Below are 72,089 nucleotides of genomic sequence, written 5' to 3' on the forward strand. Positions count from 1 at the left end.
TTATATCTGCCAGCGACCTTATCTGAAATTATTACTGGTGACGTTTCACACAGTCAGTCATCAGCGAGCTTTCGTGATTTTGAAAGCAATATGCTTTATCATTTTAACCCAGGAAAATCTAATACTAAGTAGGTATTTTTTACGATTTCGAGAATAAACATTTCGTTGTCTATATAGTCGAGAGGTGAACTGGCAATCATTCTTGTCCATTAAAAATTGACTCTATTCTACTAAATTACTTCAAATATGTTTTTTTCTAATAAAAGTCCACAATTCATTTCACTTCCACGGATAACGGTATTTTGTTACTTCTAAATTACACCGTCTTTAAACAAAATAAAGATATTTGTGTTTACCTGCAACCATATTCACAAAAATATTTCAAGGTAATTTTTGTACCCAAATTTGTAAAAAAAACTTTTTATTGAAAACAACCCCGTTTAAATTTTGTAAATGCACAAATACAAAAAAAACAAAATTTTTCTACTTTCGTAAAGTCTCAGAAAGGGGAATTATCCCGGGAAAAAATTTTCAAGTGAAATTTTTGGGGAAAATTACCACTATAAATTTTTCAAAAGCCTTCATTTTTTTTTATGAGCTCAGCCCTTTTTTTTTTGCTATTGAAAAGAACATTTTTGCCGTTTCAGATTTTTTTGAGGGCATTTTCTTTTTTTTTATTTGGTGCCCTTAAAACTTAGATTTTTGCAATTTTTTGAGAATTACTTTTACAGCCCTTTTAAAAAAAATTGGGAAAGATTTTAATGTAATTAAAAAAGGGAATAACTTTGGATTTAAATTTTAATTTAAAAAAGGTTTTTTCAACACTGTAGCTTTATATAAGCGATTAATTATTTATTAACCAATAGAAAAAAACTGATTTAGTTGATCTTCACGAGGGTGGGTCCCAATATGGATCTAATAATTGAGCGTCAGTAAAAATATATGTGAGTTTCCGCTGCTCTATATGCGGTCCAAAAGTCAATCACACGGAAAGTTTTCAACATTTCAAACATTTATAAAATTCAAAGCTCTTTTTTAAGAAATCGAAATGTTATACTACCCCTCCCCTGGCTTTTCTCCATATTTACCCATTTTTGTTCGGAATTATATGCAGTCTTCATCGAGATATTTTTCTGCCGTGTGTTCTTGTTAGCCAAAATTAAATAATGCGTATGAAGAAAATCTCATTCAACGAATTCCAAATACAGTGTTTTTACGAGGAAGACTGCATAAAACTCCGAACATTGGGTAAATATACCCTGTGGCTGACTTATTTTCCTTCACATATCGAGTAAAAGCTCATATCTGGAGCACCGGAAATTCACATATATTTTTACCGATGCTCAATTTTGAGGTTTATCTGGAGTTCCATCCCCGTGAGCATAGACGATTTTTGTCAAAACTGAATCAATGTAACATTTTCCTTTCTCTTAAACTATCCTTATTAGGTAATTTAACAGATATGTTTTACTATTATATAATAAACAAAAGATATAGTTCAAAGAAAACGAAAATTTCAAATAATTTTTATAACTTGAGGTTATTTCCATTACAAACAAACATTATGTTTCCATTGCTATACCTTTGTAACCGTCTCCTTACATCTTTATATAGTGTATTGGTTTATTCATATTTATACTAATGCAGCATGTACGCATGAGCAAGAATCGTAGAAATATTAAATTAAATTTCATACCCTTTAAAATAAACTTAGTAAATCACTTCACAAATAAAATCAACCGAAAAGAATTGTTCTTACAGTAATTATTTTACATAATTATTATTTATTTAATAATTCAGCGCATTATCCGCATATTTTGATTTGTCAGACTAGAAAGTGTTGCCAAGCATCAAATCATTCATCACAATTTGATATGCAAAGTACTAAAGATTATCTGCAATGCTAATAGCGTTCCCTTAAGTAATTTGCTGGTATACTTATTAGGGTATATTAGTAATCTAATGTTCTATCATACTGATTTAATGTCAAAACTCATAATTTATGTTTGGACGCATGATTACTATTTGATTGAAAATAAATAAGTGGATTTAACTATCATAAAAATGATTAGTTTAAGATCATTTTGTTAATTCATCGTATAAGTTGATAAAATGATCAATTATGTTAACATTGGCAATGGCAGCCAATGTTACTGGGCGTCAAGAACAGTCAGCATTATTATGCATCGGGAGAAACATTTTATTATTTATTAAGCTTTAACTGCTAAGTATAGAAAAAATACTTTAACTTCTTGATACTATTAGACAAGTGAAAACATGTTACTGTTTTCAAATACTATAATTTTATCAGTTACAAATTATTGCTTTGCAAAACACGTGCAATGACATTCTAGCTATCTAGATGAGGGTGATGTCTCATTTATATTACATGTGCTTGATAATATCATTAAGTTTATAACAAATTAAAGGACGTCTAGAAAATCAACTTGCTTATGAGAACATCAATACAAATAATTGATTGTAATTCAATAATTGAAAGTTGTTATTACCACGTCTGCAAACTAGATCTTTAAAGGTATGAAACATTCAACTGTTTTATTATTTTTATATTGGTTCTGAGAAATGTTGAGTAAAAGCTTTGAAACAGCAAATGTATATTTAACGATAGTCTGTTTGAGGTCTTTGTAGATCTTTTTATAAAGTGGTTATGGTCACGTGTTTTAACACGTTTTATTAACCTCTCTTTAGTTTAATACATGTAAGTACAGATATATTTAACTTTTTTCTTTTTCTTCTTTCATTGTAGAGCAGAATAGCATTATAACTAACACAGGTCCATACACGTAAATAGCAAAATGATGTCAACTAAGCTTATTTTTTATTTAATCGTATACCCATTTTTATCATTCAATTTAGTTTTGAATTTAGAAATCATTTCATTGCTTTACGTAATCAGGTGAATATTCTTTACTGAAATATGACTTTAATCTACGCTTTATACAATATTAAAATGTCTTAATCATTACAATTAAGATTTGTGGATGTTTTCGTATGTATTTTATGTAAGGGAATCATTATGATGGAATTATCTATGAATACGAAAATGTTAAAATTTTAGATTTGGAAAAAACGGCATATGTGTTTGTACGGCGGTTGTCATGGAACATTCAATAAGACACGTCCGTGCCATAACATGAAAAGGTGGCGTATTGTGCCTCTACATTTGCCCTGAAAAAGAAAACAATTCGTGGAACAACAAAATGTACGTTAAAATTAAAAATACAAATTCAGAAAACAGGTAACATATCCTTAGAGTGGCCTTACCGTGTTCATGTTAGTGTATACAAATTTATCTAAATTCGATGGTGTTGGAAGCTACAAGCTTATTGAAACACTCTCGAATCCATTCCTGGAACCAACCAGTACTAAGCAATAAATGTAAAATTTCTTGCTCAAGGAAACAACGGATTGCCCCTGACAGGGTTTGAACCCACGCAATCTGCTAGGCCGACGCGTTAACCACTCGGCCACGCCGCCACGTGTTAATGTTGGAATAATAGCACCACCAAACTAGAAATGAAAATCAAAAGGAAAGAAAAACATGCAAAAACAATATTAATATCGGATTGAACGATTTAAAAGAATCAGGTAGCAAAATGAAATGAAAACATCGGCGGCTGATAATGAATTAAGATATTACCATGTTGACTTTCACTAATTAATAAGTGGACAGTTGTAATAGCACGGTTGTAAGGTAACAGTTACAAGTGCTGTTCTCGTCTAGGTTAAAGAATCTAGGTCTGTAACAAGTAACAGCGTCAAAATCAGTTGGAATCATTACTTGCTTATTCATTAATTGCCAACAATTCATTATATATATTACAATGTCAAAGTTTCGAATACCGTTTGCTAAATTAAATGTTCTTTTAAAGATAAACAGGCAGATTGTGATGATAGAAAGATATTTTCAAGTATTCGTTTTTATATTCAATCAGTATACAGAGATATCAAACAAACTTATGGTTCTTCCATTACCGTAAATCATTATAGAATTAATTTTTTTCATATACTGTATGTGTATTTAAATTCGCGGAAGCAAATTTTCGCGGAATGGTGAACTTTGAGGGTCTATACAAATATTCGCGCTATTTTGAATTCGCGGAGGTGACTGTCGAAAATCATAAATTCGCGTAAACCACTCGGGTTAAAAACAAAATAACTGTAATCATCGTGGGAGTTCACAGATATTTTCAATACAAGGTGTCAAACAGTACTCTATTGTACAGAAAAAAGGCATTGTCTAACGGACAGATTATTAATTCCGGTGAGAGTTTGGGAACTGTATTTTTCCTTTTGGCAGAAGAAGTAAAATTTAATATGTATAATGTTAACACAGTACCTGATGCAAATTATGTGTATTTATTATAATTGGAAAATTATGACTGAGTCAATTTGAAATCTACCGTATTTTGTTGTTTGAGTAAGTTGAAACATTAATGTCAAAATGTGCATAAATGCAATAACAACGCAGATTATAATACATTTAAGAGCATTGCTGATGCCATTCCTCAAACAACTTCAATTGTATAAGAATTATAACTTCGGTATTTATTTTGTAACTATATCAATTTAAATCAAATACTATTTAAATTGTTAAATAAAGGAAAACAAAATTCTTAAAGAAAGCCCAACACGGGTAAAATTAAAAATGCTGCAGGTGTCGTATAGCTGGTTGCACAGGCTAATGAGTCATACACGCTATATTCAAAAAGAATGACAAGTCAACATGTATATACATATATTAAGGTTTTTATTTCATAATGTGCACTATGGAACATGACTTTGATTTATGAATATTATAGTGCAGGATACATGCGGACTGATCTTATGTCAAAATGATTAATATATGTAACTCTAAAACGTGTGTATTTATATACATTATAAAATGTCCTTAGGACAGGTTGATATTATATATACTATTCTCAAATGTCAGAGGAGAGTTCGGATTTGGTATTCCACTCGTTCACTTGTGTGTTTGTATTTGTATATTAAAAGTATGTAACATCTGTGAGTTCTTCCTCCGTTATACGACAACGGTTGATTTGGCACCTAAGACCAGCGATGTCGAAGCGACGATTTTGGACAGCGGGACACAACGAAGTACCTGAAATAGAAAATTAAAGGTGAGTGATCGTTTATATACCTGTAATTTGCTAATTTTGAAGATGTCAGATCAAGAAATAGCTACAATTTTTGAAAATTTGTCGGATAAATTAAACAATATTTCAACTGTCATAGGTACACAGGGTTTATCAGAAATAGTACAAAATTTTGATGGAAATTCTAAATATTTTAATGACTGGATAAAATCTATAGAAAAATATGCTGTTTTAAAAGGTTTGGATGATAATAAAATAAACTTAGTCGCATTTCAATCAAGTAAAGGGACTGTAAGCGATTTTATTTGTAGATATTTGCGTGATAATCATCGTAATTCGTGGGAACAATTAAAAGAAGAAATAAGTACTAGATTTGGGGAAATTAAATATTTACATCATGAATTTTATCTTTTGAGAAATTTAAAACAAGATTTGGGAGAAAGTGTTCAAATTTTTGGGGAAAAATTTATTAATTGTGCTGAAACCGCTTATGAAAATTATAAATTAGGAGATAATAGTTTAATTGAACTTCAGTTAGTAGAATTGTTTACGGATAATTTAGCGCATAATTATTTAAAACTTAAACTTATGAGAGAAAAGCCAAAAACTTTACAAGAAGCAATTACTTGCGCAATGAATGAACAGAATTTCAGAGCTAGATTTTCTGCCAGAGTAAAATTTTCTTATTCTCAAAATCACGCAAAATACAATAATTACAGAGCAAATAATTCTAATCATTATTATACAAGAAATTTTTGCATGTACTGTAAGAGACCAGGTCACCATGTACGTAGTTGTAGATTTAGGAAAAATGAAATATATTGTGTATTTCACCGACAAAATTTTTCACGATATAGGAAAAATAATAGCAATAATAGTTTGAAATCAAAGATTAAGTGCTGGAAATGTAATAATTTTGGTCATATTATGCGTGAATGTCGTAAACAAACTTTTTACGACAGAAACAAAATAAATTTTCAGGAAAACTAGCAAGTTCCTGTCACAACGGGGTCATTGACAGGAACGATAAAATACCAAAATTTAGTATAGCATTAGCTGGAAGCCCTAATTCGTGTTTGATTAAAATTAAAAACTATAAAATAAATACAGATCGTTAGTAGATTCAGGTGCTGAAGTTTGTCTTCTGCATCGCAGAATATATAGAAAATTGAAGAATCCCCCTCAACTTATAAAACAGAAAATTAATTTATGTTCAGTTGACGGAAATTATTTACATATAGATGGTTATATAAATCTTAATTTTCAAATAGGGAAAACAGAAACAACTCAAAAATTCTATGTTGTTTCTAAAATGAATAGAAATATTATTTTAGGCCGTGATTGGTTAACACAAAATGGCGTTAGATTATATTTTGATTTAGGCTGCTTAAGAGTTAATAATACATATGTACCCCTCGAAGAAGATATCCATATTGCATCAATTGTTAGATTAAAGCAGGATGTTATTCTGAAACCTCAAACAGTTAATGTGTGCACTGCTAAGTTAAAACAAAATCCAGGCTTGGAAAATGATAAATTATATGAATTAAAAAGTATAGAAACTGGAATGATTGCTTCTGAACCAGGTCTTATGATAAAAATTTTTTTAATGAAACTTTCGGTTGACTGAAGATTTCCTATTATGATTGTCAATAATACACATAAAACTATAAGATTGAAACGAGATTCAGTACTTGCTAAAGTTTCAGAAGTTGAGAGCATTAACTCGGTCACAGAGGCTCTTCAAACAACTTCCCCTCTTAACAACGATTTCGAACGTGATATTCATACACCTTCAGAGCATTTTAATATTGTTAGAGACTTATTAAGGAAAAATAGAAATATTTTCGCAAATAAAGATTCTGAATTATCACAGACAGATACTGTAACCATGAAAATACCAACAGGTAATCATCCTCCAATCAAATTAAGCCCATATCGCACACCTTTAAACAATAGAAAATTTATGAGTGACGCAATCGATGAGATGTTAGATGCTAATATTATAAGAAGAAGTCATAGCCCTTATTCATTTCCTGTTGTTATTGTCGGAAAACGTGACGGCAGTAAACGGTTTTGTGTTGATTTTAGACAATTGAATAAAATTACAAAGCCAACATCATATCCTCTCCCATTAATTGACGATATTTTAACTCTACTAGGGTCTTCAAAATATTTTACAACACTAGACATGCGATCAGGGTTTTGGCAAATACCCGTGCATGAATCAGACAAGGAAAAAACGGCTTTTACGACATTCCGAGGCTTGTTCGAGTTCAACGTGACCCCTTTTGGCCTAGTTTCTGCCCCTGGAGTTTTCCAAGAACTCATGTCACATGTCTTACAAGGTTTAGAGGCATTTGCTGTCAGTTATCTTGACGACATTCTAATATTTTCGAAGTCATTAAATGAACATTTATCACATATACAGACAGTATTTTCAAAGCTTAAAGAGCATAAATTAAAACTTAAACTGAAAAAGTGCAGTTTTATTCAGCAACAAACAAAGTACCTTGGTTTTATAATTGATCATGAAGGTATAAAACCAGACCCAGAAAAAGTAAAAGCTATTAGGTCACTTCCGGTACCAAAATGTGTTAAAGATGTCAGATCTTTACTTGGTGCTGCTGGTTTTTTATAGAAGATTTTGCCCTAAATATTCTAAAATTGTTGAACCTCTAATCAATCTTACAAGAAAACGTATTTTGTTTAAATGTACAAAAGAATGTCAAGAAAGTTTTGAACAATTAAAGAAAATGTTAACACGTATTCCACTTTTAGCATTCCCAGACCCAAATAAGCCTTATATTCTATACACGGACTCCTCAGATTTAGTGGTCGAAGCATGTTTAAGTCAGAAATGTGACAAATCTGGTATTGAAAAACCCATATACTTCTTATCTCATAAATTAAGTGAATCTCAAAGAAAGTACAGTACCATAGAAAAAGAAGCATTCAGTATTCATTATGCGTTACAAAAATTAGATGTTTATTTACATAATGCAGAGTTAACTATATTTACAGACCATAAACCTTTAAAATATCTTCTAGAAGCACCTATGCAAAAACAAAAGAATTCAGCTTTGGGCTTTAAATATTTCTGCCTATAACTGTAAAATTGAATATTTGCCAGGAAAATTAAATATAATTGTCGATTTCTTTTCTAGACCTCCAGCTGATGATAAAAATACTAACAAGTCCGATATTGAACTTTATGAGCCTGATATAAATGACAATGCCTTCGAAATAACAGTCTCAAATTCAAGTAATGATTCAAATAATGATAATGTACATGCTGTGAAAACTGATGAAAGCTATGAAGTAAATGCTTTTGATTCTACGCACTTTAATGCCAAAGAAATAGCAAACAAAGAATACTAATTTCAAGAGCCAATTGTAGAATATATTAAACAATTCGAAAAATTAAATATGGCCTCAGAGCAGGATAAAGATCAAACTATTCTTGAACTGAAAATGTTACTACGTCACGGACAGCCAACTAAATCAGTGCAGAGCAAATATTTAGAAATTGACCAAGTTCTTTATTATCTGTCTAATGTAAATAATAATCCTAATCTTAGATTGTTTGTTCCGCAACACTTAAAACACCTTGTCATTACTCAATATCATTTAAATAATGGTCACCCAGGAACACAGAGGTTATTTACAACAATTAAACAAAAATATTTTTGGCCAAATATGTTCAAAGAATTGTATGAATATGTTTCTAAATGTGTTGATTGTCAGTCACGTAATCTTACAAAAATAAAAGCACCTATGGGCGAAACAAGAGTACCAATGTATTCATTCCAGACCATGAGTATCGACGTTATAGGGCCCTATGAAAAAACAATGAGTGGTAACCGCTTCATTATTTGTTTTATTGACCTTTACAGTTGTTATCCCGAGTGTTTCCCTACTGCTGACAAAAGTACTGATACAATTATACATTTACTATTAGAAGAAATTTACCCTAGATACGCATGTCCATTACAAATTGTCACTGACAATGGATTAGAATTCACAAGTAATGCTTTTAAAGAAACACTTAAACAGTTAAAAATTGATCACGTGCGTACAACTACCTATCATGCTGCCGGAAACGCTAAAAATGAACGTTCTCACCATGTCATACATGATATCTTAGCTAAAAGAATCCAGGGAAATCTCAAACAATGGGATATTCATCTTAACATGACACTAGCCGCACTTAGATTCAATGTCTCTAGGACTTCAAAGCATAGTCCATTTTATTTGTTATATAACCGTGACGCAATATTACCGGTTGACCTGTTGCTACAACCAAGGCAGCGCTATCATGGCGAAGAGTATCACAAAATTGCATTACAAGAACAACATAATTCTTTTCTATCTGTTTATAAAAACCTTAAAAAAGCTAAACGCGAACAAGCTAGCTACGCAGATAAGACCGCAAAAGATATCAAATTTGAAATAGGCGATCCAGTATTCTATAAGAATTTTCGTAAGAGAAGAAAACTAGATGTGAATTGGAAGCCTTTTATAGAATTATGGAGAAAAGGTCACCATTAACTTATATAATAAAAAATCAATTTGACAATTCAACAGTTAAAGTCCATGCAGAACAAATTAGGCTTGCAAATATTAATGACTGGTCAATACCAAAAGCAGATAATACTGGCAGACCAAAAAGAAATGCCACATTTGTAGTTACACCTGAAAATAGCGATACTAATGATGCTTCAGAAATACCAGAATCAGAATAACCCCAAGTTGCTAAGAATGTAAGAAAAGAAAGGTCAAATTCTGATAGTGAAGATGATATTCCATTAGCCGAATTACAGAAACATCTTCGACAACAACAACAAATTTCAAATAATGACAATACTCAAAGTAATGCACATTCAGAAGAAATGCAATCGCAGACTGATTCAGAATTATCAGACTCAAATTCCATACAAGTAAATAGCAATCCTCAGTCACAAGCAGCATATAATGCTATTCAGTCAGATTCAATGGCTGATGATAATTCAGATAATGAAATGTTTATAAACTCTATTTCTACGAAAAAGAAAAGTATTGTAAAACCTCGATATAAAGTATCTGGTAAAGCAAACACAAAGGTACATAGTAATAATAAACGCTAGAAACCGAATGTTAAAATGTTTCTACAAGGATTAGCCAGTATGTTATAGAACGTTATATTCCGTGTTATATGCTATACTAATTTTCGGTAAATAGACCTCAGGCATTGTAAATAGTTATTATAGAAAGAAAAAAATATATATGTTACAAGAAACGATAATAAAACAAAACAGAAAATTATATTATTTAATCATATATCTTTATATTTTTGGTGGTTGTATTCATTTATATCAATTTTTAATTTGCTTTTATTAGAAATATATATCTTTTATTTTTTTATTGCTTAAAATGATCGTTATTCGCTATATGTTTATTAATAGATAGGTTAATTCAAATGCATTTCGAAGTAAATGACAGAGCTTAATCATGAGTTTCAAATTGATTATTTACTTTATTAAATATTAGAATAACACGTGTATACATACATGTTTCAACTGTCAACGCACAATCATTAAATAAAGTTTAAATTGGGATAAGTCTTATTGTCGAAATAAACTAAAGTTAATAGCTTAGTTAAAACTAACAAAATATGTCTAAAAATTCAATATGAAAAGTAAAATTTTAAATATCAAGTATTACATAAATAAGATACTTACACTAGAGAACATCTTTCATTGGAATTCTTATCCTATGCATTTTATGACAGTTGTCTTGTTGTTCAAATATCTGAAAAAACAAAATTATGTTTATTGTATATAATATCTATTAACCGATCTGACAACGGACGAAAATGCAAAATAATGGTCTAACGATCACTTGTCGTCCAGCCAAGACAGAGAGGTGCGAGCGAATTCGCCGGTACAGTAAAACACCGGCTGACTAGAAATATTACAGTCAGCCTCTACGATGTCAAACTATGTACAACAAAAACCATGCAGATATAACCATAAACACCTTCTTCGATGTAAAACCATGCAGATATAACCATAAACACCTTCTTCGATGTAAAACCATGCAGATCCATAAACACCTTCTTCGATGTAAAATTGTATGAAATAAACGTCTACGATGTTTCAAATACATAACTATGCTGTTACAGCCGTCAACAACAACAACAACAAAATTGTGGAATCAAATAAACTTTTGTTCCTGTCTTCAACCAGAGAAGCTCAAAACTTCCGTTTATCAAAAGAATGTATTTTTCTATGTGTTATATAAACTTAAAAACAAAACCCCCCCAAAAAATACTGATGACAACTTCTTATCAAAATAATTATTTGTGCGCGACAGAGATATCCAAAATAAATATCACATAAACAATTGCGAGAATCGTGCAACAGCAAACTGTTAATTTAATTATCTTTTACTCAAAAACATTGCTACATAAATGAAGAATTATAGATCTATCATCACTTTGTTGTATTGTTCAATACAAGACATTCTTTTTACAACGACGAAACAAGAACAGCGTTTACAGATGTGCCATAAATATTCGAATATAACTTTATCAACTTGTGTATAAAGTATACGTTTACACATATCAAATACATATATACAAATTTAAAAGAATCTTCAAGAACATCAAACATTTATGAACAATTATGAGTGTCAATTTAAAATTATACTTTATAAAGCTACATACCAACGATTTGAAATTCCCGGACACGTCACGACCACCAAGCCATACCGATGTCAGCAAGTACCTGTTACAAAAAATATACCTGTCACAGGAAGTGTTCAATGTGCATGCACAATACACGTTTTTACAGGAAATGAAACACCTGGACATTTTATCAATTATCAATTGTTTATAATATTTTTTAAACATTTTCGTATATAAATATCTTTTTCTACTCTTATCATACATATATAATTCTGTTAAATTTTATACCTTAAAGTTTTTCTAATATATATTCTTAAAAATAATTTGTTCTTTGAAAATTGTTAACTTATTTGTTTGTTTTATGTTTTCTTGATCTCTAGAAATTAACTTTTTTTTCTTTTTTATGATGAAATAAAGGAAATTTAATATTTATTGAAAAACTTATAAAGCTATAATATTTACCTTATGTTACTTTAACATATTATTTTTGTATTTTTTTGCATAAAGATTAATCGAACATTTAACAATAATTATCATTGTACTTATTCAAAACTTTTTAAAACTAATATCAAAAGTAAACTTACCTGTGCTACATTGTATCTATCCAAATTTCTCTATTAAAATGAATTCAAACATGAAAAGGTTACACACGATATTCAATTGACAAATCAGAGATGATATGACCTAAGGTGATTTTTTCTTTTAAAAATAAAGTAATAAAAAGTCATTAGATAACATCTCTGACCGGCCATCCCTGACCGGATATTACCTAAGGTGATTTTTTCTTTTAAAATAAAGTGACAAAAGGTTGATGTATAACATCCTTACCTTAGGGGTAAAACAGATGTCAAGTTGATTTTAGATTTTTTTTTTTAATTTGTTAGAACGAGTTTGAAATATTTGATATTTAATACCTTGTTTAATACTTTTTTTTTTAATTTTTTTTTATATAAGTAAAGGAGGAATTGTCGTATAGCTGGTTGCACAGGCTAATGAGTCATACACGCTATATTCAAAAAGAATGACAAGTCAACATGTATATACATATATTAAGGTTTTTATTTCATAATGTGATCTATGGGAACATGACTTTGATTTAATGAATATTATAGTGCAGGATACATGCGGATTGATCTTATGTCAAAATGAATTAAATATATGTAACTCTATACGTGTGTATTTATATACATTATAAAATGTCCTTAGGACAGGTTGATATTATATATACTATTCTCAAATGTCAGAGGAGAGTTCGGATTTGGTATTCCACTCGTTCACTTGTGTGTTTGTATTTGTATATTAAAAGTATTTAACATCTGTGAGTTCTTCCTCCGTTATACGACACAGGCTCTATTTGATTGAACCTATTCATATACGAAACTGTCAAATGCAGACTACCGTCCACGTCCCCTAGCACCAGCTGCTTAAGCAGAATTCTACAATGAACTAACCAATTTTAGGCTAATACATGCAAACACTGGTGCATAGAAACATGACATTTCAATTTGTAACCTCCATTAAATTGAAATGTGTTATCTGATGTATCTATATATAGCAAGGTAAATAGCATCAACTAAACAGAAATAACCCGGAGAACAAATGATGTTTTTTATCTTTAGAAAATAAACCTTGGCCGAGTTTGCAATTTAGTTACAGTTTTAAATTGTCTTAAGCAAACTACAATTACAGCACACAAAAAGTTGCACTAGTACAATGTTACAAAATGAGTATCAAGTTAAAACCTTAGAATGCATGATATTTTGTTTAAGTAGTCAATAAATGTTTGAAAGGAATAAAATCAAACAGGAACTAAATCTACTCGTTAATATCCTTCAAGAACCTGTTAACGATCATGGCATTTAAAAAGGAAATGTTTGACATTTCATCTCATTAGATACATTATTAACAAATGAATGAACGAACTTTGTAAAAGATTGTAAAACACATTTTATAGCATTGCTGATGTCATACAACACACAGCTTTGATACCGACATATTTGAATCTCTTGTTTCTACTTTGCTATCATTTTTGTTTGAATCAAATACAAAAACCAATGAAAGGCTAACTCATAGAAACACAAGTGTAAAATAACATGACATTTCACTTTAAAACCTTCATTGAATGAAAGGTTTTATCTAACATACATATTTTCAGTACTATCAACAGCATCAATTTTTTCACAAATAGCATGGAGAACGAATTCAATAATGTTTTAACTTTAATCTTTTAAAGTTAAAGAAATCGACCGAGTTTGCAAATCTCTTGCAGTTTTAATTTGTCTTAAGCAAACATAATTGGAAAAAAACAATGCTTACGAATATTTTTATGCCGATGAAAATAGATATTTAATACATAGTAGTATAGTGGACTTAATCTAAATTTATACATTTATTATACAAGTTTTATAGTAGGTTTACCAGCTAACAAGCGATTACTAGTAATTTCATTCTCACTTCAATTTAGAAATGTTTATGCAAAAAATGCAGCTTTTATATTGTAAATTAGGAACTTTACTCATTATATAGCGTTATTGCTGTCATTATATAGCGATATTGCTGTGGGTACTAAATGTTTTTTTATTATTTGAATGGTTTGAATGCTACATGTAACACTTCAGTAACGAAAAAAATAAATGCAAATATTTTACCCCAAAAGTATACATGTATAGTTACACGGAATCAAATTAATAAATGGAGTTTTTATTCTTGAAAAATAGAGAAAGAGTTTTGGCGATGTAAATGAACATATTAACCCTTTTCCTCATAAGCATATTGTGAAAAATGGCCGTTTTCACTGAAAAGTCTCGTGTTACAAAATCAAACTGCTATGAAACTATGAAAAATGCTTCAATACTAAGCAAACTTGGCACAAATGTTGACTGGACCATTGCCTTTGTAATGACACGCTCAGTCTTAATTTATTGTTACCATGGCAACGAGGGACATCTCAAAATTGCCAAAAAACACTACTTTGTCTAAATTTTTTCCGTCAAAATGTATTTCAAAGTGCTGCAACTTCTCAAGGGATTGAGATAGAGTCAAAGGCTTTTCAGCGTTGGTTATACGTTACCTTATGATCGACCTGGAGTCATTTTAAGCTTCTCACAAGTCAAAATTTTTTATAGGCGACGAGGGGGAGCAACATGTTTTTAAACAAAAACATTCCGGGGTCGAAAGTGCGTTGTTTCGCGTATTATGAGGTTCAAACATTCTTCGTTTTATATCATGACTTTTTTCCTCTGTCAGTAAAACGCTCTGATTTGCTAGTAGATATAGCAATAAGCAGCTTTTAGAGATTTTTTGCTGAAAGGTTTCTTTTCTTTCAACGACAACGAGATATTAATTTCCTGGAGGATATTTTCTCCTTCTGATTTATGAATTATGTTCACGGGAGAATATGTCCGCTATCCGTAATCTACAAAATGTGTCAATCATGTATCCACAAAGTACAACTTCTTCTTTATTTTGTCATACATGTAATATATGATATATAATGTAGAAGATTTTTGTTATATTGCATGTATGACAAGATTAAGAAGTAGTTGTACTATGTGGATACATGATTGACACATTTTGTCATACATTTAATATATGATATATTATGTTGAAGATTTTAGTCAAAATTTGATTTATAACTTAAATTAATGTTTTTTAGTTGGACGATTTTCACAACGTCATATTTTGAATCCTCATTTTACGGACTCGCCAACATCCAATTTATGATAAAACCTTGCGGAATCGTAAGATAATTTTTTGTAAATCGGTTGAATTATTTAAGGTCCGGGAAACCTGTAAACGTTTCATTCGCCTTTTAATCAGTACTTGAAAATGAAGTAAAATAATGTTCTGACGTCGTCTTCAGTTTTACATACAAGAACATTTGAATTGAAAACTGGATCATTTCAAACATAATCATGAATAAATTGTTATGATTGTAAACTTGAAATGCAATTAATTTCCAGTTGTCATTAGACGTCTTCACCGGATACTAATAAAATTGAACATATACAGGATAAAAATCCAGTTATCCTTAAGAAACTTTTTCACTAGAAAATAGCAATCTGCGGTTAATGGTTCTGGGACGATTCAAAACAAAATTCTGTTCAATATTTGCTTTATATGACTTTCCATTCACTGCATTTGAAAGATTACTAACCTAGCACTTAAAGGTGGTCTTTGATAGACGTCAGAGTATGACGAGTTGTTAACTTAAGATAAACCATTGTAAGACATAATAACGTCATCAATAATGTTTCTACCGGGTCAAGTATTTCATGAATAGCCTATATCTGACTCACGGGTAGTTACCTCTTGAAAGATATCAATAAAAAATGCATTATAATATAAAAATAGAAAATATGAAATTAAAAATATTTGAACATATTGTTTGATAGAACTGATATACGCATTGAATTGAACATTTTTAGCTATAAAATGCAAATATTGTCCATGAAAACCGGTTTGGTGCATCGATCGTCGATACACGAGTATGAACAGAAACGAGTCAAGATTGGAGGAAAGAAACACAAAATGAAACATCCGCTGTTACAACAATGGTTTCTCTTCATGTACACATTGTACACAGGATAATGGGGGTGGGGAGATCATTGCAAATGTGTCAATATAATATAGATATAGCGTGCATCATTGAACATAAGCTTAAGCCAATTACCTCCTCATTTCTAGATACAATTCACGGGAATTATAAGGCCCTCACAGTATGTGATGTAAGTTTGGTAAAATGCGGCAAAGGAGGTGTGAGCATCCTTTATAAGAAATCACTTGCTTTTAGTACAAAATCAATATTAAACACAAACTCTCATAGAATTGTTGGTATTCAACTTTATTGTGAAAATATGCTTCCAGTATATATCTTCAGCATTTATATGCCATCTGTGAATTATACCGAGGAAGAATACAAAGAATGCTTAGACAACTTACAGAGTCTTTACGATACCTACTCACCCTTGGGAACCGTTCTTTTTTGTGCTGATTGGAACGTAAATTTACATTTTACAGAATCTTTTGACAAAAGGACAAACAGCTCTGATACAGTTCCTTAATCAAAACAATTTGAGAGTAAACACGAACGAATGGACTAGATTATACCTTTAAGCCACACGTAAAATGCTAGACGGGGTTATGATTTCTAAATCGAGAAATGACTTAATTACTAAATGTAACATTATAGATGACGATTGTTGCTCAGTTTCGGATCATCAACCGATATGCACTGTGATAAGTGGATATATCATGGCGTATATCTCGAAAACTGATCATATAGCATGGAATAAATGTACAGACAATGATCTTCAAATGTACTCATATTATCTAGAAACAAAATTATTAGAATTTGATTTAAGTGATTTTGTTCCTAGTCCTCATGGCATCGAAATTCTGTATTCTCATATAGTGTCAGCAATTCAATGTGCCTCAAAAAACGCCTTACCAAAAAGCACTTATAATGAGCATGCAAAGCCCTACTGGTCGCCAAAACTAAACTCTGCCCATATTGAACAAAGAAATGCAAAAATACAATGGATTTTAAATGGGAGATCACGTGATCAGACTGATAATAATTATATTCTGTATAAATCTGCAAAGCGACATTTTATAAATACACAAAAAGAGGAAATACATATGTTTCGAGATAAATATTATGAAGAACTCAATACAACGGCAGAATGTGACATGCGCCTTTTCTGGAGCTTATTTCGCAGAAAAAATGGCAAATCAGCTTCAGACGTAACAGATCTAAAAGACAATGACATTCTCACGCGTGACCCATATGAAATTGCTGAAATTTTCAGGAATTTTTTTGGACAGGTATTTTCGCCAAAAAAAAAAAAATAATGAAAAATTTGACTCTAAATTCTTAGATCAATTAGACATTGAAGTGAAAAAGTTCTTAGAATCAGATGACTATAAAGACGATGAAATTTTATCTGAAGCGGTGAAATTATCTGAAATCGAAAGTGCCCTGAAGTCGCTTAAAAAGCGCAAAGCACCGGGTATTGACAAAGTCGTAAACAAGCATTTACTATTCGGTGGTGATGTTTTAAATAAATATCTTCAAAAACTGTTTTCTGCTATGATTCAAACATCATATATACCTTGTAACTGTAAAATTGGTATAGTTATTCCTATATACAAAGATGGAAAACCGCAAGATGCGCCAAAAAGCTATAGACCAATTAGCCTATTACCCGTAGTATACAAAACATTTGAAAAGATACTGCACGAACGATTAGATAAATGGACCCAAGCCAATAGAAAGAATTTTGCAAACGAGCAGCAAAATGCTTACCAAAAATACTTAGGTCCCATAACGGTTTCATTTAATCTTCAAGAAACGATTGCTCATCAGTGTGAACTAAATTCGAATACCTTTGCTATGTTTCTTGACACAGCTGGTGCCTTTGATAATGTTAGACATAATGAGCTATTCATAAAATTGAAAAACTTTGTAATTCATGGAATATTTTTAAGAATGCTCATAAATAGTTACACTGGCTTAACCGGACACATCTTAGTCAACGGAATCTTGTCTGAAAGCTTTAAAATACAACAAAGTATTCGTCAAGGAGGAATTTTATCAACATGGCTGTATCTCCTTTTTATAGACGAACTTCTTCAGTCATTACAGCTAAGTGGTCATGGAACGGTTATTGAATCCATAAGAAGTGGTAACCCTACGCTAGCGGACGATATCGTTATTCTGTCGCCAAACATTAAATCACTTGAACACCAGTTGAATATAGCGAACAAATATGCATTCAGATGGGGATATGAATTCAATGACAGTAAATGCAAATTAATGCACTTTGGTAATTCTGGCAGACATGCGTTTAAAGATATAAATATTAATTTCGGAAGTGCTTCCCTACGTCCGGTGGACTCGGTTACTCACGCCGGCATTGAATTACACAATTCGCAAAAATTTTCAAGTGCTGTAGAAGCGCGTATCCGAAAAGGCCGCTCATCTCTATTTTCTATTCTATCTATCGACGAGACTCCTGGCGACGTGAATCCCTTAGTTTTGGCCTCTTTAGTGAAAAAAGTTACATTTCCAACTGCCTTTTACGGAGCGGAATTATGGAATGATTTGACAGACACTGATATCCTTAAGATGGAAAGATTATTCTGGTTAGCTGCCAAATGCATTCAACACTTTCCTAGAAGAACTCGAACTGATATGGCTCTAAGCATGCTGGGATGGTTACCTGCTATAGCAGAAATTGACAAACGAAAGCTTAATTTCCTGCAGAAACTGTGCACAATGCCTTCAAATTTATTGACAAGAAAAATATTTAATTTCAGATTACACCTATATGCAAACAGACAGTTTAGTGGACAAAGCGGATATATACCTGACGTCTGTAGAATTCTAAGAAAATATAACTTTTTCCATATTGTTGAATCCTACTTACAAACAGCAATATTTCCTGACAAGTTACAATGGAAACGAACAGTTTTAAATATCATACAAAACATTGGTCAGAAAGCATGAGGAGTAGCTATGATAATTTTGTGCGCTTCAAAGTTTTACAGAACGATATAAGCCCATCAATATTATTGAGAAATTCCGACTCTCTAAATTCAATAAAACATGCATTATGTATTGCTAAAGTTGTTGTTGAAGCAAAGCAAAGTGATGTAAAAACATGCAAGAAGCTAGTGTGGTTCTCAAACAAGTGACCTAAATCTCCATGTAATCTCAAATTGTATTTCACTCAAAAAGACTCGAACAACTTTCCTTAATAGTGTTGAAAAACAATATAGTTGTGAACTCAGTAACTTCCTGAAAGGATGTAACAGCGAGACGTTTTTAAGAACTATCTTAAATCCTCGTGCCTTGGATATATATGACATAGTTGAATTTCTCCAAAAAGACTTCATACAAAGTGCTTGTAAGTTTATATACGATTGTTTAGTTTTTAATAACTAAACGTTTTATCTAAATAAAAACAAGGACTTCAAATGACAGAAAATATTTAAGCGGTATTGCCTAATTTACATAGCTTACATTTCGTTTCGGTAAGATGTGTGATACTAGGTTGAATACTGAGGCATTTTAACCATATATAATTACATTGCATTATCAGTATGATAACTCAAATGAAATTTAAATATGAAATATGTATAAAACAATTATATAAATGTGTTTTTATTGTTACGCTTAAATACTTATTGCTCTAAGATAACCTTTGATATAATGCTAATATAATCATATAGAAATATAATCATATAGAAGCTTATACATGTATATAAAACCATTTAACTTGAACTTAATTGTTATGTCTCTTTAATAATATATAAATGTACATTTGTCATAATCATGTATCATATGTTTGTATATATATTTCATGTTGTATATGTTGTAATCGCTGAAAAGCGGAAATAAAGAGTATATATATGGTTAGAAAACGTAAAACGTTAATGGAATGTAATCGTCGAAATGCGTGTGTGCGATACAATTTAGACATAAACACGAATATATATAGTTCAGACGATTTATCATACCCCCTTCTGTTCTATTTAATTATCAAATGCAGACAAAAGACTTTGAAATAAATCAGTAGTATGAACTTAAATTATTCGGATAAATTGCTACGTGGTTTCATACCCAAACAGCAGCAGTAATTCTGAAGCAAGAAAGTTTACATTCATTGCTTAATAATGGTCGATCGACCTGTCCACGAAAAATAGTGTCCAACAAAAAATAATAAGTTTACTCTTACTGTAGCAAATGGTGACCTTATAATACATTAATTGCCTATTTCAGGAATTAAACGATAATTTCGAATTAAATGACATTTTAATGTCTCCTGAAATGTGATATATAGAACTTAAATGTGCTTCTTAGTGTCTAAACACCATATCAAATTGACAGCCAGACAAATATTTAACAATTAAGCTTTCCGCCAATCAAACAGACTTGACGTATATGTGACCAGGAAATCCGAAATGTTCATTATGAATACACAGATATATGTATAATTGTTAAATAGTCTTATACTTTTTGACTTTTTAAATATTTTTGATATTGAAAAATAAAATATTGTTCAACAGTTTTTACAGTGAAGTATTACTTTTGAAAATATTCAAATAAATCAAATGGCTTTTGTGGTTACTTGAGGCAATAACTCAAGCAGGTTTGAAAGCAAGCGTGGATATATAATAGCTGTTTATCTCGTAATATTGGCATGAGTCCTCCCTCGTGTATAAATTGTTGACATGCTCAATGGCAGCCAATATTACTGTGCGTCAAGGGCAGCCAACATTATCATGCACCAGGAGAAACCTTTTATAAAGCTTTGGTTGCTAAGCTAAAAAAAACTTAAACTTTTTCATGAACAAATTAAAACATGTCACTGTTTTCAAAACTATTATTTTATCAGTTTTAAATTACTACTTTGCAGAAGACGCGAAATGACATTTTAGCTATCTAAATGAGGGTGTTGTTCTCACTTATATAACATTTGCTTGATAATATCATTTAGTTTATAACAAATCAGAGAGCGTCGAGAAAATCAACTTGCTAATGAGAACATCAAGACAAATATTTGATTGAAAGTCAATAATTGAAAGTTGTTTCCAACACGTCTGCAAACTAGATGTTATGAAGGATGAAACATTCATCTCTTTTATATTATATATAGGGTCTGTGAAATGTTTAGGAAAAGCTTTGAATTCGAAACAGCAATGTACATTTATCGATTGTCGATGGTTTATATTTTAATAAATTAACTAGGGTCACGTGTTCAATCACGTTTAATTATCATTTTCAAGTTTCATATGTTCAAATATTTATTAACAATTACTGTTTTTTTTTTTCATTTTTTCCTTTCTTGGTTGAGTAAGAAAGCACGCACTATTCCAACACCGGTTGCTCAAAGATCAATTATTTTATGAACATCAAAGTAAATAGGAGTTAGTATATAGTAAATATTAAATGTGTTTTTAAATTAAAGAAGAATTTATTTAGAAAATCTTCTCTCACAGCAAACTAATAACTTAAAGCTATTTTTGAATAAATCGTATAATTATTTCTATTTACAGAATTCAGAGTATAACTCGTACATTTAGAAAAAAACGTAATTTTGTAACGTAATAAGGTGAAATAATAGAGAAAATAAAAATCCCTAAAAAAACTGACCAAAACGACAGAATTAAAAATGCTGCAAGCTCGGTTTGGTTGAGCCTGTTCATGGACGGTACCGCAAAGTGCAATCTACCGTCCATATCCCCTAGCACCAGCTAAAATAGAATTCAGCATAATAAAATAGATAAAAATACAGAATCCCTAAAGAAAGCCCAACACGACAAAATTGAAAATGTTGCAGGCTCGGTTTGATTGAGCCTGTTCATGGACGGTACTGGAAAGTGCAAGTTACCGTCCACGCCCCCTAGCACCGGCTTAAGCAGAATTCAACATTTAAACATGAAATAGTAAAATTTTGAATTTAGAAACATCCGCAGATGTGTTCATACGGCGGTTATCATGGAACCTTCAATGTGACACTTCATTCCATGAAGAGCGGCGTATCGTCCCCAAGTAATAAAAAGCATGTGCCCTAAACGAGAAAACAATGGGCGGAACTAATTAAAATGGAATTTTGAAAGGGGATCAGAGGTTATGAAGCCTGCATATCACAGATAAGACGTCAAAAGACAAATTTAAAAAGAAGGCAACATATCCTAAGGGTGATTCAACATTATTCAAGTAGGAATATTGGAACCACCCAACTAGAAAATGCAGAAAAGTTGAAACTAAAAATACCACAAGCACAACAATTATGTCGTGCTGAACGATCTTCAAGGATCGAAAATATAACATCATTGATTAAATGTACGGGGAGACTTTTTACAGCCGCCACACGGCACAAATAACACGGATGTGATCATAAAATAGATAAGGTGAATGCTCTTCACTTAAACATGACTTTATATACACTTTGTGTAATAATTTAATGTCTTTAAACATTACAACACAGGTGTTTTCTCATTATGACATGATACATTTCACTGGATTGAAAGGTATGAATTAAGACCATTGTAAGATTGTAACTTATAACATTAATGCAATAATCCGACAGAAAGTTCTTAACCTAACATTTTTCCTTCGCAGTTGCATGTTGGATAACTTTCGTCTTAACATATTCGACATTTAAGAAATCTAACATACAGATGTAAAAAAAGACTAAAAAAATACTCAGTTTATTTGACAAGATAAGAACTAAACGATGCACGACTATTGTTGCCCTCTGTCCAGTCCATATTATTAATGAGAACAAAATGATATAAACTTGTCATTCATTTCTCCGAGAAAAGATATCTTTTCCAGGTTTGTAAAGATGCTTTTATTTAGGAAATAGATATCAATTCTGAGTGCATTGTTGTAGAATAATGCACGGTTTGAGTTCAAATGCGTAGTAATATAATCACGAAGGCCGATAGGCCTGAGTGATTAATTACAAAGCATTTGAACGAAAAACGTGCATTATTATACAATAATGCACGAAGGATTGATATCTATTTCCATTCTAATACGTCAAGAAAAAATATAATTTTTATTATAACGTGGACTTTATGTTTGGTGGTTGAATTTGTTTTCGCCTCAGAGTTTCCAATAGAAACGTTCTTTAGAGGCCGTTCCAGTGGGTTGAAAAAAAAAAACTGTTAAATCTACCGTTTGTAGAAACATTTTGAAAATAACGAATTTTGAAAACGTTGATACAACTTTGTTTGTTTATTTATTTCAGTTTATAATTTTCCAAGCGAAATACAAATTATTAAAAGTGAAATAAATGTAAAACTAAACTCGTTTGCGACATTAAATAGCGAACTTGATTTGATTGTTTTGCACGTGCTGTTTGGCGCTACATTGTGACGTCACGTAAACAACACTTTAAACGTCTGTACAGCGTTAACGACTGAATTAAAGATATTGGTGTTCGGATTAATTTTCTTAGTTAGACCATTTTCTTTCATTCTAGATAGTTTTCACAACAAAATTCGAAAAAAATTGTTTTTTAATTTATCAGATATTTTTAAACAAAATGGCGCCTTCAATGTGAAAATACACAGGGAGATAATAAGAACGGCGAGTGCATTGTTGTAGAATAATGCACGCTTCCGGCCTTCTTTGTCTATATAGAAAAAATTCCGATAGTGTTAGAATGTTAATTTTAGAAAAAAATAATTAATGGATATGAAAACTCCATGACAAATTAAAACATGTCAATGTTTTCAAATACAATTATGTTATCAGTTGTAAATTATTGGTTTGCAAAAAACGTGTTATAACATTCCAGCTATCTAAATTAGTATGGTTTTCATTGGTTTTATTTTATCATTAAGTTAAACATAACAAATCAAAGGACGTAATGCCACTTAGCTTGCTGATAAGAACATCAAGACAAATATTTGATTGTAAATCAATAATTGAAAGTTGTACGTGTGTATCAACACGACTACACACTAAATTTTAAAATGGATGAAACATTCAACTGTTTTATTTTCACATAGGTTTTGGGATATTTTCAGGGAAAGATTTAAAACAAGCAGATGTCTATTCAACGGATGTTGATGGTTTGACGCCTTTGTAGATCTTTTAAAAAACTGGTTATTGACACGTGTTTAAACAAGTTTTACCAACTTCACAACAGCAGGTGTCAAGTGCTGTGTGGCAGCTGTAAAAGTTGCCCCGTACTTCACTTCAGTGTTGTTATATTTTTTTGGACCTTCTGAATCATTGATGCCAGCACTATTAAGTGTTAAAAATTGAGTACCGCTCAAGCCGGTGCTAGGGGGCGTGAGGGATGTTGCACTTTACATTATTCCTTCATGTACAGACTCAATCAAACCAAGTCTGCAGTTGTCTTGTAATTTTTTGTCTTTCCAATGTGCAAATTTTTTTTTTTGCCATTCTAGAAAAAAATTTCGTATGGCTCAAAAAAAAAAATGCAGGTAAAAGAAAAAAAATGGGCGAACCTTAACAAAGGGGTTTTTAAAGGGAGAGATAATGAAATTTGCAATCATAGTAATATACAAAAAAACTAATTAAAAAACAAATCTAGAAAAATGGTTAATTATACATTTCAAAACTGGAAAAATTAAACCCCCCCAAATGGAGAAAAAACAAAAAAAGGCCAAAAAAGAAAAAAGAAATTTTTTAAGGGCTGACCGATCTACAAGGAGCATAAAACATTGGCGGATGGTAATGAGTTCAAATATTACCGTTTAGATAATAATTTGTTGCATTCTGCTTATAACTAAGTGGACGGGTGTAAGGGACACAGTTTGAAGCTTACATTTACCAGTGCCGTTCACGTCCTGGCTCCAAAAGAAAACTCAGTATGAAACAGTTAACATTTTCTTTAACAAAATCAGTTGAAATATTTACTTGCTTATTAACTATTTGCCAAAATGATATAATATAATTTTTTACTTTTGAATATCATTTTGTTTATATTTTTATTGCTAAACAGAAACATAGTGATGGTAGAAAAATAAAATTAAGTATTATCTTTTATAGCCAGTCAGCATATCGAGATATCAAACAAACTATTTGTTTTTTCATCACCTCATTACCCTTTAACATTATAACATTTATCTTTTTCATATATTAATTTCCCGTGAGAGTTCGGGAACTGCAAATTTCCAGGAGGGTGAAGAAATCAGAATTATGATTTATATTGTAAACACAATAATTGATGCAAAGTGTGTGTGTGTGTGTGTTATGTGATTATGTGTGTAATTATTATAATTGGACTATTACAAATGCGTCAATTTAAATTGTTCTGTAATTTGTTGTTTTATTACATCAAAGTTAGTCAAAAAGTACTGAAATGTCATCTCATTAGTTTGTGAAGTGCATTTTATAAGATTGTCATTGTCATTCCGTAAACAGCTTTGATTGTATTATAGTTTAAACCCGTACGCGTGTTGCTACTTGTAACCCTATTGGTTTTAAATTCAACACTATTATTGTAACAAAATTGTAACCAATTCGAATTCAAATACATGCACACAACAATGTATAATAACATGAAATTTCAATTTGAAACCTCAATTTAATGAAATGAATTATCATATGTATCTATATTTAACATGGTTAATAGAATCAGCTTCACGCAAAATAACATGGGAAACAAATCAAGTTCTCGAAAAAAGCTTAACCAAGTTTGCAAATGTGTTGCAGTTTTATCTTGTCTCAGGCAAACTTAAATATGGCGGCAAAAACGATGCTTCTGAATGTCTATAGGTAAATAAAACTGTTTAAATTTAAAGTTGAAGTATGCATGTGTTGTTGAAAAGTGTTCTTTTTTGTTGTACGTGATGGCAAATAGATTTATTTCTAAGCCATACCGCACCGAAAACTACACTTACTATACACACAAAAAGTGAGTACAATGTTTAAGAAATGAGTTTACTAAGTCAAATCTAAGAGTACATGTTTATTCCATTTAACTAGACAATCAATGTTTTGAAAGGAACTAAATCAGACAGTTATGGAAGATAAGTGACTCGGTAATATCCTTCACGAACCTGTGAAAGATCAATCATGACGTTCAAGAAGTGAATGTTTAAAATGTTATCTAATTAGACACATTATTAATAAATGAATGAACTATGTACCTTGATTGTAAAAGAAATTTTATAACATTGCTGATGTCATACCACAAACAGCGTCGATTCCGTCATAATTGTATCTCTTGTTTCTACTTTGTTATCATATTTTGTTCGAATCAAATACAGAAACCAATTAAAGGCTTTAATTATAAACACTAGACTAAGTGTAAAATAACATGACATTTCAGTTAAAATCTTCATATTAATATGAAATATTAAATCTCACGTATCTATATTTAGCACTAAAAATTGCATGAACTGCCTACAAATAACACGGTGAACAAAGTCAATTATGTTTTATCTTTTATCTTTAAAAGTTAAAGTTAAAAAACTCCACAGAATTTGCAAATTTGTTGCAGTTTTAAATTGTCTTTAGCAAACTTAAATATGAAAATAAAAAAAGAAACAATGCTTCTGAATAATTTTATGCCGATAAAAGTATAATTTGAACAGAATAGTTATGTTGAATTTAAACTGCATTTATATTGTACATAATTTATAGTTAGTGTACATGTGTACCAGCAAACAAGCAATTATTAGTAATAAGATATCACTGTGAATAGAATGACATTTAACAACGTAATTTTTTTTCAATATCAAATGAATCAAAAAAGTATAAGGCTGTTTAACAATTATGTATTCATTACCAACCTTTTGGATTTCCTGATCACATAAACGTCAAGTCTATGTGATTTGCAGAAAATTTATTTGTTAAATATTTGTCTGGCTGACAAATTTATATGGTGTTAGGACACTAAGAAGCACATTTAAGTTCCATATACCACTTTGCAGGTGACATTAGAATGTCATTTAATTCGTTGTTATTGTTTTATTCCTGAAAAAGGCAATTAATGTGTTATAAGGCCATCCTTTGCAACAGTTACTGCTTAATCATTATTTTTCGTTGGGCATACATTTCCGTGGATAGATCCAACGATTGTCATTAAGGAATTAATGTAGATTTTCTTGCTTAAGACCAGTTGCTGCTGTTTGGGTATGAAACCACAAAGCAATTTATCCGAATATTTCATGTCCGGTACTACTAATTTATTTCAAACTTTTTCGATGATAATATTCCATTAACGTATTACGTTTCCGAACCATCAACATATCGCCAGGAATATTAGGTTTTCCAAAACCCGTTTGTTTGTAAACTTTTTGTGATTTTGTTTGAACTGGTTTTGTTTTTATCTAAATGACGGTGATTTGGTAGCGCATTTTGAGAAAAAGTATGAACGGCATTGTTTTCAAACGGCATATTATTTGTTTTGCACTTAAAATTATATATATAATTATGAATTGGAATATGTCTTCTGCGTCGATTGACACATTTGCAATGATCTCCACCCCCTCCACCATTATCCTGTGTACAATTTGTAAATGAAGAGAATCCTTTGTTGTATAGTCTTAGATAACAGCGGATTCTTTATTTTTTGTTTATTTCCGCCGATCTTGAATCGTTTCTGTTCACACTCATATACAGGCGACCGATGCACCAAACCGGTTTTGATGGATAATTTTTGCATTTTAAAACTAAAAATTCAATTCACGAAGTAATAAATAATAGGCGGAAATGTGTATGTCAGTTAAATTTAACAAAATGTTCAAATATATAGAATTAAATCTATTTCCATTCCTACAGTATAATGCATTTTGGTTTTTTTATTGATATTGCAAGAGATAACTTCCTGAGATTCAGGTTATAGGCTATTAATGAAATACTTGACCCGGTAGAAACCCAAAATTATTGATGACGTCATTATGTCTTACAATGGTTTATCTTATCAATTCGTCATACACTGACGTCTTAGCAAACAGCTCCTTTTATGCGCTTGGTTCTTAATCTTTCAAATACAGTGGAAGGAAAGTCATATAAAGCAAATATGAAACAGTATTGTGTTGCGAAGCGTCCCAGAACCATTAGACGCAGTTTGTTATTTTCTGGTGAAAAGGTTTCATAAGGATAACTGGATTTTTATCCTGTATTAATTTAATTTAATAAGTATACAGTGAAGAAGTCTGACGACAACTGGAAAATAATTGCATTTCTAGTTTGCAATCCAGTTTTCAATTCAAATGTTCTTGTATGTAAAACAGAAGACTTAGTCAGTACATTATTTTACTTCATTTTCAAGTACTGATTGAAAGGTGAAAGAACGTTTACAGATTTCCCAGACCTTAAATAATACCGCCGAACAACACAAATTATCTTACAATTCCGCAAGGTTTTATCATAAATTGGCAATTCCGTTAAATGGGGGAAAATGACGTTGTGAAAATCGTCCCACTAAATAACATAAGTTTACGGTGATAAATCAAATTCTAACTTAAATCTTCTACATTATATATCATATATTAAATGTATGACAAGCTTAAGAAGAAGTTGTACTTTGTGGATACATGATTGACACTTTTTGTCAATTCAGGATAGCGGACATATTTCTCACGTGAACGTAATTCATAACTCAGAAAAATAAAATATCCTCCAGGAAATTAATATCTCATTGTCTGAAATGAAAAGAAACCTTTCAACAAACATTTTCTAAAAGCTGCTTCTGAATTCTGACGAATCAGAGCGTTTTACTGACGAAGGCAAAATTACCCATGATGACGCAGAATGCTTATGTTCATTTACATCGCCTAAAATCTTTCTCTATAATTCAATAATAAAAACTCTATTTATTAATTAAAATCCGTGTATACATGTATACTTTTTGGGTTGAATAGTTTCACTTATTTTTCACTACCTAATAGAAGTGTAACCAATAAAACAATACCAAACAATATTCTCATAAAACGATGCGTTGTATAAAAATATGTCAATACATAAGTTATTGAAATTGGAAAAAGCATCACGTTTAAACGTTATGGGTAAAAACTTTATAACCTGGTAAAAGAAATCGATACTTTAGTAATGTATTATAGCTGTTGTTTTCGTAACATTGGGATGTGTCCTCTCCCGTTGTGTTTGATTCCCTGCTGTGTACTTCACAAAAGTTCTTTGTTGATGGTTTTGTTGGGGATGCAATAGTTTATTGTCGCCCTACCTTTGTGACCATTCAGCTCGTTTCTCTCTTAAAGTCATTACTTAATTCAAAACCACATGTTCATTGAGCGAATACGTTTTGTAAAACTATGAAAACTTGACGCTGGTTTTCCAAAGTTATCCTTTACTTATATAAGCTATTTTCATTTTCCTTCAGAGATAAAAAAAATGTAAACCTTTTTTACCCAGCTCGTGCGCATGTTCTTAAATTACATCTTAAATGACAATCAGATTGAATCAGAGGATAACGTAAACCTGAAATGCATTAAACAAGAACTTGATTTGGTGCCTGTGACCTGACTAGTGTAACACTTGGCATGTTGTCAACTCTCTCCGGATAGACATAAGACCAATTTGTATCATCACGCGATACTCACATTTACTGTCATTGAGTTATACCTTTTTGTTCCTTTTTCTATTACTTGATATAATTAACAAATCATATGTGCTCATTTCAAAACAGGAAATGTCATTTAAATGGTCTTTCTAAGAAATTTAAGCCCTACTTTTGTTTTGCCTTTATAAATAAGAAATCATTGTTGTGGTGATGTTGTCGCCGAAAAACTTTGTTGCAGCCCAAAAATGTTACAAAAATAAACCTTTCAACGTAACAATTTAATCATTTTCTTTTAATTGTCTTCTCTGTTAAATGGTTACCATTTGATTGCAAGATTGTATTTATCGACACTTTACTCATGCGCCGCTCCGTGCATCATTTTATTTTTAGTAACCAACGGGCACCTGCACAGTAACAGGATAGCTTCCACACATCTACACTCCCTCGTTGGATGAAAGGGGCAAGTGTTTTCTAATTCCATCACAATATAATGAAAGACTTTTAAATTAGTGTATGGTAGTATAGATTTACATCTATTTACTTTGATAAATTGGAAACCTTCAATCCGACGAAAAAGGGCAAAACCAAAAATGTTGCAAGCTCGCTTCGAATAAATGTAAATCTGGCTGTTGGTGCCTTCCACGATTGGCAACATTTTTGACGGGAAAACTTGTAAAGTTAATTAATATCAGTATCATTGCCATTATTTAACTTTTACAGGGTCAAATTCAAAAAAGTTTAGAGAGAAACAGTAGATGAAAAATAATATGCATGTATATACTTGTACTGTGAAATATCGTCCATCTTACATTAGAGGAAAACTGTTTATCAATTTATTCAAAGTTTCTTTTTATGCGTTCATTGAATGTCGCCCTTCCTTGGTGATTTTGTTTTTTATTCCAATTTTTTATCAATAACATTGAAAGCTTTGACGATTGTTTAATATTTCAAAAAATAATCTGCGTTTATTTTGTAATTTTGTAATTAAGTTCACAAGGTATAAAATGAAATTAATCAGAAAAATGATAAAATACCGCATGTGCTGATCTTGATGATGAATTTAAAATAATATGAAGATTCGTTAAGGGGAATTTTAAACGGACTTAATTTCCGGATAGAGAATATCAAAATTTTTGACGATACATGACTTTAGAAAGATTTTCTGTCGCCTTTCTAAATATATAGAGTGAGGTTCTGTCTGACTGTCATTCTTAATGATCTATCATGATATACATTTTTTTCTGAGAGTCAGCAGGCGACATAAACAAAGATTACACAAACATCTGGAAACAAAGTGATCCCTTGTAAGTATTTATCACAACAAAATTACATGAAAATTGCAGACACGGTTTGATTGAGTCTGTACAAGCATAGTTTCATATAATCTGCAGCATATAGTTTTGCGGTTTTTGTTTGTTTGGTGCATTGCTTCATTATATGATTCAAAATACCATGTTATGAGGTATTTTTCGCATAATGCACGAGTATAGATAAATTGCCTGATCATGATATTGTCTTTGAAAGTCGTGCCATAGTACTCTATTATCAATTAAAGATATGATTCAAATAACCAGCCAAAACTTAGAAACAAGAACAAATAACGAAACAACAAATTATAGTACCAAAATTGAATAAAATCAAGAACACTTTTATTGATAAACATGATGCAAAGGGACACAAAATTGTATTTTGATTATATACAAAACATACCAATAAATGATTTTATACTATTGTTGTAAAATAATTAACAATGTCATATCGTACTCTAGAATCTAGTTCTAAATTATGTATTATTTTTAATTACCTAGATGCGCGACTTACCATGCATACTGTACTAAAACAAATAAATATGCCAACCCTTTAATGTCGTAAAATAAATTATATTTTTTTGGCTTGGAGCCTGATGACAAAAAAATGGTTTAAATCATCAACATTTCAAAAGAAGGCATATTTATAATGGGAAATTAATGCATTAATAACATAACTTTTATCATTAACAAGTGCTGATTAAACAAGTTTAAAAATGTTAATTGCGTTCCTGCGTCTTTTCTAAAACCGTCTAACTAGACTTATTCTCTAATACTTTGTTATGGTATGAATTAGAAAATGTTGATGATACCATTAATTGGGATTTCGTAAAATAAAATTAGCCAAATGATCAAACAAAACATTTATCTTCTTAAATGTAGTATTTACATAAAATTTACATGCCTGCCAGGTGTTTCAAATATGAATACATTTATAGATGTACATTTTCAATAATATATCACAATACTTACCATTACGATGAACCTTGGGATACTTAATCTACAATTTTCGTATAAATTCTTGAGAATACTATTGAAAGCGGACATATTCTACTTGTCTCTTATGTGAAGTAAAAAATAATTATCCTAGAGAACATTGACATATCTTCGTCTGTATTGAGAATAAACCTTTCAGAAACAGTTTCAAAGGCTTCTTAATATCTAATGAACACTAACAAGTCAGGGCGTTTTACCGAAGATGTGAAATGTCGGCATGAGATTGAATTTATGTTCAAAAAACTGTTTGTATAATTACAGATTTAATACTTTATTAACTTATTCAGATCGATTAACATGTATACTTTTGAACTTACAAATATTTCTATTTAAACTATGTGTTGCCGAATTAAAATGTAAGAACTTAAAACACTACCTAACTAAAGTACTATTTTAAACAATGCCTCATTTAAAATATTTCAATATGTACGTTTTAAGAATTACAAACTTTATAAATTATATACTGTGAGTGTGGAAGCATAATAAATAATATGTCATAAGACAAAAATCACTTACATTTGACTATATTTAAGTTACATTATGCACATCCAAAGGTATAAAGTGAATGAACAGGAGAACGCATTAGTAAGTGTGAAATTCCTTTCAATCTTATATTCAATATAAATGTATGAACGATAATTAACTTACGTGACTTAAAGACATTTCGGTAAATATACATCGGTGTTCAGTTTATAAACCGAAAGGGGCAGTCTTTTTAGTTTAAAGGCATATTTATATTTTATAATAACAACTGTTAGTGAAACATTATGTTAACAGTCAAACTTTTGTCAATAAAGCTCAACATGACAATGAAAAATGGAATAGTGTCAATTCAAATACTAGGTCCGGATGTTTCAGAAAAGCTAGCAAATTTAATCAAATCGACATAATATAGCCAGGACTAAATATTTTAAAGATTGGGTGCATCTGAACTGACTAAAGACAACACTTGGCATGTTGCCGACCTTTCTGGAGAGAAATAAGCAAAATGCATCGTCACGCAATGCCCTCATTTACTGCCATTCATTTATACTTGTGTTCTTTTTTCATATAACTTGATTTAAACTGTATAATAATTATCATATGATGTGTGTTCTTTTTAAGGAGGAAATTACTCTTGAACTGTATGCCTGACTTTCCATTCTATCATGTAATCAGGTAGCTTGGTGTGGGTTAGTGCTTTACCTCGCACGTACCAACACAGTAAATGTTATAATTCTTCTTAACTGCGCAGTTTACACCGCGTTCTATCAGTTCTTTTACTATAATAATTTGATATGCAAATCTGTTCATGCCAAAAACATAATATATTCTTTAAGGCGTGGATCAATTTTATATAGGCCTCTTGACATAAATAAGTTTAAATGATCAGCTTTTTAAGAGGAGGCATATGCAAACACCGCTAAAGAATAATGTTTTACAGTCATTGGGTGTTACTGATGAACAGCTGTTTGTCTATTATTCTTCCATAAATTCTAAATACTTGAATAATTAATGAATGCAAAATGATTTATTAGCTCTGTCAAAAGTACAAAATGATTAACCTCTAACCATTCCATGTCTGATTTATTATGGAGTACCATTTGGTTTTCAAATAATAGGATTTTATGGTTACGTAAAACTTGTTTTTAAATCAGTAATATTCATTTGCTCAACAATAATGATCTTAAAAATCAAAAACACGAGACTCTAGTGCCTATAACAGCAATTATACCAATACCTATTGACAGGTTCCTGAAACATTTCAAAATTGTCGTTTTTTTTCCTTCTCCATTTTTAGCCATTTGGTCAAGTTTTTTTGTCTATTTCGCAAGTAAATAAATCCTTAATAAAGTTTATACTTTAGGCACAATTAGGCTAATATCAATTTCTCTGAATAAACGGCATATATGTTGTACTACTATAAATAATATTTTAATAACTGATTTACAGTAGCACGTGAAGAAAGCAGCTGCTAGTTTGTCTTCCATACAAGTACTTTATTCTTGAATTTTTCAAATAAGTACCGTTTCATCCAAACCTGAGTGAAATGGCTTTCTAGAAATAAATAGAAATATTTTTATAGCATCTTCTGACACTTTATTAGCAATTTGAATTTACATTGATTTCATTCGTGACAAGTATATAGAAGATACTAAATGAGTGTAGGTTCAATACTGAATTTATTGGACGAGTTGAATAAAATTATATTATGCAAGCCTTTGGCGAGCAAAATATTATTTAGTAATGAACCTACACGGATATAATACTCTATTTATCACATACCCAAATAAAGTGCAACAAAATCATTATTCATTGACGCGCCAATAGTGTAACGCTAACATTTAGTGCGTCATTACACTATGTTTGCTTAACGTAGATGACGTCATGTCAAAATATATGCACGGCATTTAGAAAAGCTAAACAGAGTATACGTTCATGGTTTCATCGGATATAAAATATATATTGACTCAATTAAAAATCAACATGTCCCTCTATAACAAGTCAAGTTGAAAATATTAACTCATATTTTATTTTCATTGATGGATAAAGTCAATAAAATCGTCTTCTCTTACAATAAAAGATGGGCGAACTTAATGTTTCGTTTATTGTCATTTGTGACATATTTCAAGGCAGATAACCGATAATTTCATATCAAAAATGAACAAACGAGACTCTGGATGGTGCGAGCAAAGTTACTTTATCTTCCATTTCGCTATCTATCTTTGAAAACTAAGCTACAAAAAAGCCACAAAAATGAATTTATCTTTTAAATAATTTTGTTCCTATCATTTATTTAAAGTAAAAAAAGTTTTTCTTTAAACTTTAAAAATCGCTAATTTACCTTTGTGTTTTTATCAATTAAAGTCATTCGATACATACTGGCTTTTCATTATTTTCTATGGACATTGAGAAACAACATTACTAATGACGTAACATGAATGAACTCAAGACCAAACAAACCACAGCACATAATAGTATTAGTCCTCTAAACTTTTATAAAATAATCGTGATATATTTAGTATTTAATGGTACAAGAATGACTTATGGTTTAAAATATTTCTAATTATAATTATATTGAAAATTCACACAATGAAATATAGTTAAAGTGACTGAGATTTACTTAATGTATAAACTGATACTGGAAATAAATTAAGTTTGTTCGTTGATTGAGTTTTACGTCACACCGACAAAATGCAGGCCATATGGCGGCGTTATAGCTTAACTGGTGAAGGGAGACGTTAGGTGACCTTACGTGCCTTATTCCAGACAGGAACGGACACTTGAGTAGAACCACTGACGTTACGCAAGCGTATTCAAATGAAATAATCCAAAGTCCTTGCCGGGGTCGAACCCATGGCGGTAACAAAATTTAAGTATGGACTTTATTAGAATATTTGCAAATATCTGTGCTGAGTGAATTGACAACAATGTATCAATATATTAAAATAAGTAACGGGAAAACTGCGTCAAGCAGCACACATCAGTGTAATACACAACCGTAGAATCAATCTATTTCTATAATACTACTTACGAATTTCCCACACATTTAATTGCATACATGTCCTGAATGTTATTTTTTTTGTCCCATTAAAACCGGGTATTAATAACACAATCATTATTGTGAAAACGTTTGACAGGTCCACATCTTAATATAGCACAATTTCATGACACACTATTTTAAAATATTGTTTATACTTTAAACAAACAGAAGGTTATATTTGGCTATAATCAACACCTCGTTTTTTTCTTTAATTTAGAAAATAACCTTAAGAAAGTGTCAAGGACATATTATGATCGATTCCACTGATGTAATACTATCGCATTTATAATCATAAAAGGATTGCTAAGTGATGCTATCTTAAGATTTTATTCTTTCATTTTTTCTATATGATTATCTGACTTTTAACGTCAAAGTGTTGTTTGTAAATGTCGGTTAATTCTGAGGCACTCAAAAGATAACAGCAGTGTCGTTCAATAATTCTTTTACAGTGAACATGTCACCAATCATTACATAAACAGGGAAAACGATCATTTGCTAATGCAAATGTTCTCATTTTGTACGAAATATATATTCAAGTCATGTGTAATAATTGTTAATATACACGTATTAAAAAGAAGTTAGTTATGTCAAATCTGCATTGAAATATTGTTTGTTTCAAATTTGTAACACTAGAAGCATAAATATTACAACTGTGGTTACTCTATATTTATGGCAAGAGATTCTAGTATCATTAATTCAAACTTAAAATTTCATTTAGGGCAAATCAAGGTCAGAGACATGTAATCGTACATTCAGACGGAAACCACGTGTATACTACACTGTCCTAGATAGAGAACTTTATAATTTAAATGAAAACCAATTTGCAACGACCTCTACGCTCACCAGACTTACCAGTACAAGTGAAGTATGAAATTATACACAACATAAAACATGGAATATGATTAACAAGATCAAGGAAAGGCGACGCTCAATGAACGCAACCCCCAAACAACCCAACAACAAGAGCCAGCGGCATGGTGCCCTGGAGGACCCCAATCAAAAAGATAGGACAGGGCGCAAGGCAGAGCACGGGCAGGATAATCACATAAATGATACTTAAAATAAATAGTAGTAACCGACAAGGAAATTAAAGAAAACAAATAATTGATTATTAATAGGCCCACAAAGTAAAAGGGCACAGGTAAAAGGGGACTCGAGATTCAGGGGTGTGAAAGGGGGGATAAAACTAGCAGGGGCAAAAAAATAAACTAGCGGCAAAAGGTAGATGAGAAAACAACAAGGGACCAGAATCCTTGTTTTTTGAAAGACAAAAATGACAAAACCCTACGCCAAGACTAATTAAAATAATTATTCAGAACAAATATCATTAGAATTTTGTTTTCGGCTGGTCATTATAATTCATGATGATTGCTTTGAATTTTATCTTACATTTAGAAAATTAGCGCTATTTTCCAGCGACCATGAATTTACGACAATAAACGAAATGAAACAACGAAAGTAGGTATATTATTTTTTTTTTCAACTTCAAGACACTGACCGCAAGCAAAGCCGTTGATATCACTTAGTAAATGCCATGCAACATTAAATGAGTACTTATATCAAATTTATCATCAACGAAAAAGTACACGATATATTCAGTTGCCTTGTCCTTTTTTCTTCTTAATATTTCTTAATTGATTTAGTATTTAAGTCAGCTTATTACACAAATAACTGTCCTGTTACACGTAATATTATGTTTCAAAAGCAATAGCCTTATGCTTTTCAACAATTCTTGAAGTTGAAATGATGAGTTCATGAAGATGTAATTGTGAATTCATGAGGTTGAATTCGTAAATTCAAGAAGTTGGAACTTCTTATCCGAACCGAGTTTGTTTAAAAGTAATGAAATCACTTTTTTCAGATTTAATAATATTTGTCTCTAAAAGCAGATTAAATACGGGTTTTCGTACAGGCAAATAAAAAATGCCTTTACGATTAAAATAATATGTAAATAATTGACACGATAATTACCCGACAGATATTTGATGATTGGGATTAAACAGCAGGGACTGCATGTGTGTAAACTTCAAAGATTGACAGATTCTTTTGAAGGGTCAGCTAGTTACTTATCAAACGTTATGTTGTGTGAAGTTTATATTGACATGTGTGTTATTTAACAATGGCAACGTGAAATTTCTTTTATTTATGGACGCGACTTTGTTTTCACAAATGTGAGCGAGTATTTGTTTATTTAAGCACTATGGAATTTAGACAGTCAGCAAGGAATTAATTTCGTTTCATTTAAGTACTATGTACGCACCAAATTTATCAGAATCAGGGTGAATAAGTCGACAATAGAAAATATGCTTAAAGTATCTCCTTACTTTCCACAGGTTAAAAAATCAAAATAATTTTTTTCCTTAATCGGTAAAACAAAAGATCAAACAAAACTGGTCCAAACCTTCACAAAGTACTACTTGAAGCATGTTAATCTACTTGGGGCCGGTTTTTATTAATCTACACCTGCACAAACGCTTAAAGTATATCTATTGATCTTCCTTTTACAGTCACGCAATTATCTATTGTCGTAAATTTAACAGGAATGTTTCACATAAACGTGGTTATGAATGCATTTATCTAAGATCTTTTTTTTCAATCATGCAATAATCTATAAAAGTATGACAAAATATTAATATACATTTCAATGATTGTTTAAAGATTAATCACATTCATAATTTATAATAACAAGGATTGTTTAGAATATGTTATTTGTTATTATTCTTTAAACATGCATAATTTAGAATAATGCGACATAACAACCAATTCAAAAGGTAGGTGTGTGTTTAATATTTTTTCAAAGTTTCCAAGATTTTTGGTCTATTTTATATGCATCTGTATATTTCCCTCCAAATTTGTACCTCAGCTTTAGGACAGACTCACTTGAATATGTACTCGAATAGTCGGATTTAATATGGCCTTCATATAAATGATGTCCAAACTTCTAAGAGCGAATCAATATTAAATAAACATCTTTCAACAGAAAGAAATATCACATATAAACTATTTTTAAATTAACTGTACAGACGGACATAAAAGGCTCATAACCAAATCTAAGGTGTCCCGTTAGGGCCATCGCCACCACATATAACTCGAAAAAAATTAAGATTAAAAACCCATCGTGTTTTCGTTGTTTCGAGTTATGTGTGTGTGTGTAGCGATTGCCCTACGAATATAACATTAAAAGTTTCATGATAGTTGCCGTTTAAAAATATCTGTTGATGTTGTTCGAAACAACCTGCATAGAACTCAATTTTATATTTAAACAAGAAGGTGCTAGGGGACGTGGACGGAAAACTTCCATTATCATGACCATCCAGGAACACGTGAAACGTCCATTTTTGTGTTTTCGAGTTGTAAAGTGTTCTTCACATCCACTTTGTAGAGAGAAAAAAATATTCAAAACACACAAAAAGAAAAAAAGAAATAGCATTTTCCAATCCTTTCCAGTTTTGTAAGAAGACTAAAAATAATATGGCAGACAAGCAAATTCTATATGATAAGTAAGTTTTTCTTGTAAACAGCAAATGAAAAAGTCCAGCAGTGCAGCAAATCATTTAGCGCAATAAATTGAAAACAGAATCCCTTAAAAAGTTCAACACGCATAATTCAAAATGTTGCAGACTCGGTTTGATTGAGTGTAGTGGCAATTGTAAGTCACCATCCACGTCCCCTAGCAACGGCTTTAGCAGAGTAAAACATTTAAAATGAACGGGTAAACATATATTGAAACATCCGCAGATGTGTTCATATGGTTGTTTTCATGGAATCTTCAATGTGAGACGTAAGACGCGGTTTATGGTCCTCAAGTTCCCCAAGTAAAAACAAAGCGTTTGAAAAACGAGAAAACAATGGTCGGAACTATATAAAATTGGATTTTGAAGGGGGTCGGAAGTTATGAAGCCTGCATACTTTGACAAGCTCTCAAAAGACAAAATAAACAAGCAATGATCAAAGTTTTGCAAGCACTAGCCGGTGCTAGCCACTAACGATAACTTTCACTTTCCATTACCGTCCAAAAACAGGCACCAAAGCAAGCCTGCAACAGTTTAATTATGTCGTGTTGACTATCTTTAGGGATTCTGTTTTTCTCTATTTTATACTTTTGAGATGGCTTGACAGGATCACAGTGTCACTTGAAGTCCATCAAATAGATAGAGCGTCATTATTCATACGTTTGTCAAACTTATTACAGATGTAGTTAAAATCATATGATATTTTATTATTTTAACCTATTTAAAATATACATACGAAAATAATATGCAAGTGTGACAGGGAAATATCGGTAAGGTGGGTACAAAAGTGCACTTTGTATTATTTTCAAACCTTTGAAATGTTTGTGTGTGTGCATTATAATGCATACTTTATCAGATTACTAATTTACTGGACTTCAAATAAATCGCATTTATGACGCGACGAAGCAATTGAATGAATTGTTAAATGTGGTTTAAAATCAGATTGTGCAAATTGCAAAATAAACTTGAATAAGTAACCTTTTTAACAGTTGATTAATCAAACTTGATTAAGCCCATTCGATCATGTAAAACAAGAACGAGTTTTTGAATGCCGAAAATTTACATTGATAGAGCTTTGGCTAGATTTTGTTATTTAATTTTATTTTGGTATAATATTATATAATGATATATTTGTTTTCATTATTTTCGATTCCCTCACATACTTAAATTTTATTTAGTTCTTTACATTGTTTCAAGTATAATATTCAATTTGAATGTTTCATGCTCAGCGCTGTCTGTAAGCACATGAAGATGTTTTTTTTTAATTTCACCAGTATCATGTTTAAATGTTGTATACTGCTTACGTCGGTGCTAGGGGGTAATGGGCGGAAGATGCGCTTAGCACTTCCATCCGAGAACAGGGTTAATCATAACGATCCTGCAATCCTTTTCAGTTTTTCCATTTTTTGGATATCATAGGAATTGCGTTTTTCTGCAATTTCACACTGTATTTTATTGCACAAACATGCTTAGTTTATCATGATGATGATTATGAAATGGACAAAGTATTTTTGTAAATTGGAATGCAGTTAATGTGTTATTTGGAAATCTTAAGAACTTCTCGCGTTCCGTTTAAGTATAAGAAGTTAAACTTATCTTTATTATTAATGTATAAACATGTAATGGATTTTATGACATCTTTGAAAAAACTCTTTTTTTCCCGAAATGCTCACACTACCGTATGTTGAAGAGTAAGAAATAACATTGTTCTCTATTGCAGTAAACGGGGCAGTGCAATGATTTCATAGATCAATGTGATAAGTGTGAGGCTACGACATAATATTGAGAGAGGAGTATTTTATGTAGATCTAATACAGGTTTTTGTTATACAATCAAAGTTCTATTTTGTATTTTAGAATCTATTAAACTATTGAAAGACGTGTGCGATTGTTATTATAATACAATGGAAGCAGCAGTTCCTCCACCAATACATTCTGACAAGAAAGTATGTTTCTTTACTGTTTTATCTGAATAGACAGCCATCATTAAATTTAAATGACTTAAAGCAGAGTAAGTTGAATTAAATGAATTAATATATATATATAATCTTAACATGTATTATTTACCTATCCTAAATAAGATATAAGGTGCAAATAAGTACACAGACAATGAAATAACATATCAGTTAACTGAATATTTCATATTTTGTAAACATGTACAATAACATGTATGATTAAACAAGATAAATAATGATCAGAATAATAAAAAATTGCAACTGTATTTTCAAGCTTATCAGGTTGTAAATCTAGTCGTTATTTGAAGGTTATCTCGGCGTTCAAGGAGAAATTTACTATTTCTTCTTCTTTTAACAAGTATATATGATTTATGTGTGTAAAATGTACATATCAGGTTCGGACAAAGTTTCGAAGGTTTTTAAAATGGATAAGGAACCGGTATGTACAAAATATGTTATTACCTTCTTGATCTTGTATGTTTACAAAATTGTATTTTTCTACTGGTAAGTTCACTAAATGGCTATTCTTGAACTGAAAACCTTCTTCATAATCGGACTTAAACAGACATTTTTTCCAATTAAATAAACATTTGTAAGCAAGAATACAAACACCAATACAAACATTACAGTTTGAGTTTTGTTTTCAAAATTGTTAACTCAATTTGTATGAAATCTTTTGCACATCACAATTTTTTCCAACATCAATTTTGCGTATTTACACTAGTTCTAACCAGTGTTTTTCCATGATATACAGTATATAAAAGGTGTTACTTGGAAATCCAGACGAGATGACATTTACACTGGTGAAAATTCGAAATAACGAAACACCGATGGTGAAAACTGGAAAGTACGATCATGGCAAAAACACGAAATTATATCGAGGTTTCACCATGATCGTAGTTTTGTTATTTCGACTTTTCACCAGCGTAATATCGACATTTCATCAACTTGATTTCGTTATTTCGTCTTTACCATCGTAGATTTGATTTTTCGTTGTTTGGAGTAATGTGAGTGTATCGATGGCGCTAACGGGGCACCGTAAAATAGTCTAATGACTAGTAGTACTATTCGTTTTTTGAACTTACTTTTATATCTGGATAAATGTGGTAAAAAAGAAACATATTGAATTTAAGAATTTCTTCATTTGCTAAGAAGATTAATCAATAAAACAATTAAAAAGTTTTAAACTGCGAATGTCAGCGCGTGCGTGTGCGTGCTTGCGTGTGTTTATTTGCATACCAGAATCACTGTTTTGCACTGATTGGAATTCAGTATTTACGGTTAATTTAGCATGCCGATGAGCTTCGGGAAAATTTTTACTAAAAAGTGCGCAGTTGAATAACGAACCCATTTATTTTAGTAGGAGAACGACCGTAAATAGGCCTATGTTGAACTACAGTCAGGGCTGAGGAAACTATTTGAGACCGTTTATGTAATATATGACGTAATATGATACGAAAGTAGTATATCAAAATATATATATGTGCGTTCAAAGGTATGTTAATACGATGAAACATATAATTGTTAAATTTATATTAACGAATGATGCATTGAACATTACAGTTAATAATACATTAAAGAAAACTTTATTCGAAGTAATATGAGTTTATTATCATTAAAATCTCTACAGATTACATAAACGTATATTTGCAGTTCCCGGATGTCATAGAACTTAACGTAGGAGGAAAGTGCTTAACAACAACGTTAGGAACACTCAGAAAAGAACCTGACAGTATGCTGGCGTCAATGTTCAGTGGGCGTCATAAGGTTAAGAAAGATGAAAACAACCGCTACTTTATAGATTGTGACGCAAAAATGTTTGGATACGTGCTAAACTACCTACGATCAGGCAGCCTTCCGCCAGGAGAGGTAGCAACGGGTGTTTATGATATGGCAATGTATTTTGGAATTCAATCTCTAGTAGAAAGACTCAAAAACTTTCATTCCGTACAGTATCGTAAAAAAATAAACAATCTTAAACAAGAAATACAAGCGGAGGAGTATGAACAGTTAAAGGAGGATGCAATTCAAGGCATCGATATGTACACTGTAAGTCCCGCGGAGTATAAGACATTTCATGTAACAGATAGATCATGCGAGTCGCCTGATTGTGTGCATAATGAAAAATCAACGTTCAAAGGAAGGGAGCCTCCCTCGAAACAAAATATTCTTGTAGTAACGGGCTATACTGCAACTGAAAACATGGTAAAGTGTTTGGCATACGAGTTATGTCAGCTTGGTTACGGCAAATACGCCTTCATAAAGCAAGTTTGTACGTGTATTAAGGGATCCTCATTATATTCAAGCCATAAGTGTGATATTAAATGTAAATTAATAGTTCTCCAATCACATATCTAGAAAAAAGTAAGAAACAACCACAACATCAAAAACATGAACGAAAATATAAACAAACAGAAAATACATAAAAAGTATAAAATGATTAAAGCAACAACTATAAAAAGGAATATCATCAACCAAAGATTTGTTTTATCTTACATTATATTATTTAATGGAACTGAGGTTTTTGACATGGTGGGGCTTGTAAAAATGTTTGAAAATTAATATTCCATTGATGAAGGTCTATTCCAATAACTTGTGTGTAAAATATGAGAACATTCGATCACTCCGTTTTTCAGGATACTTATTTTTATTATGAAAATGACGCAAAACTTAAACGCGTTTAACGCCCTTCACTCAAATATGACTAAGAATAGTAACAAATACGATTTTCAGTTCATTTCTGAGTACATTTCTTAATTATCCTTTGCATATATGTCAGGTCTAAGTAAATAATTATGCAGACATTTAAATTTTATGCTTTAAAGCTTTGGGAAATAAATGTATCGCTACTGTTTACAGTTCATTTTGATACACGATATAAATATGATAAAATCAGCTCTTCAATAATCGGTACATGTGAAAAATTCAAATTTATTCTTTCAACTCTCGTTGGTATATTATGATTTTGCTCATCAATAAATTAAGTCGTATATTTCCGTCTTCTTAAAGTTTTTTAAACTTTAAACATTGAGTATGTTTTTTATACATACCGGCATTGATATGTTATATAACATGTTTCATTAAATGACAGTTTATCTATCTTTAAGTCAAATAAACTTCATATGGAATTAAACATATAAAATATCCAGAAACATTTTCTGTCTTTTAAAAAGAAGATACAAACATAAGTAACGAGATTAATAGCATGTAAAGACGTTACATGCATGTTTTATAAACAATAACACTAAAAAAGTGTTCAATGAATATTTTGATATCCGAGTACAATATTATTATCAACTTATAACTCAAAACATGAAAATGTATTTATTTAATTATTATAGTCAATCGTTTTTTATGTTGTTTTTTTTTTAAAGTTTTTTTTTAATGTTGTTCTTTTTATCATTATTATTATTATTGTTGTTGTTGTTGTTGTTGTTGTTAAATCTAGACGCTGTCTACTTTAATTACAATTTTTCATAACTCTTAACGTAGTAATTCGAGTATAAAAACAAAAAAAACAACAACAAAAACAACAACAAAACAATGGCAATTTAACATATGTGATTGATCAACAGTCTGGATGGCTTCTACGGGCATTTCCTGCTCAAACCTGTACCCATAATGATTGCGTGTGACTGCGCACATCTCTTTCATTTTGATATTGAACTGTAAATATTCAATCGTGTAATGCTCATAAAGTAAACTTTGTAAGTAACATACATTTAGGATTCATTGTCAAAAAGAATAATTAAGAATCATGACAGTTTTTCACAAGTAAAAAGACAATACTAGTATCTGACTCAGTACTCCTTTCCTCCAATACCAAAACATATGAAAAACAAGATCAACAAGGAAAGGCGGTGTTCAATGAACGCAACCCCCACACGACCCAGCAACAAGAACAAGTGGCAAGGAGCCTAGGCGGACCCCAAAATGAAATATTATTGTACTATTACTGTCATTATAAGATGTCAATGATAAATTATAATTCTTTAAAACAATTTTACCGAAACTCCCGAGCCAACCCCCACCCCAAGCAAACCAACTAACTCCACCTATACCGTAACAAAAAGATTACATAACACAAGAACAAACAAAAAGAACATAATTATCAAGAATCAACCAAATTAATCACAATTGCAATCATTTAATGACATAATGTTTATAGTTTTCAGATATCGTGGAATTAAACGTTGGAGGGGAACTGATGGCAACAACGCTGAGCACATTACAAAAAGAGCCAAACAGTTGGTTGACAGCCATGATTCTCGGACAAAACACGGGGTATACAGACAAAAAGGGACGCTATTTTATAGACAGTGACTGTAAAATATTTAGACACATTCTTCAATATCTTAGATTCGAAGTTCTTCCACCAATATTTACAAGTCAGGAGGTTTATAAACTTGCAAAACAATTCAATATACGTTCCTTAGTAGACCAGCTTGAAAATGTCCACGCAGTACGTTATCAAACAGTAACTGAAAATGCTAAACGCGAGATAGACATTGAACGGTATGAAAAGTTCAAAATGCAGATCGTAGAAAAGGTAACGGAATTAATTTGTAGCCATGATGGTATATCTCTGCATATTGAGGTAAACAAATGTACTGAGAAGGCGCATGCGCAGGAATGTGTTAAACGTCACCGAAATGCTTCCGACAGAAATGGTAGGACTTATGGTATTGTTTTAAAAACAGACTTAGATGTTACTGAAATCATCAACTCATGTCTGGCACACGATCTTTGTGAGTTAGGCTATGGGAAGTACGTTGATACTACACGACAATGTCAACACAAGTGCAACTGTTTTGGATCAGGTTTTACCGTCACTTGCCATCGAATTGAACTATCACATGTAGAAGAAAATCAAGTCCATCACGATATTCCTGCAAATGAAGGGATAAGACATTTCTCACAAAAACTGAGACAGCAGTCAGTTCAACAAAATAACGCTTTTCACTGAAGACAGCAGTTGCTTAAAATACGCATTTATGTAGTGGATATACCGAAGAATATACAATGAAAGAAATTTCCTTGTGAATGAACAACACCATATATTCAGAGTTCCTTAACTATGAATATTTTTCACGGAAAAACAGCATACATTATCTAAACAGTATTGCTGAGAAATATGCTATATTGAATAACTTGCGACAGTGATTTCAATAAAAAAGCATCATTTTAAACGCCATCGTTATCAATCCTTTTGACATTTTGTATGGCCATAAACCAGCTTTTACATGTACTTTTATTTCTCAAAAGTTCATTATTTTTGTGTACTTTTATAGTATCTGAAAAGGTACTCAATGGCAAAATTATCTGAACTATCTTTTCCATTTGTTGCTTTTTTCGAAAGTACAGTAACTGTTATAGTGAACTAGTATTATGTATGGAAATCAAAATACTACATTGTTTACATGTTGCTACTTTTATGACAAATAATTTGAAATTCACATTAATCGCTACTTTATTAAGGTAGCAAGCATCTACATTCTCTAAAACCATAATTTAATCATTATAAATTTCATATTTGCCCTTTCTAAAGAACTTAAAATTTATTTTTTTCTGAGGCATAATGTGCCTTTAAGCAATAAAATGACATTATTTCCATCCAATGGTATGTAGTGTGTGAACAGACGAAAGTAAAAATAATTTTACATTTTGCCTTAATTCCTTTCCTTTTTTCATGATTAAATTAGAACGAACGATTAAAAGCTCACATAACCGAAGGAAGATTCTGACATTTTCTATCGGAATTTACACTTTATGTTAATTTATGAACATTAATGAGTATAATGTCACTAAGTTTTATAGGAAAAGTGGAAGTATTGTTAATTGAATTGCAAAACGACACAAATGTCACGTGTAAATGGTATAACATCATTGCAAATCAATATTGTTTGCATACAGAAGTTTACTTTTCGTGAGAAAATGTCAAACTAAGTTAGAAATCGAAAGCTCAACTTATTATTCCATTTAGAAGGATTATAACATTTGTCTAGGCGAATTATTTATGTCCTTTTTGTAACACTTACATATTTGCATATTACAACAGTTGTTAATCTGTATTTATAGCATAATTCTAGTTTCATTTATTTAAGAAAACTAAAATTTTCAGCTTTGGCAAAACTAGTTCAGAGAGGCGGATATGTATTCGGTAAGCACGTGCAATCCATACTGTCTTAGATAAAAAAAAATAGGCACATTAATTTCAAAGCATTTTACAGCATAGTTTTCTCGTTAACATGTGTCGAAGCTTTCGTGTGGATATTTTTAATAAAAAGGGGACGACCTTTCTTATTTCGTGCTATTCCATGTCAGGACACACGTTGTTCCAAATTAAGTAGAATAATATGTGAGCAATTAACAAAATAAGAAATATATGTAAAAGTTTATTGAACGGCGCTGCTGTTATATTTTAAGTGTCTCAGAATTAACCGACACAATGACATTAAAAGTCAGTTAAGCACATTGAAAAAAAGGAATTAAATTTTAAGATAGCAACACTTAGCAATCCTTTTATGATAATAAGTCCGATTGCATTACATCAGCGGATGCAGTGATTTTGTCCTTGACCATTTTCTGAAGGACATTTTCTACATTAAAGAAAAAAAAAGCCTAATCTTACCTTCTGTTCTGTTTGTTTAAATAATAAACACTTTAAAAAAAAATTATATCATAAAATTATTCTAAAGTAAGATGTTGATCCTGTCAAATGTAATTTCAATAATGATAAAGTAAATTTAATCCCAGTTTCAATTGGACACAAACAATATATCCTCGATACATGCATTTAAACAATTGATTGTGCAGGAAATTTTTATAATAAGCAGTATTATAGAAATTAAATTTCTTTCTATGATTGTACATTACACTGATGTATGCTCCAAGAAAATCATGCTACAAAGCAGTTATCACTTTAATTGCATCATTTTAATATATGATTGTCAATTTTTCAGCAAAGACTTTGGCAATAATTCTTATAAAGCTCATATTATCATTTATCATTTCTATAAATATCAGCTTATACATTTAGTAAATCCAAGTTTCTTAATATTCCATTGTATGCATTATATATTATTATAATAGTTATATAATTCATTGTATCAATATATTGATGCGGTCTTTGGCATTTTGTTTTCAAACAACTTTATTTTATTTTGATATTCATGATAATATATGAAGTAATATATGAAGAAATGCTTCGGTCATGGACTATCACTAAGTTTTCTCAAATACCATGGCCAAACTTTGGACATTTAAAAATAATAACAAAACAAGCAGCATCTTAAAAAAGATACACGGTCTAATTGAAACTGATGAACTTGGAATGCATGTTATTTCTATGTTTTCGAAAAATAAAAAAATATTACCAATGTTTGTAGTTAAGAAGAAAAAACATTTTGTAAACTTAGAAATTAAATGATTACTTTTACCTGATTTTACGTTTGACTTTTTAGATTTTGTAATCATATTGAATAGTGGCAATAATCACATATGAAATATTGCAAAAATGATAATATTAATCAACATTATAGCGAGTGAGATTCCCAAATTTTAGTCTTAAAATGACCAATAAAGCCACTTCTTATATTTAGTTTTTTCCTGTAAATTTTACAGGAAGTCAAACTGATTTTAGGCAGCCTTCGGCCGAAAAAGACTAATCCGTCTCTTGTCGACCTTAAATTGGCATGCTAAATGTAATTATAGATACAATAACAAACGCGACAAAGACGTTCTTGAAAATATCAAAGACGTGATTACGTTTATTGAAATAGCTGTCTACGCTTTCATATAAATATTCATTTATTTAACAGAAATACACTTCATCGAGACTAGAAAGGGTAATTATTCAGAACAAATATTATTATTTTGTATCCGGTTTGTCATAATAATTCATGGTAATTGCTTTGTTGACTGTCTACCACTTAGAAGATTAGTGCTTTATTTTCCAGCAACAATGAATGTTCGAGTAATAGAAACAAAACAAAAAGATAAAAGTATATAATATATTACAATTTCTCAACTCCACTACTCTTTTAACAACAAACAAGCAAAACAAACAGAGGCACTAACTGTGAGACTTTGATGTTGTCGTCGTTTATTTACAGATAGATCTCAATGCCCTCGTTTTAGGTTTGTGTAACCTCTACAACCGGCTTAGTAAGTTTACCCTCAATAGTAAAAAAGACTGAAATGCAACAACAGCAAAATTACTAATGATAAGATCTTCTTTTTTAATATAACGACACTTGACCTTGTAATTTTTGTCAAACAGACGAAATTAACACTCATTTAATCGAGTTTTGTCTTTATTTCTTTCACTCATGTTTCAAGATAGCTTCAACCTTGTATACAAAACGAATTGTGCATGACCAAATACATCATTAATTTATAACTATTAAAGAAGTTAATTGATTGCTTGCCAACACTTAAAAAAACGTCTTGCAACGGGCACTTTGATAATTCGGTCAAATCTAAAGGTTAAGTATGTAATAGTGTACTCTGTGATTACGAATAGTTTCTTCAAGAAAATCATATAGATCAGTATAATGAAACTTATTATGAATTTATAATCAGCTAAATATACCATTTATATTCAGGGGCTTTTCGTCATAATGTCACGGGTTGAGTTATTTGTAATGTAAAGTCTTTATTTTGCTTTGCGCTGTTTGTCAATAAGACGCAGAAAAATTACACAATTGTAATTTTTGTTCGTGGCGTCGGTTATTGTCTGCTATTGTCTTGTATCGGATGGTTCCGTAGCGGAAGTTTATAGATACGTCCGAGACAATTCAACTGTTTGTATCGAGTGCAATTTTTGTACACTGAGTTTGTATGTGCAATCGTACTTTGTATGAAATAGATCTTAAAGAACAGTCGCATATTAAGCTTTTAACAAATGGCTTTCATTTTTCTCAAATCCCGCGAACTATCCTACTCCACTTCAATTATAATATTCTTTATTCTCTCTGAGTCTCACGGGTATAGATATATAGTGTTTAGTATATAAGTTCTGTACCTTTGATTGATAGGATTTTCAGTTAGAATGTTATGTACCATTATTATTTGAGACGCTGTGGTAAGATTCTTTCTATTCCATTTACATTCTACAACACCATTAATATTATTTATTCGACAGAATTTCTAACACTTATCTTTTTTTTCTAATTATAATAAGTTTACTATTTCACTAAAACTTCAAAGCTTCAAGATTCCTAATTATTCTCGACGCACATGTTCCCAATATCATTTCCATTGTAGTAGTCTTTTTGAGGGTACCCGTTGTATTTATTTAAAAGCTTAATAGATAAGTAATCAATATTCAAAGCAAAAAAAATACAAGGATTTTTTTATATAATTATTGAAATAAATAAACAATTCATGTTGGCTGGCGTAACTTCGTGATAGGCCATCAAAACACTAAATTGCTTGCTTTTTAAATATACTGTAACATGCATCTTTTTATCTGCGAAATAATGTTAGGAAACAAATCAAATTTGAAAATATTTAATGACAAATATTAAACAGTGCTACCACACAGATGTCCCGGGTGATCCTTGTCTGCACTAGCATACTATGTAGAATCCATTGCTGCTAGCAGGCTCATTGTAAAACACCTAGTACATGTAGTACTTAACTAACCTCATATATTTACGGATACGTATCAAGCCTCAGCTAAAAGTAAGCAGTAAGCATTGCATGACACAATGTTAAATATAGTTAATAAAACACTTTAAAGCAAGATTATACCAATACAACATCAAAGGGTGTAATTAAAGTTGCCATCAATACCCTCTATCAAGTACGTATTACACGTCAATTTACAGTTTTGTATCACGCAGTTATGATATGTACCATAGTCGTCATTGAAACATGTATATGTGGATTTAGAGTGCGTGATTGCATGTCTTTAACTATGGTTTGTTTGGGATTTGACAGTGGTAGAGAAACAAAACAACACATTTGGTGGGAAAATATGCATAAATATTCATTTATTAGCGATTGGAGTCTTTCCAGCAGCTTTTGATTCAGATAAATAAGTATTTTGCTAACGAATGACGACACGTCCTAGTTACAGAAGATACTGTCACAGAATGGCATACATTTTGAATCCCCTTTGTTGTAAATATAGAGAATATTAAAGGCAAGGAAAATGAACATTATGTTTGAGGTTTAATGTGACTGAATATGTGCATTAACTCTTAGGTGTGTACAATCATCAAATTCAGCAGTATCCTATAAACAGAAATGAGACATTTGGATTCAGTATAATACAAATAACCAATAACCGTTCAAAAATAAGGATTATAATAGGTGGAAACCCAATTTTTTTCATTTTCCACATGTTCAAGGAATATTCAAAGTAAGTAGTAACATAAATACATTTATTATATAATCTATAAAAGCTTTGAAATGCTTGTTTTGTAAAAAAAAATAACTGGTCAATATCAGAGTACATTCATTATATGTTTTTCCTAAAAATAGATTTTCAAAGTATTCGCCGCTTTTATTTTTAAAAAAAAGATTTTCTAGAAATTCCCAAAAGCCGCGAGTCTTTGACGTGACGTTGCCTAAAGTCCGTTGTTATTCTTCTGGGTCGCTCGTAAATAAGAGTAAAATTAGACTATTTTAAGAACATTACGAATTAGCATGCATGTGCCCTCATTTATAAGACAGGGACAAATTATGGAAAAGGTAAACAAACTAAAATGTAAAATTTTAGATTTCCGTCGTATGCAATGACAGATTTGATAAGCCATATAAAAGATATTAATAAAGTTTATAATAAAACAGATATGGACTTTTAAGCTTTTGAATATTATATGATATATAAAGTTTGTATACTTGGTCATGCATTCTGAACAGTCTCTATAATGTTCATAGTTTTGATTGTGCTATCCCCTAATTTTTAAATGACCTGTTCCAATTCCAAGATTGGCAAATCAATTACATGCATTATTGGGTCATTGATGTCAAATGCTTCTAAGAGACACTCTCTGCATATGCAGTAATAACGACAACTTCAAAACAAGATAAACGAATATAGCATCAAAGGAAGTTATTTTAAATACATCTCTCCACACGTTTCCTATCACGTGCACGGATAACTTTAGTGTTATTTATAATGACCATAACATGTATGTACACACGAAAAGGTGCGTGATGACAGGTCTTATATTATGGATCATTTTGGATTTGACAAAGGGACCGGGGGTAACGACACATGTGGTAAAATAATCTAAATAGTTTTTGTGTTAAGAAGTCTCTTCAACATACATTTTTTAAAGCTTTCGATAATCATTTTTGCTAACGAATTACGACATGTACTTGAAACAATTACTATAGTCACGGAAATGGTGAATACTTTACATTTTTTTTTGTTCTAATGAGTAGAGAAAATCAAGAAAGGAAATCTGAACATTTTGTTTTTGGTTGAGGTTTACGTTGCACCAACACTATAAAGGACACATGACGAAAACCCAGCTCAACTGGCAGAAGAAGACACAAATGCCCCTCCGTATTTTATTTCAGGCAAGACCGGACAGAAGAGTAGAACTTTCGACGTACCGTCAGCTTGCTGGATAACTGCCGGAGCGCGAACCCATCTAGGTGTGGAATAACTGTTTTTTTGTTGTTTTTTTTTTAAAGGTCAAAAATGACATTGAACGTTGATCTGTCGCAAAAATTCCATAGGGGTCATCTACTGGCAAAGACCAATTAATTTCATTACTTTGAGGACAAAAGACATGGGTTGTCGAGTTGAAACCGTTTCGGCATATAAAGGGGTCATCTCCTGGTCAAGACCACTGCACTTCTGAACTTTGAGGGTCGAGGACCTTTAAGTCATCGAGTTAAGAGAAAATTTCGGGTAATGGCCATCAACGTTAGTTCGTCCATTAGTTATTTATTAGAAACAATGTGGGACTGAGTGTTGAACCAGCTGTCCGACGGACCTACGGCTATCATGCTACTGTAACAAAACAATCATTTATTATTATGTCGGAGGGAGACATAGATGGGGAACAAAATATTAATGATGTTATTTTAGTTTCAATGTACCATTTTTAGAAAAAGGCCGCCGACTGTTTATTCTGCTGCTGGAGAAGTTAAAACGATATATTCTTATTCACTCCAAATAGCATTCCTTAATGTAGACGTTTTAATTTCCTGTAATATTTCGTCTCACGCTGGTCTTTTTAAGTCATATTTACATACACTTCGACCACATTGGCTTTATGCCATTTCTCAAGTTCACAAGTTGTTTTGTCTTTGACATTTATGCACTGAAATCTCATGGCTTATTTGATCGAACGGAGAGAATGTAATTATAGACATTTTGATTGATGGAAGTATTGGTGAGGATGCTTCTAATCACATTTCTACCCCGACAGAATAAAACAGTAGATTGTAGTGTATGGTATTATCAAACATTTTACAACATTCAAAATATATTAACACATGCAAATATATGCATGCAAAACCGGACAGAATCTCTATGCAATTCATCAAGAGCTTCCATTTTCATTCTTTTTTCACACTTCAATTTTAAAGTGTATCTTAACAAATTAATATTCAGAGATTAAGAATGGCATTAACAAGATTTAGAGTTTCGACACATAGGTTACTAATCAAAACAGGAAAATGGCATTAACCAAACTAAATTCCAAGAAACGAAAGAAAATGTAACAAATTCGAGAATGGATACACTTTCCTTTTAGAGTGTACTGTATATTGTGAAATAAGAACTGATATTTACCAAAATACTACTGAAAAAGACCAAACACACGTAAATTAATCGAATTAATGTCAAACTAGTTGACTACTATGTTTAGCTAACTGTCCTCTTGTAAAGCTTTTGAAATCCGTAAAGCGATTTCCTTTTTTTAAACATTTTAACTCACACTTTTCTTATGCAACGTCATTTTTACAAGGATGTATTTATTACATATTTTGTTTAATTATTCAGTACTTATTATTATGTTCATACGGAGATGATAGGAATATGAACCTTATGATACTGTTGTAACAACTCATATTGCTTTAAAATGGTTGACGCTTGTAGATTAACAAGCAAATTCGTTGAATTTATATCCCCCGCCGAGTACTGGTTATTACTAACACAACAACTGAAGGCTTTATTTATATATTTATCATGGCATAAACAGTAATATTCTTTGAACTTGATACATATTCAGGGCAATAACAGAGCCATAACTCTAGTAATATCTGGAAATGCCAATGAGATGTATGCATACTGCATAACTAATCAAGGGCCATAAATCTGAGTTATAAGTGTCTGACCGGAACAAGGCGACTATATGCACATCTCCTCTTCGTATCCCATAAAGTTTCATTGAATTCCAGCCAGTAGTTACAGAGAAGTAGCACGGAAACGATTATTGCTCTGGTTGTATACTGCATAAGTTAGCAAGGGCCATAACTCTAAGTTAAAATGTTTGACCCGAATAAGGCGATGATATGCCCATCTCTTCTTGGTATTGAAGGTTCCAATATAGTTTCATTGAATTCCAGCCAGTAGTTGCAGAGAAGTAGCGCAGAAACGAATATTTTTCTATTTGCATACTGCATAACTAATCAAGGGCCATAACTCTGAGTTAAAATGTCTGATGCCAACAAGGCAATGATATGCGCATCTTCTCTTGGTATTGACGGTTCCCATAAAATTTTGTTGAATTCCAGCCAGTAGTTGCAGAGAAGTAGCATGGAAACGTTTTTTGCTCTATATGCATACTGCATAACTAATCAAGAGCCATAACTCCGAGTTTAAGTGTATGACCCGAACAAGGTGACGATATGCGCATCCCCTCTTGATATTGAAGGTTCCCATAAAGTTTCCTTGAATTCCAGCCAGTAGTTGCAGAGAAGAAGCGCGGAAACGATTTTTACTCTATATGCATACTGTATAACTAATCAAGGGCCATTACTCTGAGTTAAAGTGTCGGACCGGAGCAAGCCGACGATATGCGCATCTCCTCTTGATATTGATGATTCCCATAAAGTTTCGTTGAATTCCAGCCAGTCGTTGCAGAGAACTAGTCCGGAAACGAAATTCGGACGGACGGACAGACGGACAGACAACGCCAAAACTATATCCACCTCCTGATCCCATCGGCGGGGCATAATAACTATGTCTAAATATTTAATCATAACACAGAAAACACAAAAGTGAGTATTTCTCTTTTGTCTTAATTTCAAGAACGTCACCAATATTTGAATGGAATAATTTCTGTCGATTTTGATTCTCATCATAATCATCTACGCATAAAGTATAATGATTTTATACAGGTTTTTTAGAAAACAGTGTGTGAATGACACGATGCGCTTTAAAGATTTTTTTTTATTTTGATTTTTTATAGCCGCTTGTCATTTCAATGGTGCATTTTCTTGCGTAAACTTTACAGAATTAATGATTTTCTGTTTGACTACATTATTTAGTATGCAAAACAATTGCAAATGAGACAAATTTTAATCAATCACAACTGAATAGTGAATACAGAATGGCATCTTTACAGTACTTTTGTATTGTGATATTTCATTGGCAGCGTTTTTAATTTATTACGAAATTCCTGTATGCTATTTTGTTTATTTCCAAAGAGATAAATTTTATGTTTCAGTTTAACTACACCACGTGATGACTGAAATATGAAAATATGATGTTTGATTAAGATCAGCAAAAAAAAACAAGGTTCCAGAAACATTTTAGATATCAAAAAGTAACAGTACCAAAATTGGAAGCAATGGAGCAGGGGGAGACAATTCAAATTTCAAAAAAAAGTACTTTCTGCAATAACAGGGAAAAGTGATACAATTTTAAAGTGATATAACAAAAATATGAAATCAAAAATAATTAAGTTAAGGTAAAATTTTTTAAAAAACAGCCCATATCACAGCCAAGCAACACAGGGCTATCGGCAAGCTCGGTCAAATATTTTTGTGTACGTTCCTTGTATTAATTTCTTTACAATTCGGTTCAATGGCATGCGGTATTTAGTGCTATATGATAGCTTTTTTAAAAAAAAGTGCCGCGTTGCACTTCAGCAATGTTAAATTTTCTGGTCATACGGAATCATTGATTCCACTAGATAGTGTTGGTAATTGAATACAGGCTAAGTTTTTGTTTTGAATATTGAGACATTCATTAATTTGTATGAAAAGAACTAAATCAATTCGAGTTTTAATATAATATTGTTGTTTTTATTGCTCCCGAAAAATCCCTTCTTTTCCAATTTTTTTCACATCAAGCTTATGTTAGTATGTTAATCAAACCTTTCATTTAAGGCGTTATTATTTTCCCTTTCGCTTTCACTTTAAAAGATTTTTTTGTTAACAGTTCAAATCAAATCAGAAATACTTTCAATTTTGCAATCTTTGTAATTAATTGTACACTTTCATCTTTAAATTATGTATATTGTTTGCAATTATATTGTTTAAAAAAAATCATCATGAACCTGAAATTTGGTCACAAAATGTGCATTGACTTTAATTCAGTTGAAATATTTGAACATTATAAAACAAAATTAGCAAGGCAAATCTTAGAATAATGTTTTCTTTAAATCAACCGGTATTACAGTGAAATTTTTAGGGTTTCATGAATTCATACAAGTTGTCTTTTTCACAATCTGATTATGTACTTTTAAAGGGATTCCACATGTTTTCTTTTAAAAACTTATAACTCTTCCTAGATAATTTTTCCTAGATAATGTATTTGATGAAGGTCTTCATCAGTAACTTTTATGCAAAAAATCATTTGCCCAGTTCGTTTCCAGAATAATTATTCTAATTGTGAACTAGAGCTTGTCACAAGTGCCGAATGACCCGGCATGCGCTTAACACTTACGATAAATCTACAACGGACCAACCGACCGACCACCAGTTAGTACAAGTTTACTTTCACAGACATCTTTTGTCGGGAGTATGAAAAATTACCCAAAACTGAAAAAGCGTTGCAACGCTTTTAACTAAAATTGTGCTAAGAATTGTACAATGTACAATTTTCAATTTATCCCTAATTATATTTCCTATCTATCTTTTGCACAATTTATCAATGTAATTGAGAACTTTATTTTATGTTATATCATTCTTTTAAAAACTTATAACTTTTCCTAGATAAATTTTCATAGATAATGTATTTGATGAAGGTCTTCATCAGTAACTTTTATGCAAAAAATCATTTGCCCAGTTCGTTTCCAGAATAATTATTCTAATTGTGAACTAGAGCTTGTCACAAGTGCCGAATACCCAGGCATGCGCTTAACACTTAACGTGCTTTTCAGTTAAAAATGTTGCCTTTAGAGCAAAAGCAGTAATTACGAGAACTCTACAACGGACCAACTGACCTACCACCAGTTAGTACAAGTTTACTTTCACAGACATCTTTTGTCGGGGGTATGAACAATTACCCAAAACTGAAAAAGCGTTGCAACGCTTACTGAAAAAGCGTTGCAACGCTTTTAACTAAAATTGTGCTAAGAATAGTACAATGTACAATTTTCAATGTATCCCTAATTATATTTCCTATCTATCTTTTGCACAATTTATCAATGTAATTGAGAACTTTATTTTATGTTATTGCAAAAAGTACCATTCATCATTTATTTCTGAGTATATTAATAGTCTTTATCATTTTCTTTATCATACATTTCATATCTTTTTTTAAGTTCTTCTGTTGATCAATGTATTTATTTATTTATTCATTTATTTATTTTTTTGATAGTACAGAATACCTTCTACGCCCCTGACAAAGGCTATAAGACATTCAATAAATCAAATATACAAATAAAAGAAAAACATGATGATTGATCTCATTGTTACTATTTATAATATCTATCTGTTCCAGTAATTAATTGTAAATAGATAAAAATTTTTTTTTTTTAAATTTTAAAGGTTCCTTTATAAACCGCCTTTAATCTTCGAACTTTTCAAAATTGCTAAATGTTTTTGCAAATTTTGAAATTCATTTTTTAGCGGGTTTGCTTGAAATCTTTAAAAAGGGTTTCCCAAACCCAATTCCCCCTACCTCCATAAACAGACTCAATCAAAACCGAGTCTGAAAAATTTTTTAAAATTTTTTTCCGTTTTTTTTATTCAAATTTAACACACACCCACAAGCATGCGAAACGCACAAAAACGCACTTTCCCGGACCCCAGGGGCACCTCCCCCAACACACTCCCCAAACTCTCTTTGTTAATTTTTGGAAAAAAATAATTTGCAAAAAAAAAAAATGTTTGTTTTGTTTTTGGATTCATTTTTTTAAATTATTGGGAAATTTCAGGTAATTGTTTTCTAATCAGCTCCCTAGTGATCATTGACCAGGAATTATGCCATCGATTAATTATCTTCAGGGATGATGTCTGCTTATGAGATTATATCAGGCTTATTGAAAGCTTCTAATTGTATATTGTGTTCATTGACGACAGTATTTGATTTGTTTGATTTTTTCTTTTATTTTTTGATGTTATTGTTTTTGTTGTTGTTTTTGAGCAAATGCGTCCTTTTATTTCTAACATTTTGCAAAATCTCATTTGGGTAATAGTGAATGATCAATGAATTTTGCGTGACAAATACAAACAGTGTCCAAATTGATAGTGAACGTGAATTATTATTTATCGACGTGCATTTGTTTCCTTTTTCCTAAAATATCTGAAAGTATATATCTGAAATAATCCCAATAAACGGGTACTGTAATTTCTTTTAGTTGCGATTTTTCCCCCAATTTTGAAAGCTTTAATTTCTTTAATTAAAAATTTGGGAAAAAATTTAAAAGCAATTTTTATATTTTCAATAAAAATCCACACTTTTAATACAAAATTTGGGTGAGAAAAATTTCTTAAAAAATTTGGGTAAAAAAGTAATGTGTATAAATTATTAACACAAAATTTTTAATCAACCGTTGAAAATCAAGGATTGAAATGCCTGTTTTAAAAATTATGTAATTATTATTAGAAAAACCCTTTAGTTAAATGTTTTAAATACCCCCTTTTTTATGTATTGTTGTTTGTGTGCTTTTTTCTTTTAAATAATGCCCGTAAAATTTGTTTCATCTCTTTGTTTTTTAAAATTTAAAAACTATTTGAAACATTGTAAACAAGAGAGAAAAGGAATCCTAATCCACAGAATTAACAATAATGGTTTTTATTGAGATTGTGGGATAATAACATGCTACAGTCCCCGCCCCTAAACCTTGCACTAGCTTTAGCAGAATTCAACATTTAAAGACAAAAATGGTGGAATTTTGAAACATCCGCAGATGTTTTCATACGGCGGTTATCATGGAACCTTCAATGTAATTTTTTCATGCCATTCTGTGAGTAAATATGATAACAAAATTATTACCATGGAAAAGACGGCGTTCAATCGGACGCAACTCCCACACGACCCAAGCAGCCCCAAGAGGGCAAGTTGCAAGGAACCCAGGGAAGATCCTAAAAAACAAAAAACAGGCCAGGGCACAAGGGAAGAGCACGTTCAGGCGGTATCACTTAAATTTTGAAATATATGAAGATAATAAAAGTTACCCGACAAGCAAATCAAAAATCAAAGAGAAAAACCAAAATTAATGATTGATTAAATTTAGGTTCTCTTAAGTCAAAAGGGCACATGGGCAAGGGGGAAAAAGGAGATTTTTGGGAAGGGAGGGGGGACCCAAAATTAAAGAAAGTCGTAGAGATTAATTTTAAAACAGTTTGAAAAATTTTTTGGAATTTCCCAATAGCCAAAAAATTTCAAAATTTCGTGAAAGAAACTCACCCTTATCTAGCTTTTTTGGTATAGAAAGAAAAATTTAAAAGAAATGCGAAAGGGGAAATATAAAGGTGAAATTTGTCCCCACTTTTGATAAAAGTCTGAAAAAAAAAGATGCAATCAAAAAAAATTAAATTTTGGAATTCAAAAACCTTTCCCGGAATAAACGAGCGGGCATCAAAATTGAACAGGGCTATTTTAAACCTCACTTTTTCTTGGTAATCTAAAAAAATGTTTTATAACTTTATTTCATCGTTATGGCCCTTTCATAGGGAAGACCCTTTAAATTTGGTCTTTTAATATTTAAAAGCCGGAAGCGATTTAAGAATAGCCCTTTTAAAAATTTTTGATAAAAGCCCTTTAAAAAGCCCTTTAATTTTTTGGGTTAAGTCCTTTTATAAAACCATGTATAATTTTAACCCGGACTTTTTGTCATATAAGAGTCTTTTTTGACAAATTTTAAAAATGAAAAATTTTTGGGTTTAAAAAATAAATTTCTTTTCCTGAACATACTTTTTTTTATGATTGAATTTAGTTTTTGTATCTTATAAACTCCCCAAACTGAAAATTTTTTAAACCCTTTCCCCATTATTTTGTTTGGGTTTCATGCATTCAAATAATTTTTCCTTCCTTTTTGGAAATTTTTTAAATTTTTCATCCCCCTTTTAAATGACCTTTTCCCCAAATTCCAAGTTTTGCAAATTCATTTACACAAATTTTAATTAGGTTATAAATAAAATAGAGATTACAAATAGTATTTGCACCTTACTAAATTAAAAGCATATACAAATAATCCATACAATACCATTGATGTCAAATGCTTTCTAAGAGACACTCTCTACATTACAATAATAAAGACGACTTCAAAAACAAGATAAACAAATTTTAGCATCAACGAAAGTTATTTAAATCAACATCTCTCCAAACATTTCCTATCACGTGCCCACAGATAGTTTTTGTGTCAATTTACAATTACCATAACATGTATGTACATTATAAAAGGATGCGTTGACGGTATGTCTTTATTAATATGGCCATTTAAAGATTTTACAAAAGAGCAGAACCATCGACGTTCCCGTAGGCTTAAATTTGCAAAACTGCCAGGAATTTCGAACCCCATCTTTTGTAGAACAACTGGTTAAAAAGTGGTTTTTGTATGGCCTTTTAATTATTTAGGTACTTTTTGCCCCAAAGTTTTTTTGGGTTTACAGAATTTGAAAGTTTTTTTTAAATCTTGAGAAAGATGCTAAAAATAAAATTTTTAAAACTAAAGATGTTTTCAAACATATTTTTAACCCGGGAAAGGGTTTGCATACAATCTTCCCGCAAAAAACCTTTGACATACATTTTAATTTTTGATTTTTTAGCTTTAAATTTCCTTTCATTTGCTGGAAAAAGCCCAAATTACTTTTTTGACATTCAAAGGGCCAATTTTTTTTAATTTGATCGGGAACCCGGGGTTTTTTTAAAAAAAAAATTGTAAATTTTAACCGTGAAAGCTTATTATGTGAAAAAAATTTTAAACCCCGGTCATATTACGGGCCCTGATACCAATAAATTCCTTTGAGCCCCAAAAGGGCATGGGGTTGTAAAATTTAAAAGGTTTTTAAAACCCTTTTCTCCAAATGGGGGGGAAACGTTTCTTTTTTGAAGACCATGTTTTTTTTTAAAACCCTTTGAGGTTTGATGACTTTTTGACCCGGAAATTTTTAAAGAGTAATTTTCGTTTAAATTTGGGAATCACCGTTTTTTGGGTTATTTTTTAGCAAAAATTTGTGGGACCTGAGGGAGGGACTGATTAAATTGGCCCAAAACCTTTTCGAGGGCCCCTTGGTTTATCTTTTTTCCCAAAGGAAAATTTAATTTAATTTCGGGGGAGCCCATAGAGGGGGTCATAGATTTTGGGTCATTTTATTTAAGTTTCAAATTTTAAATTTTTAAAAAGGAAAATTGCCGCCTCACCTTTAGTTTTTTTTTCTTGTTTGAGGGGAAAGTTTAAAATGTACTTTTAATATTTCCCCGGCCAAATATAATTTTCTTTAAAATAGACTTTTTTAAATTTTTTGTAATTTTTTCGTCTAAAACCCCTGGTTTTTTTTTAAGCCCATATTTACAACAATACCCTTAATTTTTTAGGGATCACTTTTTGTTTAATCCCAAGGGGAATTTTCAAGTTCGCTTGCCCATTAATGTACTAAAAAAATCTCATTTTTATTTAAATTGAAAATTGTGAAAGAAATATATTTATCAAAAGGGAAATTTTGGGGTTGATGATAGTTATATTTTTGGATGCTTCTTTTCCCACGACCTTTTTGGATAATAAACAATTAACTTTTTAAGGGTTTATAAACAAACATCTTTATAACAAAAAATTTTCATTTTTTTGCTTTAAGGGAACTTAATGATCCCGGGTTGGGAACAACTGATATTCCCTTTAAAAATTTTTTAACACTTTTTAGCTTTTTTTTTTTCAAATTTTGGGACATTTTCATTATTACACAGAAATTTAACATATAAAAATAGGATTCTTCCCCTTTGTCTTCATTTCAAGTTTCGTCACAATTTTTGTATGGAATTATTTCTATCTCTAATGATACTCATCAAAATCACCTTTTCCACACCCAAAAATATAAATTTTTATACCAGTTGTTTTATAAACAATATATTCCAATGACAAGGTGCGATTTAAATACTATATTTGATTTGTATTTTAAAATATTTATTAACCGCTTGTCATATCAATAGTGTTAATTTCATGCGTTTTAATAGTATACATAATAAATGTGGTTCTGTTTTGACTTACTTTATTTACTAAAATAGCGAATGCGTCAATTTTCAATCAAACCAGAACTGCATACAGAATTACACGTTTAACGTGTTTTTGTACTGTGATATTTCTTGACAGCGTTCTTAATTTTATTGTTCGTGTATTACTATTTCCCCAAAAAAGATAAAAATATTTGTGTTAAAAAACATTTTAAGCCACACCACACCTGATGGACTTATAAATGAAAATATGATTAAGATCAACAAGGAATACCAACGGGTTCAAAAAAGCATAGTCCGCGTTTTGATATCCAAAATGACAAATTGCAGCATAACTCTGATAGGAAAACAAAAAAAGGGCAGGTGAAGACAATACAATAGGGATTTGCTGGCCCACGTTGGTATTCAAACCCAGTCAGCGGACTAAGCGTTGTTTCCTTGAGCAAGAAACTTTGCACTCATTGTTAGTTCCAGGAACAGATTCGAGAGTGTTTCAATAAGCTTATATATTATAGCTTTTCAACACAATAGAACTAAAATGGTTTTGTATAAACTATACTGGTCCCATTTTTTGGTCTAACATTTGATTTATGAATATATGCAAAAAACTCTTTAAAGAGGTATTAAAAAAGATCGGAAATCAAACTACTTGATTAACATTAAATAAAAACATTTGAAATCGCATTTCACTTGTCTAAGATATTTCATGTGAAAAGTTTCAAATCAAATCAGTAATAAATATTTTTAATTTTAGCAAACTTGTCAATAAATTGAGTTATTTAAAACATAAGAATATATTGTTAGCAAAATGATAATTTTGCAATAATGAAAAAAATTCATCACATACCTAAAATTAAGTGATTCACAAAATGTATATTGATTTAAATACAGGTACCATAATTAAGGCAAAATATTAAGAACAAAAAAAAAAATATTAGCAACGCAAATATTTAAAATTATAAATTCATTACAACAATCGGCATTACAGTGTCATTTCTCGGGTTTCATGAATTCGTACAGTTATTTGTTTTTACAATCTGATTATGTACTATTTAAGGGACTCCACAGACATTCTTGTAACTTTTCGTAGATAAATGTTCCGTTTGATGAAAGTCTTGACCAATAACCTGTGTGCAAAATTTTAAATCATTCGCCAAATTCGTTTCTCTAGAATAATCATTGTAATTGTGAACTTGAGTTAGTCAAAAGTGCCGAAAATCCCCGACACGCGCTTTGTCAGAAAATGTTATTTTGTTTAATAATTTTGCACATAGATTCATATCTGTCTTCTATTTGTCATATATATAATTGTTTCTTCTTTTAATAAAGGTTTTCATGTTATCGCCGTATCTCCTGATGTTTCTAAACTTTCCTGTCTAAGTGTGGAATTCGTCTTTTGCCGAATTTGCCTGTGCTTTGAGGCCGATGACGGTTGTTTACAAATTTTCCCCCTTTCAATCTCTACCCTCCATGAAAGGAACCCCCGAAAAAAACAAACCTGCAAAAATTTTAATTTTTGGGGCGGGTTTTTGGGGTTTTTTTTACCAAACCCGTTCCCTATTTAAATTTTCCGGGGAAAAAAAAACTTAAAAATACGCGGGAATTTTATACACCTATTGGGTTTAAATATTTTTTTTTGCTTTTTAATTTTTATTTGTAAAAATTTCGATTCAGATAATTGCTTGCAACAGATTCTCCCAAGTGATTTTATTTTGAAAATTAATTTATGCCCCTTAATTATCTTCAAAGGGAAACAAAGTTTGGCTTCTAGTTAACGTTTTTTTCAAAACCAATTTATCAGGCTTTTGAAAAATTTTTATTTGTTTTTTTTTTGTTTCCCATTTCGAGCGTTTGTTAGTTGTTGGTCAGCTGGTTACAGTTATTACTGTCGTAAACGTACAGGTTTTAGCCTACAGCAGTTCCTTTGATCTGCTGTTACTAGCAACTAGCAACTAATTGTTTCGTTCCTTTCTTTTTCGTTCCTTTTTCGGAACTTATGATTATTCATATATTTTGCATTTTTTTCCTTGTTCATTATTTTCCCATGATATAAAGTTCATATCTTTTGAATAAATATAAGAATTGATATTAGATATAAATATATATAATTTAAGATGCAGACTAGAATACACAGTATGTTTCTTAAATATAGAACAACGGATTCCCTGAAGAACGCTCAAAATGGCAACGTAAAATCTGTTGCAGGCTCAATTTTATTGATTCTAGACATGTCATAGGTTTAAAACCTGAAAATGGCGACATATTTCATAGAGAAACATCCGCAAAAAGGGTTCCCTTTTGGCAATTTTTCATTGGCCCCCCAATTTTAACTTTGCTAACAAACAGGTACTAAAATAAAATTAAAATTTTCGTTTGTAAAAATTAATTAGACTTTACACAAAGTTTCTTAAGCAAGCCACTTTGGAAATATTTATTCAACAATTTTTTGAGAAAAGTGCTACATAGTCAAATATTGCCCCGGGGACAAAAACATAATTTTATTGATAAATTTTTTTGAATTTTTAAGGGTGTAAACTACCCTGTCCCTTGTCTCTTTTATACCCCAAAATAGAAGTACTTTTTTGAAAAAATTTGAAATTATTCGCCATAAATTTTTTTCCCAATTATTGCCCAAATCCCGGGGTACCCGGGTTTTTATGAAGGGGCCTTTGTTTCAACCCAAACTTTCAAAATTTTGTTAAAAACAATTTAATTGGGGTTTTGCAACCAAAATGAATTAACAATGAGTAAAATATTTTGTAACGTGTGTTAAAGATATTTTCCAGTCTTTATAAATATGTAGTTATACAGATATACAGGTCTATACCCATCTTCCTAATTTCTAACACAACATCTGCTGTATGAAATATTTTTAAAAAAATAAAAAATGACACCACATAGCATCGGGATTGTTGAATGCTATACAAACCTTTTAAAAATCGAGTCATATCATTGTTTGCTAATCGGATTCCCTGGTGATTATTGAACAAATCAATTGCAATTAATTATCTTCTTGTTTTGTGTTTGCGAGATTAAAACAGTCTTTTCAGGGGCTTCTAATGATATTCATTAGTAGCGATATTTTACATTTTTTTCTGTTTTGCCTAGAAGGTAATCTTTTTTGATGTAGAACTACGAAAGACAGTTAGGGACATTTCAACTTCATGAAATCCCGATTTTTTTTCATGAATTCGCAATATCAATTTCAAAGTTCACGATTTCAACTTCATGAATCTACGATTTTAAAATTCAAGAATTCAAGATTTCAACTTCACAAAGATGAATTCGTTAATTCCGTATGTTTAAAATGTAAATTCATGAAGTTAAAATTGTGAATTCACGGAGATGAAAACGGGAATTCATGAAATTGAAATGTCTCCTCAGGTCTTTCGTATAGAACTTAAAATTGTGTAATTTGTGTTGCATATATTGATGCTTTAATGTCAAAGATGCAATAAATGATGATGTACATAATCCCAATTTCTGTTCGAACATGGCAAAATTGTTAGAAACGGTAACAGACTTTTTATTATCCTGCCGATTTTTTTGTCATTAAAAGTTTGAGAACGTTAGACACACAAAACAAACCTACGTGATTCACAACATACCCAACAGTTTTTAACAAAAGAACATTTATACCGAACAGAAAAAAACACACAGGCTATTCATTGTTGGTTTTTTCCTTCCAACATGAAAATGTGCTTCTTATATAACTATCATGAACAAAAATTATTTAAAGGTCTTAAAACAATATCATTTTGTCATGAAATGTTAGATTTGATAGAGCATCTACTAAAACTTGTGTGCTTTGAAGTATGGGGAAAATGTTCTGATATACGTGAAGTTAGTAGTACACAAGAACTAACCATTCGTTCACTAGTACCTGTCATTCCACATGACCGACATAATCTTTACTTATATTTCTCCCATATAATATAAGTTATAACGTCACGCAATTATCCCATTTAATAGTTGATGAGGTATAACCATTAAAACTAAACTAGTGCTACAGTAAAACCATTAAATTAGTTAACATTGTACAACGTTGCCAATTAACATATAGCTTATGACATTGTTTAGCTTTAACGAAATTTACATGGTACAATGTATGTCATTTAGATGAAGGCAATAAGTGATCAACGAGGAAGTTGACAAAAAGGACGGATTGTCATTTTTCATTAATTTATTATTATAAAACCCAAAGGTTTTATACTCCACTCTTTGCCCCGCCTTTGCATCCTCCTGTTTAACACTAAACATTTCACAAATTATATTTTCTGTCCACCTCTTCAAACTGCATAGAATAAGTGACTAAATATTATAACTTATAATAAATAGTGGTTTTCACCCTTGGTATATTTTTAAGATTGTTACACACGAGGCTAGCCAAAATCAATGTTCCTGTTCCGGTGCCATTATTATGACCTAAAGTGTGTTGGTGCGCCGTAACAACAAACAAAACAAAACAACAACATAAAAAAGTAATTACATATTCCTGAAAATGTCAATAGAGATGCTAAAAACATGATAAACAAGATCAACAAGGAAGGACGGCGTTCAATGAACGCAACCATTACTGTTTTCAATACTGTTTAATAACCACATAATTATATTCTTAGATATTCGGGCAAATAAAATGCTTTATTGAATGACAGAAAGGCTAACACCATAATAAAGGCTAAAACCGTAACTTAAACAAAGTAAAAACATTAATTAAGTGATTGCAATAATAATATGTTATATAAAGACATTATAATTAAGACTTAAGTATATTTATTTAGTGAATGTTTCTTTGAGAAAATTATGAAACGTCGGTGGTTCTATCTAAAATTCCGCATGAAGATACACATTAGGGTTTTACCAGCACTAAATCTGGGAGATCGCCATTTGACTTTTACAGTAACAAAACACAAAAGAAAATGATTCTGTATAATATCTCAATTTACATGTTCTCTAGTTATTATGCGTTTCTGATATTGCGAATTACATTTAGCCGACATCCCTGTGTATAAAATATTCTACATTCAACCTTAAGATCTACTTTTTCGCAGACTTGGTACTGCTTACGGACAACTTTCAATAATTGAGTTTATATTGTTACATTAATGTATGTTTGTCACGCCAGTATAGTTGTCTTTCGGGAAAATCATGGATTCGCAAATAATGACAATATTCCGGATATTGCAATTCCAGAGAAAACCATAACACATACTAATAAATATACATTTCTATGTTTATAAATACGAATTTTGACAATGCAAAGAATGGCAATGAATTTCTTGCGATGTAAGGCAACAATAATAATAGTATACTGCATTATTTAGAAAATCACCCCAAAGCAACAACTTCAATATTGTCGTACTTTATGTACTTTAAGTAAATTATTCCTGACTGTAAGCGTTATTTTTTGCCAGCGGGTAATGTGTGTTTCCCTTCTCTTAATAACAAAACAAACTTGTACTGGAAAAATGTTTAATACCAGAGAGGCAACATCATTGATTATTAAATATTGTGTGGTGTCTTTAAACATATTTAATTTCTTTTTATGACACAATATGAACCGAAAACGATTGACCAAAGCACTATAATTTTTTTTTATTTTACATATATCTTGTATGACTTATTGAAATCCGAACTTTCTAATAGCAAATATAAACACGAATGCGTGTAAAAAGTGCATCAGAATCAATCATGACCTGTTGAAAACTTGAATAAATGAAACAGAAATTACTCATGGATGTAAAATTTGTTAATTTTAAATTATACTTGTCCTATATAAGATTCAAGGAAAGCTATTGTCCTGTTCATCCTGTTTAAACTTTAAATCATCTGTGTCGTATATGCACAGAAAAAAGAGATAATTCACAAGCTCCATTTAGTTTATTGATATCTAATTATTAATTGCATTGTTTGTTTGACAATATCTACAAGGGGTGTTTTAAATATAAATGGTATACAGGCGAAATACATTAAATAAAATATGTCGTTTTTATGGGAACAATATTTTCTGAAAATTTCTTTTTCATCCGTCACACGGTGGTGTCAGAAATTTAAAAATGGTGTTGATTCAGTAAAAGATGCACCTCATTTACACTGGCCGAAAACTGAAACTTCGCCAAAAAAGGTTGAACAAGTTAAGGATTTGATTGCTACTGTTGCGCTATAACTTTTTTCATTTATTTTGTATGGCTTATTGAAATCTGAACTACATAATAGTAATTATAAACACAAATGTGTCAATACAAAAGTGCATCAAAACCGATCATGACCTGTCAAACAGAAATCACCCATTGGTGTAACATATGTCCGTCGAAGTTGTCAACAATTGAACATTTTAAAATTATGTTTGTCCTAAGTAAGACTTGAGGAAAGAAATTGTCCTAATTTTCCTTCATAAACTTTCATAATAATTCATCTTTGTCCGATATGCACTGGGTATCACAATTTACAAGCTCATTATAAAAAAAATGATGCCATATAATTAATTGCATTGCTTGTTTATGAACACCTGTCAATTTTGTCATTATTTTCATTCGTTATTCTAGTAATGCTATTGTCTATTCAGCAAATCGTTTAATGTCCTTTGTTCTACTGTGCCGTCAGCTAAAATTACATTTTTGTGTCGCCTCTACGGAGTAGTGGCGACATATAGGGATCACTTCTCAGTCGTCTGTCATTCCGTCTGTCTGTCTGTCTGTCCGTCCGTCCGTCACAAAACTTGTCCGGACTACTCCTCTTAAACTACTGGTGCAATTTCATCCAAACTTTACAGGAATGATCAGTACCAAATCTAGTTGTGCATATTGTCAGCATTTTCCGGTTCAATGATTTTTCAACTTCTCTTATACCACTAATGCAATTTCAATGAAACTTTACAGGATTGATCTGTAGCTCAAGTCCTTGCGCATATTGCACGGGTTTTCCGGTTGAATGATTTTTGGCTGAGTTATGGCCCTTTGATAAAAAGGTGTTTTTTTCTGTGTGTTGCCATATACACAAAAGCTTGTCCGGACTACACCTCATAAACTACTGGTGCAATTTCATCCAAACTTTACAGGAATGATCAGTACCAAGTCTAGTTGTGCATATTGTCAGCATTTTCCGGTTCAATGATTTATGTCAGAGTTACGGCCCATTAATAATTTTTATTTTTAAAGTTTGTCCGGACTACCTCTCTTTTACCACTAATGCAATTTCAATGAAACTTTACAGGATTGATCTGTAGCTCAAGTTGTTGCGCATATTGCACGGGTTTTCCAGTTGAATGATTTTTGGCTGAGTTATGGCCCTTTGATAAAAAGGTGTTTTTTTCTGTGTGTTGCCAGATACACAAAAGCTTGTCCGGACTACTCCTCATAAACTACTGGTGCAATTTTATCCAAACTTTACAGGAATGATCAGTACCAAGTCTAGTTGTGCACTGTCCGTCTGTCTGTCCGTCTGTCACAAAACTTGTCCCAACATGAAATTGGCCATCATGAGGCGACACATGTGATTACTGATCGCTCTTGTTTAAAAATATATTCTAGTAATTTGCAAATAAATGACAATCGTGTATCCCTATAAGGAATAGTTATTACATGATTATGGCTTTAATAATGGTTTATTTCCCAGTATAATTATATCGCCTTCTACGATCAATTAAATAAATTGAAAATACGACAGAACAAGCTGATGTTTAAAATGATAAAGTTCATTCATGGAAGTTCAAAGTGAAAGGGGAGGGAAATATTGAGATATAAAACTCATGTATGTTTTTTTCTCTTGTGTAACCGTTGAGAAAATGGCATGTATAAAGGTATAACTATTACTTATTTCATTTATGATTTTAAGAACTATATCAGCCAAACGTTCGCTGAAGACCAGCTCTAATTAAAGATTACACTTTTCACATTTAAATGTCTATGAATACCATATTCAGCCTTTCCTTAAGATGGCTTTTGTTCACAGGTGTATCGTCTCTTTTGAAGTTTTGCATTTGTTTGTAAAGTACAGGTCATTCAAAGTTATCACCGTCAAATCACTGTCCATTCACCGCTGTTTGTTAACCTCCTCTTTTGGGTACCTCTACGTGGTGAGGAGGAGTAACATATGTCCGTTATGGGGGTGCGCTGCTGTGCGCCTGTATGACGGACATATGGCCAACACCCAGACTGCCTGTTTGCCGTGGGCAGCGTCCCGTAACCTAGAAAAGAGGGTCCTGGTAGTTGAAGGATACCCAGGGATCTCCAGTACTCCTAACACACTGCTTTGGCCTCTGCTTTAGGGTAGACGGGTGACCAAGTGAGCCCGGCTTTGGTCAATCGGCTGGTCATGCCTTGCCCTTGGATATATATTTCTTGAATACTTGAAAATTTCATTGAACTTACACGGTCCCGAAATGAATACAATTCAATGCACACAAATTATTTAAAATAAAAAAAAATCTGAGTTTAAATTTTTATTCCTACTTGTGTTTCTAGTATACCTTTAATTCCTACTAAAACTGCTATGATGGGTGCCGTTATGTTAAAACAATATTTCATATATGCATTATAAATACAGTATAACATATCCAAGAAGGCGGTGGCTAATGGGCTAATTGTGTAGGTTGTAAATATTTGCAATTTATGCGAGTATATCTCTCTGGTATCCTTGATGTGCGGAGACTGGATATCCGTCTCCATCGCACATCCCCATGTTGGAGTCCGAGGTGGCTGGGGAACCCGGGAGACGAATTTTAATACCTTTAATCATGGATATACAAACAAAAAAAACGAAAATCGCAAGATGATTCAAGTGGTAACATTTCATTTGATGGAAGTTTTCCCCGTTTTCTAATAATCAAATCAAACGGATCCAAATCACTTACTGAACTTAGCCCTTTCATTATAGAAAAACAACTTTCGGCTTTAATTGGAACACCTAAATCTGTCAAGAAACTCCGCAATGGAGGACTCTTGATAGAGGTAGAGCGGAAACAACAATCGGACATTATTCTGAAATGTACCAGCTTTTTCAACATTGACATAACTGCCACACCACACCAGTCTCTAAACTCCAGCAAGGGCGTCATCAGATGTTCTGACCTTGCTGGAATGCTAGAAGCAGATATTGCTGAAGAGTTAAAATCACAGCAGGTGTCAAATGTCAAGCGCATTCAGTCTACAAGAGATGGTAAACGACTGCCAACGAATAGCCTTATTCTAACATTCTCCACACCCATTCTCCCATCATCGATACGAGTAGGTTACCTTAACGTTCGCGTTGCGGTTTACATTCCAAACCCAATGCAATGTTACAAATGCTTCAAATTTGGTCATCATGAATCAAATTGCGTTAGACAGACTATTTGCCGCAGATGTAGTTCAAACCATGACAAAAATGAGACTTGTAACGTTCCTGTTAAATGTGCAAATTGTGGAGGAGAGCATTACGCCACCTCCCGGTCATGCCCCTTGTGGTTAAAGGAAAAA

The 72,089-nt window shown here is 31.4% G+C and overlaps 1 protein-coding gene and 1 long non-coding RNA gene across 4 annotated transcripts; one reads left to right on the forward strand and one right to left on the reverse strand.

The window, feature by feature from the left end:
• Positions 1-4,684: 4,684 nt before the first annotated feature.
• LOC132754512 (uncharacterized) lies at positions 4,685-11,889 on the reverse strand. Its single transcript, XR_009629090.1, has 3 exons — positions 11,827-11,889; positions 10,841-10,910; positions 4,685-5,125 (listed from the first exon to the last, which is right to left on the reverse strand). It is a non-coding gene; the product is annotated as an uncharacterized LOC132754512 (long non-coding RNA).
• Positions 11,890-38,193: 26,304 nt separating this feature from the next.
• LOC132754513 (uncharacterized) lies at positions 38,194-46,092 on the forward strand. Of its 3 annotated transcripts, none has more exons than XM_060745155.1 (3): positions 38,194-38,404; positions 42,753-43,304; positions 45,268-46,092. In XM_060745155.1, the coding sequence occupies exons 2-3, from the start codon at positions 42,834-42,836 to the stop codon at positions 46,063-46,065; spliced, it is 1,269 nt and encodes a 422-aa protein (XP_060601138.1). In that variant the 5' UTR covers positions 38,194-38,404; positions 42,753-42,833; the 3' UTR covers positions 46,066-46,092. The 3 variants fall into 3 exon arrangements, with proteins under 3 accessions (XP_060601138.1, XP_060601137.1, XP_060601136.1); XM_060745154.1 differs by lacking the exon at positions 38,194-38,404 and adding an exon at positions 41,024-41,090; XM_060745153.1 differs by lacking the exon at positions 38,194-38,404 and adding an exon at positions 41,379-41,538.
• The last annotated feature ends 25,997 nt before the right edge of the window (positions 46,093-72,089 follow it).

This window comes from Ruditapes philippinarum, unplaced genomic scaffold (assembly GCF_026571515.1).
Source record: "Ruditapes philippinarum isolate M1 unplaced genomic scaffold, ASM2657151v2 ctg2538_1_1_1_1, whole genome shotgun sequence".
Classification (NCBI taxonomy): domain Eukaryota; kingdom Metazoa; phylum Mollusca; class Bivalvia; order Venerida; family Veneridae; genus Ruditapes; species Ruditapes philippinarum.

What these genes read in the sequence shown, in the direction of transcription:
- LOC132754513 (XM_060745153.1), top strand. Translation starts at nt 41,464, where the DNA reads ATGATTTATGTGTGTAAAATGTACATATCAGGTTCGGACAAAGTTTCG. An exon ending in TTAAAATGGATAAGGAACCG is followed by an intron (nt 41,539 to 42,752) that starts GTATGTACAAAA and finishes GTATATTTGCAG; the next exon opens with TTCCCGGATGTCATAGAACT. An exon ending in ATACTGCAACTGAAAACATG is followed by an intron (nt 43,305 to 45,267) that starts GTAAAGTGTTTG and finishes TAATGTTTATAG; the next exon opens with TTTTCAGATATCGTGGAATT.